This window comes from Callithrix jacchus, chromosome 7 (assembly GCF_049354715.1).
Source record: "Callithrix jacchus isolate 240 chromosome 7, calJac240_pri, whole genome shotgun sequence".
NCBI classification, from domain to species: Eukaryota; Metazoa; Chordata; class Mammalia; order Primates; family Cebidae; genus Callithrix; species Callithrix jacchus.
Genome location: NC_133508.1, coordinates 62,735,110 through 62,802,241, shown reverse-complemented (window position 1 = coordinate 62,802,241; position 67,132 = coordinate 62,735,110). Strand labels below are relative to the sequence as shown.

At 44.1% G+C, this 67,132-nt stretch overlaps 1 protein-coding gene, 1 long non-coding RNA gene and 2 pseudogenes across 5 annotated transcripts; 1 reads left to right on the top strand and 3 right to left on the bottom strand.

Moving 5' to 3' along the window:
- Positions 1-7,214: 7,214 nt before the first annotated feature.
- Positions 7,215-7,954, bottom strand: LOC100413568 (GTP-binding nuclear protein Ran-like; annotated as a pseudogene).
- An 8,354-nt stretch (positions 7,955-16,308) lies between these two features.
- On the top strand, positions 16,309-31,378 carry LOC118155368 (uncharacterized). Its single transcript, XR_004745824.3, has 3 exons — positions 16,309-16,442; positions 20,116-20,290; positions 30,653-31,378. It is a non-coding gene; the product is annotated as an uncharacterized LOC118155368 (long non-coding RNA).
- PDIK1L (PDLIM1 interacting kinase 1 like) lies at positions 23,745-38,246 on the bottom strand. 4 transcript variants are annotated; one of them, XM_002750460.7, is made up of 3 exons: positions 37,978-38,246; positions 34,703-35,004; positions 23,745-27,452 (listed from the first exon to the last, which is right to left on the bottom strand). In XM_002750460.7, the coding sequence occupies exons 2-3, from the start codon at positions 34,985-34,987 to the stop codon at positions 26,712-26,714; spliced, it is 1,026 nt and encodes a 341-aa protein (XP_002750506.1). In that variant the 5' UTR covers positions 34,988-35,004; positions 37,978-38,246; the 3' UTR covers positions 23,745-26,711. The 4 variants fall into 4 exon arrangements, with proteins under 4 accessions (XP_002750506.1, XP_008998940.1, XP_002750505.1 ...); XM_009000692.5 differs by lacking the exon at positions 37,978-38,246 and adding an exon at positions 36,744-37,572; XM_002750459.6 differs by lacking the exon at positions 37,978-38,246 and adding an exon at positions 37,482-37,572.
- Positions 38,247-53,180: 14,934 nt separating this feature from the next.
- On the bottom strand, positions 53,181-53,588 carry LOC118143126 (peroxiredoxin-1 pseudogene; annotated as a pseudogene).
- Positions 53,589-67,132: the final 13,544 nt, after the last annotated feature.

The following is a 67,132-nucleotide window of genomic DNA, read 5'->3' as shown; positions in this document are numbered from 1 at the left end:
AGCCATCTTGGATCGTTCTGTTGGATCGTTCACCGAGGCTGCCGCCGGAGTCGCCACCGCCGTGCCCTCCTTATTTCTTTCTTTTCTTATTTCTCTCTCTCTTTTTCATGAGACAGAGTCTCACTTTGTCACATAGGCTGCAGTGCAGTGGTGTGAATTTGGCTCACTGCAGCCTCAACCTCCTGGGCCCAAAGTATCCTCCTGCCTCAGCACCCCCAAGTAGCTGAGACTACAGGTGCATGCCATGGCGCCAGAATAATTTTTGTATTGGTTGTAGAGACAGGGTTTTGCCATGTTGCCCAGGCTGGTCTCAAACTCCTGAGCTTCAATGATCTTCCCGCCTCAGCCTCCCAAGTGCTAGGATTACGGGTGTGAGCCATGTGCTGGCCTATATCCTTAAACATATTAAGCAAGATTATCTTTTATTCTGTCTGGTAATTCCAATACCTTTAAAGGTCTGTTTCCACTGCCTCCCAATCCTGCTTGTTCTTTCCTGCATGACGCCTTGTTACCTTGTGTGTTCAGCTATTTTTTGTCACTAGCTGGTCATGCTGTCTGGAAATCTATGGGAATTATTTTAGACTTGTGTTGAAGTTGAGTTTCTCCAGAGACAATTTACATTGATTTCTCTCAATAATGTGTTGGTACTACCAACTCACATCACTTTAAATTTTAAATTATCTGAGGATTTTAGGATTCCATAGCAATGTGATTGGACTTGGGATTTCATGAGAGTGCTGGCTTGAAAGTTGTGACCTCTTGGCCAGGTGCAGTGGCTCACGCCTGTAATCCCAGCACTTTGGGAGGCCGAGGCAGGCGGATCATGAGGTCAAGAAATTGAGACCATCCTGGCCAACATGGTGAAACTCTGTCTCTACTAAAAATACAAAAAAACTAGCTGGGTATGGTGGTGGGTGCCTGTAGTCCCAGCTACTCTAGAGGCTCAGGCAGGAGAATTGCTTGAACTGGGGAGACAGAGGTTGCAGTGAGCTGAGATAGTGCCACTGCACTTTAGCCTGGCAAAAGAGTGAGACTCCATCTCAAAAAGAGAGAAAGAAAGAAAGTTTTGAACTCATTGTTTTTTAGAAAGTTATGATTTTTTTTTTTTTTTTGAGACGGAGTCTTGCTCTGTCACCCAAGGCTGGAGTGCAGTGGTGCAAGCTCTGTTCACTGCAAACTCTGCCTCCCAGGTTGAAGTGATTCTCCTGTCTCAGCCTCCTGAGTAGCTGGGACTACAGATGTGCATCATCACTTCTAATTTTTGTATTGGTGGTAGAGATGGGTTTCACCATGCTGGCCAGGCTGGTCTCAAACTCCTGACTTCAGGTGATCCACCCTCCTTGGCCTCCCAAAGTGCTGAGCTTATAGGGATGAGCCGGCCAAAACTTATGAATTCTTAAAAGTGATTTTATTTTCTTCTCTTTTCAGGGCTGAAGTTGACATAAGAAGATTTTATTGCCTCTCCCTTCTGAGTGTATCGTTGGTTGGTTGGTTTATTTCTTTATGTTTTTTTGAGACAAGGTCAGGCTGGAGTGCAGTGGTGCTATCTTAGCTCACTGCAACCTCTGCCTCCTGAGCGCAAGCCATCCTGCCACCTCAGCCTCCCGATGGGCACACACCAGCATGCCAAGCTAATTTTTTATATTTTTTTGTAGAGAAGGGGTTTCACCATGTTGCCCAGGCTGGTCTCTAACTTGTGAGCTCAAGCAATCTGCCTGCCTCAGCCTCCCAAAGGGTGGGGATTACAGGTGTGAGCCATCATGCTCAGCCGATTTATTTTACCTTAGCTCCTGCACTACAGTTATAACCCTCTGGTGTCTCCTATTAGAGTTTCCATTTTGGAGAGGCCTTGGGATTTATCTCCTGCCCTCCATGTATCCTATGCAGACATGAAAGGAGGATGTTAGGGTCCCTGGGGTTTGGCGGCATCCCAAGGGTTAAAGATGATGTTGGGATTTACTTTCCTTTCTGCACAGTTCCTGGTTTCGCTTCTTTCTGGGGCTTATTCCTTACTTTCATGCAGCTCAGCAACATAATAAAAAATAATTTAAAACTTTATATAACTTAGTTTTTTATCATCAGGAGGATCACTCAGGTATCTACTTCACCATGTTACTGGGAAAATATTAAAACAGATTTCATCATCATAACTCACATTTGTGACATTTTATAGTCTTTGCACATTTTGAGTTTCATACAGTATGGCTTGTGCATATTATAATTTATAATGACAACATATAATTTAACATTTGCTAACCCATCAAGGTAGATATTATTATCCTTATTTTACAGATGAAGAAACACAGGCTCCAAGTTTTAAGGGTAAAGCTAAATGGTCCAACAGAGCCTTCAGCCATTGGTGTTCATACTCCAAGTTTCTTAGCCCTTGGAGGACAGGGACCCCCCACCCCCGACATTAAGAATCTAAACAAAAGGCCAGGCATGGTGGCTGACACCTGTAATCCTAGCACTTTGGGAGGCTGAGGTTGGTGGATCACTTGAGGTCAGGAGTTCGAGAGAAGCCTGACCAACATGGTGAAACCCCGTCTCTACTAAAAATACAAGAAAAGTTAGCTGGGTGTGGTTGGCCTGGCTAATTTTGTATTTTTAGTAAAGATGGGGTTTCACCATGTTGGCAAGGCTGAACTGCTAACCTCAGGTGATCTGCCCACCTTGGCCTTCCAAAGTGCTGGGATTACAAGTATAAGCCACTGCCCCCAGGCTCTTCTGCTCATCTTGAAGACTCTTTATTCATCCAACCTTTTTTTCCTAACACACATTTCCAGCAGTTTTCCAGCTAGGCATCTCCATGATCTCTCCTTAATTCTGCGCTTGTGTCTGTGATGATTAAGATCATGAGCTCCAAGGCCAAGGCTCCCTGGGTTCAGATCCTGGCTCTAAAACTTTCTGTGGACCTTGGCAAGTTCTCTAACCTCTCTGTGCCTCTATTTCTTTACCTGTAAAATGGTGAAGAATGGCACCTACCTTGCCATTGTTGTGAGGGATTATGTGAGTTGATGGATGTAAGGCACTCAAAGTAGTGCCTGGCACAGAACAACTGCTTGGTACAATTCTCTCTGCTGTTACTGTTCTCTCCTATAGTGTGTGTCATTAGTAGTTTCTTAGATCTCACGTGTAAACTGAGAAAGAATTCTTACAAATACAATTCTTTTTTTTTTTTTGAGATAGAGTTTCACTCATGTTGCCCAGGCTGGAGTGCAATGGCACTAGCTCAGCTCACTGCAGCCTCCACTTCCCAGGTTCAAGTGATTCTTCTGCTCAGCCTCCAGAGTAGCTGGGATTACAGGCATGTGCCACCACGCCCAGCTAATTTTGCATTTTTTTTTAGTAGACATGGTGTTTCTCCATGTTGATCAGACTGGTCTCGAACTCCCAACCTAAGGTGATCTGCCTGCCTCAGCCTCCCAAAGTGCTGGGATTACAGGTGTAAGCCACCATGCCCAGCCACAAAATCACTTTTAAAGGTATCTAAAGGCTGAACATGGTGGCTCATGCCTATAATCCTAGCAATTTGGGAGGCTGAAGTGGGAGGATCGCTTGAGTCCAAGAGTTTGAGACCAGCCTGGGTAACATAGCAAGACATTGTCTCTACAAATAAAAAAATTAGCTGGGTATGGTGGTGCAAACCAGTAGTCCCAGCTACTTGGGAGGCTGAGGTGGGAGGATCGCTTGAGCCTGGGAGGTCAAAGCTGCAGTGAGCCGTGATTGCGCCACTGCGCTCCAGCATAGGTGACAGAGCATAACCTGTATCTAGTAGAGTAGCCAGGTACATTGAAAAATGTTTCACTTTTCAAGTCTCAAGGACAATGAAATAGCTCAGTGATGAAAGACAGGGGAGTGATCTACCCCTCCTACCTTGACAAAGGTGGTATTTCCTGAGACTAGAGGAAATAGACATGTGGCTGATTCTGTAAGAGGTGAGATTAAACAGTGACCCCTGACAGCAAGACTTCTGATGAGATGGAATAGAATGAAAGTCCTAGTGAGTGCAGGGCATGAAGAGGGCTCCATGCACAGGAAATACAGGCTCATGCAGACTTGGTCAATAAGCATCTCAGTGGATAGATGGAAGACCAGAGGCCCTTCTCCAAGTCTTATGGATGATTCTAGAGAGGACAAAGAGCCCCCTAAGGGATGGCTTTATGCTCTAGAAGGATAAAGAAATGTGATGTTTCTTTTTTGTTTTGAGACAGTTTCACTCTTGTTGTCCAGGCTGAAGTGCACTGGTGTGATCTCGGCTCACTGCAACCTCTGCCTCCCACGTTCAAGTGATTCTCCTCCCTCAGCCTCTCCAGTAGCTGGGATTACAGGCGCGCACCACCACGCCTGGCTAATTTTGTATTTTTAGTAGAGACAGGGTTTCACCATGTTGGCCAGGATGGTCTTGAACTCCCAACCTTAGGTGATCCACCTGCCTCGGCCTCCCAAAGTGCTGGGATTATAGGCATGAGCCATCACACCCAGCCAAAGAAATATGATGTTTCTTAAACCTTGGTGTCTTAGGGCAAATTTATAACAATACATATATGTTAGCCTTTCATTTTCCTTCTAATTGTAACTTGTGTGTTTTGTTTTCTGAGCTGAGGGCAGGGGCTGTGTGACATTCCTTTGTGGCTGGCTCTCATAGTCTTTTCACTAGTAATTTTTCATGAATGGGTAGAGTCACTGAATTTTAGAGGTGGAAGTGCACTTAGGAATTATACCTGGTTAGTGCTGACAGTGATTATTATGAAGGCCAAGCCAAAGACACCAAACTATTGGACCTTTTTTTTTTTTTTTTTTTGAGACAGTGTATTGCTCTTGTTGCCCAGGCTGGAGTACAGTGACACAATCTTGGCTCACTGTAACCTCTGCCTCCCAGGTTCAAGTGATTCTCCTGCCTCAGCCTCTTGAGTAGCTGGGATTACAGGCGTGTGCCACCACACCTGGCTACTTTTTGCATTTTTGGTAGAAATGGAATTTCACCATGTTGGCCAGGCTGGTCTGGAACTCCTGATCTCAGGTGATCCGCCCGCCTGGCCTCCCACAGTGCTGGGATTACAGTCGTGAGCCACTGTGACCAGCCCAGTCCTATGTTCTTAAAGGAAATTCTGAGGTCAGGAAGTTTCACCTCTAAGTACTGGGCCTAGGCTGAAAGGCAGGCCTTAGATAAACATGAAATTTAACTCCAAACAATAGGTTGCTCTTCACAGTCCACTGTAACCCACAGGCACTGATACTCCTTTAGGAAAGATGAGAACAAACAAATACTCTCCCCCATCTGCTAGCACTGAAATAATTAGAGCGGAGCAGTTGAGAGTTCACCAGGTCTCTCATTAGCTTCAGGAAATCCTGCCCACAAAACTGGGAGAAGCAGGACCCAAGTCAAGACTCTGGAGCAGGCTATCCAGTTCTGGAGCCAGCTGGAGAAGGATGAGAGCTCTGGAAGACACACGGCTTTGTGTTCTGACACGTAGGCCTGGACCAGAGTGGTTGCCTCCTTCAGGGGACAACCAATCCATTCCAGCCTGCTTTGGGCCACTCTGTGACTGTGCTCTCTGATCCCTTTATTGTCCATTCTTTTCCTCTCAGTACTCACTCCATTCACGCTGCTCCCAGAGTGCTCATGCGATGGTTCCTCTGGCTCCTGGAATGGTGGTTCTTAGACTTTTAGACCTCTTTAAGAATCCAGTAGGTTGGGTGTGGTGGCTCATGCCTGTAATCACAGCACTTTGGGAGGCTGAGGCAGGCAGATCACCTGAGGTCAGGAATTTGAGATCAGCCTGGCCAATATGATGAAACCCTGTCTCTACCAAAAAATACAAAAATTGGCCAGGCACAGTGGCTCACACCTGTAATCCCAGCACTTTGGAAGGCTGAGGTAGGCGGATCACGAGGTCAAAAGATGGAGACCATCTTGGCCAGCCTGATGAAACCTCATCTCTACTAAAAATACAAAGATTAGCTGGATGTGGTGGCATGTGCCTGTAGTCCCAGTTACTCAGGAGGCTGAGGCAGGAGAATCTCTTGAACCCGGGAGGCGGAGGTTGCAGTCAGCTGAGATTGTACCACTACACTCCACCCTTTCGACAGAGCGAGACTCCACCTCAAAAAAAAAAAAAAATTAGCCAGGTGTGATGGCAGGTGCCTGTAATCCCAGCTACTCAGGAGGCTGAGGCAGAGAATTGCTTGAACCTGGGAGGCAGAGGTTGCAGTGAGCCAAAATCACGCCATTGCACTCCAGCCTGGGCAACAGAGCAAGACTCCATCTCGAAAAACAAAACAAAACAAAAAACAATGCTGGCTGGGAGTGGTGACTCGTGCCTGTAATCCCAGCACTTCGGGAGGTTAAGGCAGGTGGATCACCTGAGGTCAAGAGTTTGAGATCAGTTTGCACAACATGGTAAAACCCTGTCTCTACTAAAAATAAAAAAATTAGCCAGATATGGTGGCATTTGCTTGTAGTCCCAGCTACTTGAGAGGCTGAGGCCAGAGAATCACTTGAACTTGGGAGACAGAGGTTGCAGTGAGCTGAGATCACACCACTGCACTACAGCCTGGGCTAACAGAGTGAGACCCCATCTCAAAAAACAAAAATGAAAACCATGCAATATCCTACCTACTGAAATTATCATTTAATTAATAAGAGATGGAACCTGGGCATTAATTTTTTTAAAAAATATAAGAAGTATTAAGGTATAATTGATATAAAATAAAATACACATATTTAGATATACGGTGGGTGAATTCTGATATATATGTGAAACTGATTAACATGCCCACATTTCCAAAAATGTTCCCCATGCCTTTTTGTAATCCATCCCATGCCACTCCATGTCCAGGCAACCACTGATCTGCTTTCTGTCATATTAGTTCTAGAATTTTATATTAATGTAACCATATAATCTTTTTTGGGGGGTAAGTCCTAGCTTATTTTACAGTATCATTAATTTTTTTGATATTTAAAATACAACTTAATTCTGATTCTAAACAAAAAGAAATGGGAATGACAGTAGCAAACAAGATTTCACCACTGAATATTGTGATGTGATTGTAGCAGCCTCATATTTGAAATTCAAGGAATCAGCTGCGTTCCAAAATGGCTAAATGTGGAGGTCCAAACAATGAAGGCATATTTTAAACTGCCGCATTCACTCCGAAGCCAACTCATCTCCTTCAGCATCCTACAGATGAAGCCCATGTTCCACTTAGCTAGGTAATAGTGAGGTGGTGGCACATGTGCTGCACTGCTGACATCACAGGACAGCTGCCTGTAAAACTAGACTTCTTTCATCTACTCAAAAAAAAAGCAAAACTAGACCCATGATGCTGGGCTCCAGATTCATTCTCCGAGGTCATCATCCTCATCCGGGACAACAGTTGTCTGAGCAGCCTCTGAGTCATACTCATACTGCGCTGCCAAAGCTAGGTCCTTGACAACCTCTGGTGGGGCAAGAGCAGGCATGGCAACAGATTCCAAGCTAGGGTCTCCAATGAACTTCCCTAGCAAGCCAGAGGAAGGGCTTTTCAGAGTTGTGGTTACTTTTGGCAGAAATGTCATAGTATTGAAGATTCTTCCTTCAATGGAAGACGATGGATTTTGCCTTCACTTTCCGCCACTTTGTTGCCATGCAACACAACGGGGATGTTTTCACACACTCGCACTGGATCTTTATGCCAGTTAGGCACATTCTTGTAAGTAACTCTCTGCGTTACATCAAACATTCTGATGGTGCACGTGGCTTGGATATAATAGCCATCTCTCAGTCCACTGAATTTCTCCTGGCCGGCTGTGTCCCATACATTAAACTTAATAGGTCCTCTGTTGGTGTGGAACACTAGGGGATGAACCTCAACACCCAAGGTGGCTACATACTTCTTCTCAGATTCATCAGTCAAATGACGTTTCATGAAGGTTGTTTTTCCAGTACCACCATCACCAACCAATACAGGTTTGAACTGGACCTGGGGCTCTCCCTGCATGGCATCTCAGCGTTCCTTCCAGAAGCGTCTCTGTGCCATCTGACTTATTAAATATTCATCCACATGGATAGAGTTATTGATAGTTGGCTCCTTTTTATTGTTGAATAGCTATAAAGAAGTTTCAGCGAACTGACAGACTGCAGTGTGAGGGAAGAGTCCCCGTAAGACTGCCCTCACTTCAGACTCCAATTGCAAGTTTAGGGGTCCCTCGGGCCACCTTACTTCAGATAAGGGGGCTATATAATTCAGGGATTCCTATGACCACCCTCAGGTTCAATAATTTGCTAGAATGACTCGCAGAACTTAGAAAAGTACTGTACTTATGATTATAATTTTTTTATAGCGAAAGGATACAAATTAGAACCAGCCAAAGGAAGAAACACAGAGGGCATAGCCTGGGAAGGTTTTGAATGTGAAGCTTCTGTCATCCTCAAAGACGTGTTACGCTCCTGGCATTGAAGTATGATAATCCTGAAATAGTACCGCCAAACAGTGTCCAGAGTTTTTTTGTTTTTTGAGACAGAGTCTGTCTCAGGTGCCAGGCTGGAGTGCAGTGGCTCGATCTCAGCTCACTGCAACCTCCGCCTCCCAGGTTCAAGCAATTCTCCTGCCTCAGCCTCCCGAGTAGCTGGGATTACAGGCACGTGCCACCATGCTGGGCTAATTTTTGTGTTTTTAGTAGAGACAGGGTTTCACTGTGTTGGTCAGGCTGGTCTCCAACTAACCTTGTGATCCACCTGCCTTGGCCTCCCAAAGTGCTGGGATTACAGGCATGAGCCACCATACCTGGCCCTCTTTTTTTTTTTTTTTTTTTTGACACAGAGTCTTGCTCTGTTGCTCAGTGGAGTGGCATGATCTTGGCTCAATGCTACCTTCACATCCCAGGTTCAAGTGATTCTCTTGCCTCAGCCTCCCGAGTAGCTGGGATTACAGGTATGTGCCACCATGCCTGGCTAATTTTTTTATTTTTAGTAGAAACAGTGTTTCACCATGTTGGCCAGGCTGGTCTTGAACTTCAGGTCTCAAGCGATCTGCCTGAATTGGCCTCCCAAAGTGCTAGGATTACGGGCGTGAGCCACCATGCCTGGCCTAATCGGTGTATTTTTTATGTCAGTAATTATACTTTTTATCTCTCAAAGTCTATTTTGCACATGTGTGTGTATACACACAACATTTTTGTATACATGTGAGCATGCACACACACACACACACACACACACACACACCCCTTCCGTATCTCTCTTTACCATGCCCAATCTTTCTTCTACCTTCAAACCTATGCATCAAGTATATTTATAATACCTGTTTTAATAATCCTTGTGTATTATTGTAGCATCTGTGTTATTTCTGGGGTCTGGTTCTCTTCATTCTTCTCCTCACCATTTGTTGTATTTTCCTGCTTTTTTGCTTGACTAATACTTTTAAAAAAATTAATAGACTTTATTTTTAGTGCATCTTCACATTCACAGCAAAATTGAGTGGAAATAATAGAGAGTTCCTGTATACATGCTGTTTCACAAACGCACAGCCTCACCAGCATCCTGCACTAGTGTGGTACATTTATTATAATCAATGAAACAACACTGACACATCGTTTTCACCCAGTATCCATGGTTTACATGTTCACTCTTGGCTTTGTAATTTCTTTTTTGAGACTGGATCCCCCTCTGTTACCAAGGCTGGAACACAGTGGTGCGATCTTGGCTCACTGCAATCTCCACCTCCTGGGTTCAAGTGATTCTAATGCCTCAGCCTCTGGAGTAGCTGAAATTACAGGCATGGGCCACCACGTCCAGCTAATTTTTTGTATTTTTAGTGGCATCGGGATTTCCCTATGTCGGCCAGACTGGTCTCAAACTCCTGGCCTCAAGTGATTCGCCTGCTTCAGTCTCCCAAAGCGCTGGGATTACAGAAGAGTACCACTGCGCCTGGCCTAGCTTTGTAATTTCTATGAGTTTGGGTAAATGTATCATGACATAAATCTACCATTGTTCTATCATACAGAATAGTTTCACTGCCCTAAAAGTCCTCTGTGCTCTGCCTATTCATCCCTCCTTCCCTAACCACTAATCTTTTTACCTCTCCATAGTTTTACCTTTGTCAGAATGCCACATAGTTGAAATTATACAGTTTGTAGCCTTTTCAGATAGTCTTCTTTCACTTAAAAATTTGCATGTAAAGTTCCTCCATGTCTTTCCATGGCTTGATAGCTCATTTCTTTTTAGCACTGAGTAATGTTCCATTGTCCGGATGTACCACGGTTTATTTATCCATTCACCTATGAAGGACATCTTGGTTACTTCCAAGTTTTGGCTTTTATGAATAAGGCTGCTATAAACATTCATGTGCAGGCTTTTGTGTGAAGATAAGTTTTCAACTATTGAACAAATGCCAAGGAGTGTGACTGCTGGCCAGTATGGTAAGAGTATGTTTAGTTTTGTAAGAAACTGCCAAACTGTCTTCCAAGTGACTGTACCGTTTTGCATTCTCAACAGCAATGAATGAGAGTTCCTGCTGTTCCACAGCCTTGTCCGCATTTGGTGTTGTCAGTGTTCTGGATCTGGCCATTCTAATAGGAATGTAGTGGTATTTCATTGTTTTATTTGCAATTCCCTGATGACTATGTTGGGCATCTTTTCATACGCTTACTTTCCCTCTGTGTATCTTCTTTGGTGATGTCTGTTAAGGTATTTGGTTCATTTTTAAATTGCATTGTTTGCTTTCTTATTTTTGAGTTTTGAGAGTTCTTTGTGGCCAGATGCAATGACTCATGCCTGTAATCCCAGCACTTCAGGAGGCCAAGGCAGGCAGATCACTTGAGGTCAGAAGTTCAAGACCAGCCTGGCCAACATGGAGAAACTCCATCTCTACTAAAAATGCAAAAATTAGCTGGGCATGGTGACTCATGCCTGTAATCCCAGCTACTCAGGAGGCTGAGGCAGGAGAATTGCTTGAACCCAGGAGGCAGAGGTTGTGGTGAGCCGAGATTGTGCCATGGCACTCCATCCTGAGTAACAACGTGAAACTCCATCTCAAAAAAAAAAAAAAAATGAACAATGAGAACACATGGACACAGGGAGGGGAGCATCACACACTGGAGTCTGTGGGGGCGTAAATAGGGGAGGGACAGTGGAGGTGGGGAGTTGGGAAGAGATAGCATGGGGAGAAATGCCAGATATAGGTGATGGGGAGGAAGGCAGCAAATCACACTGCCATGTGTGTTCCTATGCAACAATCTTGCATGTTCTTCACATGTACCCCAAACCTAAAATGCAATTTAAAAAGAGTTCTTTGTGCATGTTAGATCCTTTATCAGATATGTTGGTTGCAAACATTTTCTCCCAGTATATGGCTTATCTTTTTATTCTCTTGTCATTGGCTTTTGAAGAGCATGATTTTAATTTTAATGAAGTCCAGCTTATGAATTCTTTCATTCATAGATTGTGCCTTTGATGTTATACTAAAAAGCCATTGCCTTACAAGATCACCCAGATTTTCTCTCCTTTTTTTTTTTGTTGTTGTTGTCTTTTTGAGGTGGAGTTTTGCTCTGCTGCCCAGGCTGGAGTGCAGTGGCATGATCTCCACTCACTGACACTGCCACCTCCCAGGTTCAAGTGATTCTCCTTCCTCAGCCTCACGAGTAGCTGGGACTACAGACATGCACTATCATACCCTGCTAATTTTTGTATTTTTATTAGAGACGAGGTTTTGCCATGTTGGCCAGGCTGGTCTCAAACTCCTGACCTTAGGTCATCCATCTGCCTCAGCCTCCCAAAGTGCTGGGATTTTATGTGTTAGCCACCACTCCTGGCCCAGATTTTCTCTTATGTTATTTTTTTAAATGTTTTGCATTTTACATTTAGGCCTATGATCCATTTTGAGTTAATTTTTGGAAAATATGTAAGATCTCTCTAGATTTTTTTTAATGTAGATGTCCAGTTATTCCACCACCATTTGTTGAAAAGATTGTTTTTGCTCCACCGTATTGCTTTTGTTACCTTAGTCAAAGTTCAGTTGATGGTATTATATAGGTCTACTTCTAGGCTCTCTTTTGTTCCATAGATCTATTTGTCTATTCTTTTACAAATACCACATTGTCTTCATTACTGTAGGCTGATAGTGAGTCTTGAGGTTGGGTAGTGTCACTACTCTGACTTCATTCTTCTTTGTTCAATTTTGAGTTGGTTATTCTGGGTCTTTTGCCTCTGCAAAGTTCTCCTGCCTCAGCCTCCCAAGTAGCTGGGATTGCAGGCGTGCACCACCACACCTGGCTAATTTTTGTATTTTTAGAAGAGATGGGAATTTCACCATGTTGGTTAGGCTGGTCTTGAACTCCTGACCTCATGATCCTCAAGCCTTGGCCTCCCAAAGTGTTGGAATTACAGGTATGAGCCACTGCACCCGGAGTTTTTTGTATTTTTTGGTAGAGATGGAGTTTCACTCTGTTGGCCAGCCTGGTCTCAAACTCCTGACCTCAAGTGATTCGCCCGCCTTGGCCTCCCAAAGTGCTAGGATTACAGGTGTGAACCACCATGCCTGGCTGACTTCTTGATATTTTTCATCAGAGGCTTGTAGTTTTCTTCATATAAGTCTTGTATATATTTTGTTAGATTTATACCTAAGTGGCTTTTTTGGATAAACAATTTACATTAAATTAATGTAAGTTGTACACTTAATTTGTACAACTTAATATAAATAGTAATGCATCTTTAATTTCAAATTCGACTTGCTTATTGCTGAGAAATAGAAAAGTGATAAACTTTTGTATATTAATCTTGTATCCTGCAACATTGCTATAATTGCTGATTAGTTCTAGGAGTTTTTGTTGTTGCTGATGATTCTTTTGGATTTTCTACATAGACAATCATGTCATCGGTAAACAAAGTCTTATTTCTTTCTTCCAAATCTGTATGTTTTTATTTCATTTTCTTGTTTTATTGTACTACCTAGGACTTCTAGTATGATGCTAAAAAGCTGTGGTGAGAGGGGACATCCTTTTTTCCTGAACTTAGTGGGAAAGCTTCAAGTTTCTCACTACTGGGTATGGTGTTGGCTGAGGTTTTTGTGGTAGATGTTCTTTATCAAGTTAAGGAGGTTGCCCTCTATTCCTAGTTTTCTGAGAGCTTTTTAAAAAATCACGAATAGGTATAGGATTTTGTCAAATGATTTTTCTGTATCTATTGATATGATACTGTGATTTCTCTTCTCTAGCTCAATTCTAATGATGAACCAGCCTTCATACCTGGGCTAAATCCCACTTGGTCATGGCATATAATTCTTTTTTATACATTTGTTGGATTCACTTTGTTAATATTTTGTTGAGGATTTTTGCATCTAGGTTCATGATGGAGTGGTATTAAGGTAATGCTGGCCTTATAGAATAAGTTAAGAAGTATTTCCTCTGCTTCAATTTTTTTGGAGGAGTTTGTAGAGAATTAGTATAATTTATTCTTTAAACATTTGGTAGAATTCACTGGTGAAACTATCTGAGATGGTGAATTCTGTTTTGAAGGTTACTATTTATTGATTCGATGTCTTTAATAAATATAGGCCTATTCAGATTGTGTTTCATCTTGTATGGATTTTGGAAGATAATATCTTTCAAGGAATTGGCGGTCCCTTTTATCTAGGTTATTGAATTTGTGGCGATAAAGTTATTCATAACGTTCTTTTATTCTCCTTTTGATGTCCATGGAGTCTGTTGTGATGTTCCCTCTTTTATTTCTGATATTAGAAATTTGTGTCTTCTTTTCTCTTCCCTCCTTTCCTTCTTTCCTCCCTCCTTCCCTCCCTCCCTCCCTCCTTCCTTCCTTCTTTTTATTATTCAAGGTCTCACTCTGTTGCCCAGGCTGGAGTGCAGTGGTGTGATCTCCACTAACTGAAACCTCTGCCTCCTGCATTCAAGTGATTCTCCCACCTCAGCCTCCCTAGTAGCTGGGACTATAGGTGCACGTCACTACGTCCGGCTAAATTTATTTTTTATTTTGGTAAAGATGGTATTTCACCATGTTACCCAGGTTGGTCTCAAACTCCTGGGCTCAAGTGATCCATCCGTTTCAGCCTCCCAAACTACTGGGATTACAGGCGTGGATTACCACGCCCAACCTTCTTTTTTTCTTAGCCAGGTTAGAGGTTTGTTGATTTTATTGATCTTTTCAGTACTAGCTTTTGGTTTCATTGATTTTCCGTCTTCAGTTTCACTAATTTCTCCTCTAGTTGCTCTCATTTTTATTATTTTTCTTTGGCTTACTTTGTATTTAATTTGCTCTTCATTTTCTAGTTTACTAAAGTGGAAGGTTAGACTATTGATTTTAAAGAATAAAAGTATTAATTTTTATTCTTTCTAACAATACCACAAATTTCCCTCCAAATACTGCTTTCACTGCATCCCTCAAATTTTGATAAATTATATTTCATTTTTATTTAGTTCAAAATATTTTTAAAATTCTTTTGAGGTTTCTTTTTTGACTTGTGTGTTATTTAAAAGTGTGTTATTTAATCTCCAAGTATTTGGGAGATTTTCCAGGTACTATTCTGTTCATGTTTCTAGTTTAATTCCATTGTGGTCTGAATTTGCCCACATTGTGTGATATCTATTCTTTTAAATGCATAGAGCTGTGTTTCATAACCCAGAATGTGGTTAATCTTGGTGAATGTTGCATGTGAGCTAAGAAAAGTGTGTAACCCCCTGTTGTTGGATGAAGAAGTCTATAGAAGTCAACCATATCCCGTTGATTGAAGTGTTGTTGAGTTCAACTACGTCCTGATCGATTTTCTGCCTGCTGGATCTGTCCATGGCTGATAGAGAGGTGTTAAAGTCTCCAATTACAATTGTGGGTTCATCTATTTGTCCTCTAACTCTTGGGATCAAGTGATCCTCCTGCCTCAGACTCCCAAGTAGCTGGGATAACAGGTGCAAACCACCGCACCTGGCTGCCTGCTCTTATTTCTTTATTTATGTATTTATTTATTTTTGAGACAGAGTTCCACTCTGTCATGTAGGCTGGAGAGCAGTAGTACAATCTCGGCTCACTGCAGACTCTGCCTGCAGGGTTCAAGCAATTCTTCTGTTTCAGTCTTCTGAGTAGCTGGGATTACAGGCATATGCCACCACGCCCAGCTAAGTTTTGTATTTTTAATAGAGATAGTGTCACCATATTGGCCAGGCTGATCTTGAACTCCTGGCCTCAAGTGATCCACCTGCCTCAGCATCTGAAAGTGCTGGGATTACAGGCATAAGCCATCATGCCTGGCCAAAACCATTGATGTTTAAAGTGATTACTGATGAAGCTTGACTAATATCTGTCATATTTGTTACTATTTTCTATGTCTTGCCCGTTTTTTATTTCTATTTTTGTCTTCCACCGTTTTTCTCCCTTTTGTATTTTCTTTTCCTTTCCTTTTTTTTTGTTTGAGATGGAGTCTTGCTCTGTCACCCAGGCTGGAGTGCAATGGTAAGATCTCTGCTCACTGCAACCTCTGCCTCCCAGGTTGAAGTCATTCTCCTGCCTCAGCCTCCCCAGTAGCTGGGATTACAGGCACATACCTCCACGCCAGCTAATTTTTGTATTTTTAGTAGAGATGGGGTTTCACCATATTGGCCAGGCTGGTCTCGAACTCCTGACCTCATGATCCACCCGCCTCAGACTCCCAATGTGCTGAGATTACAGGTGTGAGCCACCACACCTGGTCTTTTTTTTTTTTTAAGAGAAAGAGTCTGGCTATATTGCCCAAGCTAGCCTTAAACTTCTGGGCTCAAATGATTCACCCACCTCGGCCTCCTGAGTAGCTGGGACTACAGGCACATACCACTGCACCTGGCCCTCCATCACTTTTTTTTGAGACAAGGTATCACTCTGTCACCCAGGTTGGAGTGCAGTGGTGTGATCATGGTTTACTGTAGCCTTGACTTCCAGGGATCCAGCCTCCAGGCTCCCACCTTGGCCTCCTGAGTAGATGGGACTATAGGCATGCACCACTGATGCAGGACAGGCATGCCCCAGAATTGGAGCTTAGTCCAGGAGGGTTCTTGGCTTCACCTAGGAAATAATTCAACAGGAGCCAATGGTCGTAAACAGCAACTTTTATTCAAGTTGCATTGTACAGCAGCAACAGAGGTACTGCTCCTATAGGGCAGGGCAGTATCCAGAATAGCAGCTCAGAATATATTCACTCATATTTTTAATCCACTTTTAATTATATGCAAATTAAGGGAGGGTTTATGCAGAAATGTCTAGGATGAGCATGGTAACTTCTGAGTCATCAGGTCATTGCCATGGAAATGGGTGGTAACTTCCAGTGTTGCCATAACAACAGTAAACTGACATAGCACATGTGGGCATGTCTTATGGAAAGTTGCTTCCATCCAGGGACCTGTGTTAGCTAGTTCTCAATTTGGTCTGGTGTCCAAGCCCCACCTCTGGAGTCGAGTCCATACTCTACCTCACCACCACACCCAGGTATAATTTAAAAAATTTTTTTATTTTGTAGAGATGGGGGTCTCACTATGTTGCCCAGGCTGACCAGTAAGTCTCCACTTAGACCTCCTGAAGTGCTGGAATTATAGGTGTGAGCCACTGCGCCTGACCTTTCCATCACTTTTGAATGACAATTTCACGGGGTACAGAATTCTAGGGTAGTGGGGTTTTCTTCTCTCAACACTGCACATTTTACTATGCTTGCATGGTTTCTGAGAAGTTGAGTGTAATTCTTATCTTTACCTCTCTATAGGTAAGGTGTTTTTTTCTGACTTCTCTTAAGATGTTTTCTTTTTGATTTCCTGACATTTGAATATGTCTAGGTACAGTTTGAATATGTCTAGGTGTTATTTCGTGGGTTTTTTGGCATTTATCCTTCTTGGTGTTCTCTGAGTTTCCTGGGTCTGTGGTTTGGTGTCTGACAATTTGGGGAAATTCGGCTGGGCATGGTGGCTTACACCTGTAATTCTAGCACTTTGGGAGGCCAAGGCAAGCAGATCGCTTGAGCTCATGAGTTTGAGACTAGCCTGGACAACATGGCAAAACCTGACTCTACAAAAAATACAAATTAGCAGGTGCCTGTAGTCCCAGCTACTCAGGAGGCTGAGGTGGGAGGACGGCTTGAACCTAGGAAGTGGAGGCTGCAGTGAACCAAGATCGCACCACTGCACTCCAGTCTGGGTGACAGAACCAGACCCTGTCTCAAAAAAAAAAAAAAAAAAAAAACTGGGGAAGATTCTCTGTCATTATTACCTCAACTATTGCTTCTGTTCCTTTCTCTCTTTTTTCTCCCTGTAATAGTCCCATTGCATTTAGGTTATACCTTTTATAGTTGGCCAATAATTATTTGATATTCTGATCTTTCTAATTTTTTTTGGACTTTTTGCTTTTCAGTTTTGGAAGTTTGTCTTGTCATAAGTTCAAGCTCAGAGATTCTTTCCTCAGCCATGTCCAGTCTACTAATGAGCCCATCAAAAGCATTCTTCATGTCTGTTACAGAGGTTTTGATCTCTAGCATTTCTTTTTGATCCTTAGAATTTCCATCTCTCTGCTTACATCATCCCTGTTTGTGCACATTGTCTACTTTTTCCATTGAAGTCCTCAGCATGTTAGTCATAATTTTAAAAAATTCCTGTCCTGATAGTTCCAGGATTCTCGCCATGTCTGATTCTGATTCTGATGATTGTTCAGTCTCTTCAAACTGTGTTTTTTGCTTTTTAGTATGCCTTGTACTTTTTTGTGAACAGTGGATGTAATGTACTGGGTAAAAGGAACTGCCATAAATAGACCTTTAGTAATGTAGTACCGCGTGGGAGTGGGGAGTGTTCTATAATCCTATGATTAGGCCTTGGGCTTTTCATAGGGGAGCCTGTGCCCTTGGACTATGAACTTCACCAGTGCTTCTCTTGGTGGAGTTCCCTTAGGTGGATCAGGATGGCTAGAGGGGACTGGAATTGGGTATTTCCCTTCCCTCAGACAGGTTAGGCTCTGCTGATAAAACCACAACAGATCGGGCTCTGGTAAAATGGTTGCTCCTGAGGGCTGTCCTAGTGAAGAACAGAATATTTAGGCAGATTTCAAAATGGTTCCTTTTCCCCTCCTGTTAGCAGAAGAATGAGCACCCGTGAGGACCTGGCAGCACTCCTGGAGGTAACAGTATGTGGGGCCCCTATGATTGGGTCTCCCTGGACTTCTTAACTCGCAGAGTTGTCCACGCTGAGCAATTCATCAATTACAGTTTAGGTTTTCCTACCCCTGCACCATTTCCACACTCTCAAATTATAGAGGCAGCAGTTCACCCTGTGACCTCACTGCTCTGACATGTCTTAGAAGAGTTGTTGATATTTCCATTTGTTCAGCTTTTTAATTGTTGTTAGGATGGAGTGGTGACTTTTAAGCTCCTTTTGGCCAAACCAGAAATGGGAAGTCCTCATTTTTTTTTTGTATTGGGGTGCAGTGGTGTGATCTCGGCTCACGCAACCTCCAACTCCTGGGCTCAAGTGCTCCTCCTGTCTTAGCCTCCTGAATAGCTGGGACTACAGGCACATGCAACCACACCAGAACCCCCAGCTAATTCTTTTTTTTTTTTTTTTCACTAGAAATGAGTCTCACTATGTTGCCAAGGCTAGTCTTGAACTTCTGGGCTCAAGCAATCCTCTTGCATTGGCCTCCCGAAGTACTGAGATCACAAGCATAAGCCACTGGACCTGGCCCCTTTCTAATATTTTTAATTGGCTGGCAGACATTTTGAATTTTATATTATTGAGAAGTGGAATTTTTTGACTCTTAAGTATTTTTGAGCTTTGTTCTAGCACATCCTGTTATTTAGGAAAAAATGTATTTTGTAAATAAAATGTATAGGAGACCATTGTTTTGGACTAGCCTCCTACACTAGGCACTAGCAGACCAGGCCAAACCAGAATGGAGTCACTCATGCTAGGTGCCTGGTAATTAAACTGAACTCTGAAACAGGCCAATCCACCCAACCCTACTATAAAAAAAAACTAGGAGATTCACAGCAACCAATCAAAAGGGGCCCAGTTTACCTGAGCTGGCATGAAAATGAAGTTTCCTCTGTTTTCTGTTGTTTTTTAATTTTTAAATTTTAATTAATTTATTTATTTAGAGACTGGTTTTATTAAATCACTTGTCTTTCTGAGTTTCATAGCAGAGTTTTTGGTTTGTTTAAATTCATTCTAAATAGATATTTAGGATGTCAGATTCTCACCTCATGGATTCAGAGCTTACAAGTCCCCTGGTCTATCATGGGACCATGCACATAAGGAATAAAAAATCATAATGTTTAAAATAAATGATTTTCTTATAAAGAAATATAGTTATGTGCCCAAACACAGAAACAATTTCATTAATAATTGGTCGTAGTCCTGGTGGGTGTGATTCTTTTAAGTTTGGACCTTGACTGACAGAATTTCCAGTCGCTGTCTCCTCTCTGGACAGAAGTTCCAGATGATCTGATGGGCAGGGACTCAGGCTGTGTCCCCTGGGGCTCTGGTCCGAGTCGTTGGGACCCCTGGCAGCAACCCACTATGCCTGTGTCTGTTTTAACCCTATAAGGAAAGTAATTGAAACAAACTATTTTTTGTTCTCTGTTTCTGCTTTTCTCAGCCCTTTTCCATCTGTAAAACCAAACTCTTCTGCTCGGCTTATCAGAACACTCACTGTATTTTATAGAATAAGGCATTGCCCCATTCTAGAATCACAAAGAAAAGCCAATATAGATCTAATTTGCTGTACCTTTCAAGACTTACTTTTAAGCTTTGATAGGCAGGTCCAGAATAGCTGTTAAGTGTTGGCCTCACTACTGAGATCCTCTTCTGTGATGCTCTGTGTATTGGAAGGTCTTTCTGTTCTGGCTGGTGGAAATACCAATTATTCTTGGCCCTGTGTCAGCTCCAGAATTGTTCTGCCTAATCCTTTCAGGTGATCTTTCCTTCACTCAGGTCCAATAATTTCTTCATAGCATCACTGATATGTGTGTGTGTGTGTGCGCGCGCGCGTGTGCGTGTGTTTTCTTTGAGTGATCCCAGTTTACTGCAGTCTTGACTTTCCCGGGTGATTTTCCCACCTCAGCCTCCCGAGTAGCTGGGACTATAGGCATACACCACCACACCTGGCTAATTGTATTTTTTTGTAGAGACGGGGTTTCGCCATGTTGCCCAGCCTGGCCTCCAACTCCAGGGTTCAAGTGGCTTGGCCTCTTAAAGTGCTGGGATTACCCCACCTCAGCTGATACCTTGAGGAAAACTTCCTGCAAAGGTCTGGAACTATCACCAACAAACAAAAAACAAAACAAAAAAGAAAAGAAAAAGGTAAATAAACAAGGTCTGGAATTTTTGTTACCGTCTCTCTTTCTCTTCTCTCTCTCTCATATTCTGCCCCATGAATCCTACCTGCCTAGTGCTCCTTGAACCCTGAACTCTGTCTCCCCAACTCAGGGAGACTGTTGAACCCTATTTAGGTACGTATTCCCTGTACAGCAGCCTGAAGATTCCCTCCAAGTTGGGGCAACCACAGGGCTCACCCCATTTGATCCTTTTCTCCCAGGATCACTGTCCCGCACCGCTAGTTTCCCAACATCTGGCATTTTAGCTGTTTACTGCAGGAATAGAAGTCTGTTACTCCATAATGTCCAGAAGCAGAAGTCATTGGGATTTTTGTTTGCTTTTACCCTCCTCAGGTTAAAATTCTAACTTGCAGCCAAAGTTGAGAACCACTGAGTCTATTGTAATTCCAGCTTCCAAGTTCTAGCCATTGCTGCCCTGCTGCATGCCCCACTCGCAGCCGTGCGTCTACTGTTGTTTCTCAAATCACATCAATAAACTCTCCCTGCCTTCTACCTATAGCCAGGAGAAATGGCATGTCATTCTAGTATTTGATACTTATTACTACTCTCCTAATTTCCAGGAGTGGTAGTCTATGTGAAAGAGACAGTAAACATTCTGAATTACAATCAATCATGTTATCGGCAAATAGAAAGAGAAAAGAAAACTGAGCTGAGGGGATTTTTATTGAACTATCATGTTCTTAAATAGGTCTGGGGACAAAGAGACAAGCAGGACTTTATTGTAACCAAATGTATTTCCCTGATAATTGTGGTAAAAATATAAGCTAAATTAAACAAACCAATTAACCTGCTCCTTATCAGCAGTAAAATTAGCAGTAAAGGCAGCTCAGAGTCATTTCCTATGAGTCCTCCTGGGTGAACAGGAAGCACTGACATTTCCTGAGTATGCTGTACATTTCTGCATGCATCGGCTCCTTTTATCTTCACAGCGCTCTGAGTCAGGTACTGTCTCTGCTTAAACACGTGGGAAACTGAAATTGAGGGGATAGGGAACTCATGAAACTCACATAGCTTGTAACAGAAAGGTAAACAGTCTGTTTTCAGAGTCTGTGTCCTTTCCTTCTGCCTGACAATAGCTGTCACCAGTAGCCCCAATGCACATTTTTTTAAAAATAAAATTTTTCTTAAAATGTAACATACCTAGAGAAGAATGTAAACATTTTAAGTGCAGCTTGATGAATTTTCTTTTTCTTTTTCTTTCTTTTTTTTTTTTTGAGACGGAGTTTTGCTCTTGTTGCCCAGGCTGCAGTGCAATGGCATGGTCTCAGGTCACTGCAACCTCCTCCTCTTGAGTTCAAGCGATTCTCCTGCCTCAGCCTCCCAAGTAGCTGGGATTACAGGCACCTGCCACCATGCCCGGCTAATTTTTGTATTTTTTAAAAATAGAGACAGGGTTTTACCATGTTGTCCAGGCTGGTCACAAACTCCTGACCTCAGGTTATCCACCCACCTCGGTCTCCCACAGTGCTGGGCTTACAGGCATGAGCTACCATGCCCAGCTGCTTGATGAATTTTCACAAAGTGAACACATCTAACCAGCACCCAGATCAAGAAATGAAACAACAAAGGTTTCCTAAAAGCCTCCTCACCTACCGCCTCAGGCTTTTGACTGAGGAGCTTTGGCACAGAGGTACTTGGGATCCCCTAACTTGGGGTCCATGTAGGCTTCTGAGATCCATAAATCCCCTGAAATTATAGGCAAATACATTCCTGAGATGTAGTGCCTTGGAGAATCTGATGAAGGCCCTACATCTTCTCAGGAATATATTTGTACGGCTGGTAGGGAGCTAGTATTCAACATCTGCTACACCACAGCCTGGGCTTTTTTCTGCTAGACCAGGATGACTTTGGTAATATCAAGTTGCCCAACTTCTGCTCAGAACAAGCTGAGCTTGAAATACCGGGCTGAACAGGAAATAAGAGTAAAGTCAAAAGCCCAGGACTTTTTTTTTCCCCCACAATTTCCTTCTAACCAATGAAAAATCATTGCGAAGGGGAAAGTACTGCCTCTAAAAGACGCACTTTGACTTCAAGAGGTGTGGCAGCATTGTAAGTTTTCTCAAATGGGAGTTATTATCTAACCACAAACCGTCTGTCATTACACTGCACTTTAGAGGATGTCTATGACTGGCTGGCAGAGAGAGCAATATTTGAATTTAAAGAAATGACCAAAATAACCAAGTTTCATTACTTCAGTGAGAAAGATAAAGCTTCTTGTCAGAGAAAACTCCATCTGGAGTCAGAGATTAGGCACTAAAACCCTGTCCAAGGGTAAAACCTTTGTTATTATTCTCAGTAAGTGGTATTATTACTGTTAATTTCATTAAGAAATCAGCCCCTATTTTAAGTAAAACTCAGTGAAAAAGATATGTAAAAACCATGCGAAGGTGCTTTGTAAACTACAAAAGATTACAAAAATGCCACTAAATGCAAATATTTAAAGCTTCAATTAAGAACAATTTCTAGAAAGCAAAATTTGCCTGTCTATAAAGGTTATACCGGGGGAAGGTAGAAGAATCAGAAGCCACAATTTTTTTTCCATTTTTGTTCTATTTTTTTGGTTTTATCTTTGAAGCCATAATTCTTGATGCCTACTTTGACTAGGTCACATGTAGCGTTGTTTTCTGTCTTTTTTCCCCTCTGCTGTTCCACCAGACCACTAAATTTAAGACTGTATGTATCTTCAGGCATAAATGATAAATATAAAAAAAGCAGCTCTGACTTTTTAATAGAAAATTAAACCATAGTCTCATATAATAGAATGAAAAACTGCATCCTTTCACGTATTTTTTTTTTTTTTTTTTGAGACAGAGTCTTGCTCTGTCACCTGGGCTGGAGTGCACTGGAGTGATCTCGGCTCACTGCAACCTCTGCCTCCCAGGTTCATGCGATTCTCCTGCCTCAGCCTCCTGAGTAGGTGGGATTACAGGCACATGCCACTGCGCCCAGCTAATTTTTGAATTTTTAGTATAGACAGGGTTTCAACATCTTGGCCAGGCTGGTCTCGAACTCTTGACCTTGTGATCCACCCAATTCGGCCTCCCAAAGTGCTGGGATTACAGGCGTGAGCCAGCACACCCAGCCCTTTCACGTATTTTATATTATGCTGAGTCCGAGCTGCATCCTTAGCTTAATGAAATAGAAGGATAAATGAATAAAAAATTTCATCTCCAGCAATACGAGTTCTTCTTGTATGCAAAGCAAATACAGTAAGACAGCATCACAATTTTAGAGAACTTGAAATGCTGATCCTCTAATTCAATCATCTTTTCCTTGGCAATCACTTCTACTTCAGACTCATTTAATAGGTATGTCTGAAAAACACATCGTTTCAGATTTTATACCCTCTATTTTATGCTCATGAAGTACTACAAAACTACTCACAGAGACACTAAAGCAGCAACGTAGAATTTTCAGGGTTTTTTTTTTTGTTGAAACACTTTATTAAAAAAAAAAGTCATGAACAATAAATTACAATCATTTTCCCCTTTTATAAATTCTTCATAAAATATATTTGACAATTTTAACAGAAAATTTCAAAAGTTGCTTTCATTTCTGAAGTGCTGATGACTTATTTTTTGACCATTTTGTCATGCTGGTGAATTATTTTGTAGCTGCTACAATAGTTTGATTGATAACAATTTACAATTAAAAACAACAACAACAAAGAGAAAAAACAGACCAGCAGAAAGAACTATTCTGTGTGCTATTTATCTGACACTTAACACTTACTTCATCTTAATGACAAAGTATCCCTTAGCACCAAAAAATCTACAGGAACCCCATCTTTCTAAGTGACAACTAGTGCAAAATAACATTCTAGGAACTAACTGTACAACCCCATATTTTAACTGGCCACAGCTGCCTATAAGCTTATTTGAAATATTTGGTCTTTTTTCAATTAAGACAAATTTCAAAAAACACTATAAACCATGGCAAGAGACTCTATGAGGAATAAGTGCTTATTGAGTACCTATTATGGGCAAGGCACCGTGCACAAAGTTTTGCCTTCATTTTTCCTCTAGCAAATATCCAGGTATCTCCAAATATCACTAATCATCTTTTTTTACTCCTCGCTGGAAAAGGCCTTTGGCCAAATGCCATTTTTTAATTGCCGTTTTATCAACCAACCTTTAGTGCTGAGCACACAGTAGGTACTTAATAAATACCTCTGACTGAAAGAACAAAGACAAAGAATTTACTATCATTTTGCTTGGCTATTTTAGAATACAAGGACTTGAGAAAATTCCAGAAAAAACTTCCTGATCGCCTCATACACTTACCCCCAATGAAAGAATTTCACTTCACAGGTAAAATCTTTCCAAATAAATGGTAATTATTAACTATTTTAAATGAGGCAGGACCAAAAACTATGTGCTTAGGAAACTGTGGCTGCAAGCACATAGATATTTGAAGATCAAATGAAGCATAGGCATACCATCATCTATGAATCTCTGCTGAAGTGCCATGTTACTGACTAGAGGTTATCATGATGCCTTTTCTTACTCCCTATAGCTCAACTTCGTTGGACATATCTGTTAAATTAAACTAATCTGGTGATTCAGAGGGTCAATTATCATGAGGGTCCAGGGCATTTCCACTTCTAATTTCCAAAAGAATTCTTATACTTGTCAGCTTGAAAGTGATGTTAAAAGTATGAATTTTCATTTTAAGAGGATTTATTTCAATAAGACCTTTTAGTCCAAATTTTAGACTTCCAGATCAAGTAACACTGAAATTTTATGTACTGCAATTTTTTGTGTGTGATGTTTTACTCTTTCCTCTGAACACATTTTAAACAGGGAAAAAAATCGTAACAGCAATATTCCAAAAGTTGTGGAAGTTCAAAAAAGCTGAGATTATGCAAGCTAGCAATAATTTCAATATTCTAATACTATTTTGTCTGACTTTTGACCAAAAATTCTAGTGCTTTATAAAATTAACTTAGATACAATGTAAAGTCTATTTAACCTTAAAGGCTAATGATCTGTTTTAGGAAAGCATTCTTTCCTTTAGATTTTAACTATCTGCACTTACAGGAAAACAAGTTGTAGACAACCATACAAAGTTAAACTAACTTCAAGAGGAATAATGGTCTGTTGGTTTTTGACATAGACTACATCAGTGATTGTATAAAATGGATAACTTTTCTATTTGAAAAGTAGTTGATGCCACAATATTTTATCCATTTGCCATACTGTATATGTATCTTCTCCCACTTTAGGTAAAGGTGATCAACATTTACAACAACCATATTACTACCATTACTGTCTCAAATCAGACAAGAGAAAACAGCATCAGTGCCAGAATGAAAGGAACTCCAGTGACTCAACAAGTGACCATATCAGGGCAGGCAATGTGAGGGGAGAGCTCATTTGGTTTCTTCAACTTCAGTATAATGAGGCTTAGACAAAGTCTTGAAACCAAAAACATATCAAGTATTACAGTTCATACATAGCAAAGTTTTCAGAAACAGAACAATTCTGTATTCGGATTTATGTCAGACTGTAGAAGTTCAAGTGCAAACATCCCAATGCAGTGGTTTAGTTGGTTAATTAAATGCTCAGTTACCTAAAGAAGGTAGGACTGAATCACCAATGTCCTTGCCAACTTGTTACCATATGACTGCATGACTAATTCAACTCTTGCAGCTATAGGGCACTGGAGAGCTCAAACATACTTCAGCAGCTTTGGATCACTTAATCTCATTTATGTTTTACCAGACAATTTTAGATCCTCCAAAATGATGCCTTTAAAAAAAAAAAGCTGTATATTACAAAAAAAAAAATTAATATGATTTCATAAGAGGGAGGGGGAAGAGTAGGAAGATGAGGGAAGGTTTATTTTTCATCACTGCTTTCACCAGCAAATCTCAAAAACCCAAACCTACATCAAATAATTTAAACAGACGTGGCATTTTTTTTTCATATGGAATGCAAAATGCACACATTCACATACTTACATATACATAAATATATACATATATGCTTCCTTTACAAAGTTTCAAAGGTTGCATTACCAGCATGCAAACCTCTTCTCCCATGGAAATTCCTAATACTGACAAGGAATGTCTAAAATACTTAAGAGACATTATTTCCAGAAAACTGGACTCTCGTCTCTTCTTGGCTCTTAGAGAATTTTCCTGCCAAACTTCTACCAATAATCATTTTTTAAAAATTTACACCCACATTGGTAATACACATTTGAAACATACTAATAAAACGGCCAACTTGGATTTAAGAAAAATGAGGAAAAAAAAAATCCCAAAAAATCTAAACCCTTAGAAGGTGGAGTCTAGCTTTTTATATTCTTTTTCAGCCACATAATGTTGCATCACTGTTAAACAGAAGCAGCATATCATCCACAATATTTGCAAATAATGTGTGTCACGTTTCCCAGCTGCTATCTTTAAATGCGATTTGTACTAATCTGAGTTCTAGTTCAAAAGCATCTGGACGATCCTGAGGGTTTGCAGCCAGCATTTCCTTAATAAGTTGTTTCATTCGCCCATTCATGGACTTTTTCTTCACAGGAATGAGAAGTTCCATTTTGGGATTTTCCAGAAGTGCCTCCCCAACAGGCACAATCTCAGTTCCTTGTTTCACATAACTCCCCAAGAGTTCTTTCTTTGTCTCTGTGTCTATGAATGTGATCCTTTCCAGCATTGCCCAGATGATAATCCCCAGAGCAAAGATGTCAGCTTTTGCTGTGTAATGTCCTTCCCAAACTTCAGGGGCCATGTAAAAATCTGTTCCACATGCTGTGGAAAGGAAACACTTGTTTACACTGACAGGTTCTTCTGGGTTCTGCCCAGAGGCTGAACAAACTTTACTTAGACCAAAATCGGCCACTTTGAGTGTAGGTTCCAAGTCACTGGTATCCAACCTGGTTTGAGAAATCAGGATGTTATCAGGCTTAAGATCACGATGGATGATCTGGTTTTTATGCAAGAAAGCCAGGGCACTGCTCAGCTGAAGCATGAAGCTGGTGTTAGTTTTACGATTGGGTTTCCTGGACAACAGATACTCATTCATATCTCCTCCGTCACAAAAATCCATCACAAACCACAAATAATAGGCGCTTCTGGGATCAAAGGCAATTTCTCCTTTTAATGAAGTTTCTACAAGCTACAAGAAGGAAAAAAAAGATAACAATCATCTGCATAGGTTATATAATTCAGTTATAGGAAAATAATTCAAAGGTTAAGTCAGTCTCCACCTTTAAGTGGAAACTCTATATGAATATTTAATCAGTGCTTTCTTTTTTTTTTTTTTTTTTTTTTGGTGAGATAAGTCTTGCTCATCACCCAGGCTGGAGTGCAGTGACACAATCTTAGCTCACTGCAACCTCTCCCTCCCAGGTTCAAGCTATTCTGCCTCAGCCTCCTGAGTAGTTGGGATTACAGGCACCTGTCACCACGCCCGGCTAATTTTAATATTTTTAGTAGAGAAGGGGTTTCACGATGTTGGCCAGGCTGGTCTTGAACTCCTGACCTTAAGCGATCTGCCCACCTCGGCCTGCCAAAGCACTGGCATTACAGGCATGAGCTACCATGTCCAGCCTAATCATGCTTTCATATAGGCATTTTATTTAAAACTAAAAAAATGCTTCAAACTGTCATTTTGTCCCTGATGAATATACACCAAAGCTCTAAGCCAAGAGGTAAAAATTTTAAAATAGTTTTATTTTGAAAAGTGTCCATCCAAGCGGCCACACATTTTCTCCATGCTGCAGTGGAGCTGAACTCTACCCACCTAGCTTACAGCTTCACGAGAAGACCAAAGTTTCAGCAGACAAACCTAGGAAATTGCCAGCTGGGGTATAAACCTCAATTAGGAAACTCTATTCAGTGAAATCACCTGAAACATACTTCTTACTCATTGCACATACACTATCAACATAACCTGTGAAATTGAGAGAACAATGTTCAAGGAACAACTAGTTGTTGCAGAAATAACTGTTCCTATAGTCACTAATAAAGACTGACACTGTTACTTCATAAACTTCTATAAGCAGAATGCAAATATGTTGGCTACCTCTTTCACTGGATGGCTTTTAAAAACCAATTTATAAAAATCAAATATGAATTTAAAAAAATTTTTCATTTTTGTTTTGTTTTCAAATATGCATTTTGATATAAAAAATCAACTCTGAATTCATATATTTCTTCTTTAATACAAGCTGAAAACCTAGACTAAATCACAGTTTTATTTGTTATTATTATCTAATTATAACACTTCTTTACTTGAAATTCAATGGTATTACTTCACTGGACATAAACTATCACTCTAAAATACAGTATACAGTCTTTTAAAAGTATTTGTTGTATGATGTCCTTTTCAGACCTAGGAGTTAAACAGAAAAGGTCAAAGAGCTGCTGAAGAGTGAATGAATTGCTAATTTCACATTTAAATTCCTCTAGCATTCCAGCAAGCAGAAGCAAAGAACATCCCTTCACGCCATCTCTCCATATGGCAGATAACAGTAATTGCAATGATCTGCAGATACCTCTTTTGCATGAGTTTTTCTTGTTGCATGTGTTTGCCAGTGAGACAGAAAATGAAAGAATAGGTACAGATCACATAATTATTTACCAGGCGCACTGATGTCTTTACTCACTTTTTTTTGAGCTGGAGTCTCACCCTGCTGCCCAGGCTGAAGAGCAGTGACAGGATCTCAGCTCACTGCAACCTCTGTCTCCCAGGTTCAAGCAATCCTCCTGCCTCAGCACCCCCGTAGCTGGGATTACAAGCATGCGCCACCATGCCCAACTAATTCTTGTATTTTTTAGTAGAGACAGGGTTTTGCCATGTTAGCCAGGCTGGTCTCGAACTCCTGACCTCAGGTGATCCACTCGCCTTAGTCTCCCAAAGTGCTGGGATTTCAGTTGTGAGTCACTGCACCCGGCCCTGTCTTTACTCTCAAAAGCGAACTTCCTAAATAGCTTTCAGCAATGCAGAGTCCCAGCATTCAAAGAATGGTTTAGAGTAAGGCCAGACAGTAAATACTTTAGGCTTGACAGCACACATACACACGTGTATATATAAATACCATATACTTCTTCCTTGCCTTTTTGTTTCCCCCACAAGTCTTAAAAAATATAAGAACTATTTTTAGCATCGAAACCATATGAAAACAGGCCATTCAGACCATATGAAAACAGGCCACGGGGCCTCTGGTTGAGAGCTATGGAAATGCAGCGTCCAACCTGCTTATTTTAACATGCAGAAGATGTTAGCCATTGGTTTCCCTTACTTAAAGCCCTTCAATGGCTTCCCTGTTCTCTTAGGATATAATCTAAGTTCTTTAACATGGGTATGAGATCTTGAGTGCTCTGACTCCTGCTGACCCTTCTAGCCTCACCTAAAACAACTCTCACTATCTCACTACCTTCTCTCAATTTTTAAATGCTTCATGCCGTTTGCTTCAAGACCTTTGTATGTAGTTTTTTTCTGCCTAGGAAATTGTTCTCACTTATCTAGCTAACTCCTCTTCACACTACTAATACACACACACACACACACACACACGCGTGTATATATATATATTGTGTGTGTGTGTGTGTGTGTGAGAGAGAGAGAGACAAGGTCTTGCTCTATCACCGAGGCTGGAGTGCAGTGACACAATCATGGCTCACTGTAGCCTCAACCTCCCAGGCTCAAGGGATCCTCCTGCCTCAGCCTCCTGAGTAGCTGAGATACAGGTGTGCACCACCATGCCCAGCTAATTTTTTTTTTTTTTTGAAATGGAGTCTCGCTCTTTTGTCCAGGTTGGAGTACAGTGGTGCAATCTCAGCTCACTACAATCTCTGCCTCCTGGGTTCAAGTGATTCTCCTGCCTCAGTCTCCCGAGTAGCTGGGACTACAGGCACCTGCCACCTCACCTAGCTAATTTTTCTATTTTTAGTAGAGACAGGGTTTCACTATGTTGGCCAGGCTGGTCTTGAACTCCTCACCTCGTGATATGCCTGTCTTGACCTCCCAAAGTGCTGGGACTATAGGCATAAGCCACCAAGCCCAGCCTGCCTGGCTAATCTTTAAAATTTTTTATAGAGATAGGGTTTCACCACATTGCCCAGGCTAATCATGAACTTCTGAGCTCAAGTGATTCACCTGCCTCACCCTCCCAAAATGCTGGAATTACAGGTGTAAGCCACTGCACCCACCCAACAATTCGTAACTCTCAGACCATAGGATTATGTAGGTTTCCCTGTTATGTGCATCCTGTACTTCTCATTCATGACATTTACCATAAGTATACAGACTGGCCACTAGGTTCCTACGCATGAGATTGTAACCTCTGTTATTTGTTTTACATTTTCTTCTAGGTGAGGCTTTTGGCTATCAGGAACTGATTTAATGCTTCCAACCAAGAACAAGGAAGCAGACATCTGGAAAAACATGGAGAAAAATTAAAATCTGTATGGAGAATACTATGCATAGGGACTCTAGTCATACTACAGATTTGTCTTTACTAAATGTAAATATTGGATGTCTTTACTAGATGTAAATTTAGAGAAGGCACTTGCTAAATGTATTGATGAATGTCTGGACAACAAAACAAATCCACAGAAAAGACAATTTTAATAGAGATACCAATTACTGAGTACTCGCATGTACCAAGTATTGCTTCTGCAACATCTCTAATTTTGACAACTCCTATAAAAAGTAGATATTATTACACCTTATCTTAAATATGAAGAAACAGATGCTAGGAAGAGTTGGGTTATTTACCCAAGGTCATTCAGCTAGCGAAAAGTATCACAAGGGAAACACAGGTCTATCAGGCTTTAAAAGATGAAAGAGATTTACTAACAAAAAGGTGCTTTAGATAGAAAGAATCACTAAAAGTCGGGCACGGTGGCTCACGCCTGTAATCCAAGCACTTTGGTGGCCAAGGCGGGCAGATCACCTGAGGCTGGGAGTTCAAGACCAGCCTGACCAACATGGTGAAACCCCGTCTTTTTTAAAAAAAAAAAATAATAAATTAAAAAACAAAATCACGATATCAAGTCTGGTAGGCCCTTACATCTTAAAACTTTATGAGGCCAGGTGCAGTGGCTCACGCCTGTAATCCCAACACTCTGGGAGGCCAAAGTGGGTGGATCAAGAGGTCAAGAGATCGAGACCATGGTAAAACCCCGTCTCTACTAAAAAATACAAAAATTAGCTGGGCGTGGTAGCGTGTACCTGTAGTCCTAGCTACTTGGGAGGCTGAGGCAAGAGAATTGCTTGAACCTGAGAGGCAGAGGTTGCAGTGAGCTGAGATCGTGCCACTGCACTCCACCCTGGTGCCTGGTGACACAGCAAGACTGTCTCAAAAAAAAAAAGAAAAGAAAAAAAAACTTTATGAGCTAATGCCTAGTTACTATAACAACTGCTGGATCTGGACTCAGCACTAAATAATATGTTTATTTATTTATTTTTGAGACAGGGTCCCACTCCATGATCTGGGCTAGAGTGCAATGGTGCAATCATGGGTCACTGCAGTCTTGAACTGGACTCTAGCAATCCTCCTGCCTCAGTCTCCTGAGTAGCTAGAACTATAGGTGCATGCCACCATGCTCAGCTAATAAATCTTGTTTAAATATCTTTGCTTTTCTACTTCAAAAGAGATCATGCATCTTAATCTCTAAAACTAAATGTAAAGTTTGGCAAAGTTCTATCCACTTTTTTTTTCTGAGACAGGGTCTGGCTCTGTCGCCAGGCTGGAGTGCAGTGGCCCAATCTAGGCTTCCTGCAACCTCTGTCTCCTGGGCTCAAGTGATCCTCCCACCTCAGCTTCCCAAACAGCTGGGACCAGAGGTGTGCACCACCACACCTGGCTAACTTTTTGTACTTTTTGTAGAGATGGGGTTTCGCCATTTTGCCCAGGCTGGTCTTGAACTCCTGAGCTCAAGTGATTCACTGACTTCAGCTTCCCAAAGTGCTGGAATTATAGGCGTGAGCCACCATGTTGGGCTTTCTATCCCCCTTTTTGTTTGTTTTTGTTTTGTTTTGGAGATGGAGTCTCATTCTGTCACCCAGGCTAGAGTGCAGAGGTGTGATCTTGGCTCACTGCAATCCCTGCCTCCCAGGTTCAAGAAATTCTCCTGCCTCAGCTTCCTAAGTAGCTGGGAATACAGGCACATGCCGCTATGCCTGGCTAAATTTTTGTATTTCAGTAGAGATGGGGTTTCACCATGTTGCCAAGGCTGGTCTCAGACTCCTGAGCTCAGGTAATCTGCCTGCCTCAGCCTCCCAAAGTGCTAGGATTACAGGTGTGAGCCACCGTGCCCAGCCTCTATCCACTTTTAAGAGAAAACAGAGTAAGAATGTTTCCAATATTTTCTATCAATTCAACTTACATAATAAGCACTTTTAGAAAAGCAAACAAAACATAAAAAAATTAGCTGGGTGTGGTGGCAGGCACCTTAGTCCCAACTACTCAGAAGGCTGAGGCAGGAAAATCACTGGGAAGTGGAGGTTGCAGTGAGCCGAGATCACACCACCGCACTCTAGCCTGAGCAACAGAGCAAGACTCCATCTCAAAAAAAATAATAATAATAACTTCAGGGCACAGAGTGCTAAATTGTAATATAAATTAAATTCTCAAGACTAATATTTGCTCATCATACAGAGAAACTTGCAAGTTTCTTAATATATACATTCATGTATTTGTTTTGTTGTTCCTACTCCAAAAGCTTTTCTTCTTTTAAAAACAGGTTTTGTTTGAGACAGAATCTTGCTCTGTCACCCAGGCTGCAGTGCAGTGGCACAATGTCAGCTCACTGCAACCTCTGCCTCCTGGATTCAAGCAATCCTTCCACCTCAGCCTCTCAAGTAGGTGGGACTATAAGGTGCATGCCACCACACCTAAAAATTTTTTTTTTGCACAGATGAGGTTTCGCTATATTATCCAGGCTGGTCTTGAACTCCTGGGTTCAAGTGATACTCCTGCCTCCTGCCTCTGCCACCTAAAGTGTTGTGTAAGCCACTGCACCTAGCCAAAAGAGCCTTTTTTTTTTTGAGACAGAGTCTCGCTCTGTCCCCCATGCTGGAATGCAAAGGTGTCATCTCGGCCTGCTGCAGCCTCTGCCTCCTGGGTTCAAGAGATTTTCCTGCCTCAACCTTCTGAGTAGTTAGGATTACAGTTGCACATTACCATGCCAGGCTAATTTTTGTATTTTTTTAGTAGAGACAGGGTTTTGCCATGTTGGCCAGGCTGGTCTCACAGGCGTGATGAGCCCATAGCACCCCGCCCAAAAGCAGACTTTGAATGGCAAAAGTCTCATGGTAAATTCTGAATTTAGATGCACTCAAAGTTGTTTTCTTTTCCAAGAATGACTAGCTTTAAGAAATTTTGCAGCCAGGCGTGGTGGCTCAAGCCTGTAATCCCAGCACTTTGGGAGGACGAGGCAGGCGGACTGCCTAAGCTCAGGAGTTCAAGACCAGCCTGGGCAACATGGTGAAACCCCGTCTCTATCCAAAAAAAAAAAAAAGAAATTTTGCCCTAACCTTTAACAAGCTATATCTTAATATCTTTTTTTATTCTTTGAGTATAGAGCTACTAGAGATTTAAATTTCTGACAGAAGCCAACAAAAGAAAAACAGAAAAGCTTTTCCATTTACCCAGGTTTACAGAAGAGTAATTTGGAAGTTAAGAGAGCATAAGCTTTAGCTGCCAGTCTTAGCTCCAGCTCCCAATTCTACCACTTACTAGGTATGTAACTTTGGATAAATTCATTATCTATCCTAAGCCTCAGTTTCTTCATTTGTAGTGAAGATAATAATAGTCCTTTCCTCATAGGATTGTTTTGAGCAACTGCTTTTAAAGCACTTAACACAGAGCATGGAACTGAGTGGGAATTCAAATGTTAGCTATTAGCACTGTTAATAACATTCAGGTGTTAAACCACGTACTTCATGAAAATTAACTGGAATTGCATGGTGAAGAAACCAAATATCCCTCTAAAACAGCAAAGGCTGACATTCAAACCAGCGATTTATAAAAGAGATGCCCAATTACCTAAGGGTGTTGCTATTGGTTGTGGAGTTTTTCCTTTTCTTCTGTCAAGTCCAGAATTATTGATTTCAAAGAAATGAAGTTATTAGACTGTAGTCTCAAGCACTTCTCTAGCTCCTATCTTGCCCCATTCCTATGCAGACTGGCAAGTACCATTGCATAACAGGTGGCTTATGTTATTTTTAGGTATGTGCATCACAGGTTTAAATAAAACCTTGTTTTAAAGCAAACATCTACTCAATTCTTGGCAGACACTTATCTACTTCTAACTACAAAACACCTGCATTTAAAGGGAAATGTTTGACCCTGTCATTCCTCTTGCTGACCAATGCCATGTTCGAATCATTTCTATTTCCCAATCAACAACACATACCTGTAAATAAAGGGAAGAATTAGAGCCGTGGGACATCTTTTGCACCATCCCATCCTTTTGTAGGATGCATTCCTCCAAGTGAATCACATTTGGATGTTGGCTCTTGATACTGCTTAGTGCCCAGAACTCACGAAGAGCTAGTTCAACATTTTCAGGTGCGTGACATCGAATTTTCTTCACTGCCACCCGTGCAGAAGTCTTTCTGATGACTGCTTCATACACAACACCGTAACTACCTCGGCCTACCTCCCGTATTAGATCGTACTTTGGCTGGCTACTCACCATCTTCAAGGTCGAGGTTTCTGGAAAAATCAACAAAGTGCTCTGTTGAAATTATGTATACCTACTGGCTTGTATTTCCTTTTATATATGATTTGCTTGTCATCTGTTTCACTGTCTGCAGTGCTTGAGGGATATTTGCTATATCTAGGGAAAATCTAATTTTAAGAATAGTAACAATAAAGCTAACAGGTAGTATTTACTATGTATCAGGAACTGTTTTAAACTCTTTCGAATATTAAATTTGGTTAATCCTCATAATAATCTTATGAGGTAGATACTAGTATGGTCTTTTTATAGATGAAACTATGTAATGGAGAGGTTAAAGGAAATGCCTAAGGTCAATAGCTAGTAACTCATGGAACTGGGATTTTAAATCAGGCCATCTGCCTCAGACAACCACAATTTTAAGCACTACAGTATACTGTCTCTTGTATGAACTGCTTGAAAAATGTCACTGTTAAAAATACATTCCCAAAATTCAGCATTCTTATCCACTGATCAGGAAAAAACAAGCAAGCAAGCAAAATCCCAGCTTCTCCTTCAGGCTGACACAGACATAATGGTCATAAAACAGCAAAAACAAAACCCCCTCACAGTTAGAAATACAAACACCTGGCTTATGCTTAAGGCCTGACAGTGAACCAGAACATTTATAGAACTGAAAATGTTTGTTTTCATTATGCAAAAGTGGCCAAACTTTTATTCATATTTTAATTTTGTTTCTTATGTCATCTCCTTATTTCTTACAAAATAAATGAAAATAAACTTTATGGAGAAGAAACTTTTTTTTTGAGACGCAGTTACCCAGGCTGGAGTGCAATGGTGCGATCTCGGCTCACCGCAACCTCCGCCTCCTGGGTTCAGGCAATTCTCCTCCCTCAGCTTCCTGAGTAGCTGGGATTACAGGACGAGCCACCATGCCCAGCTAATTTTTTGTATTTTTAGCAGAGACGGGTTTCACCATGTTGACCAGGATGGTCTTGATCTCTTGACCTCGTGATCCACCCGCCTCGGCCTCCCAAAGTGCTGGGATTACAGGCGTGAGCCACCGCGCCCAGCCCGAAACTTTTCTTTAAAAATAAAGCAAGCTACTTAGAATACAGTTACCTTTTGTAGTCATTTAACAATAGCTATTTAAAATTTTTTACTTATGTTTCCTTTTTACTAATCAGAAGAGAGCTGGAGTAAACAATAGTTCTAGGTCATTTTTGCCAACAAAAAATATTCTGTGGGCCGGGCGCGGTGGCTCACGCCTGTAATCCCAGCACTTTGGGAGGCCGAGGCGGGCGGATCACTAGGTCAAGAAATCGAGACCATCCTGGTCAACATGGTAAAATCCTGTCTCTTAAAAAAAAAAAAAAAAAAAAAAAAAAAAAGTCCTGCATATCAATGGGCTCTCTAACAGAGTTCTTGGGAATTCAACTTAGTGAATGGTTTAAAGGCGAGAGCAAAGGCCCTATACAGAAATACTCATGTGTTGAATAAAGACAGTCTAAAGTGTGCTTCCTTACTCCCCAAAGAATTTCTAGATTCTAACGAACTTCACGAACGAATTCGCTTTTGTAGATTGTTGCCACGGGCAAGAAAAGTAACCTGAGATTGTACAATATTTATTCTGTTCAGCTGGGAAATGCAAAAAGCTACTGACCCTAGAGCCTGAGAAGTTGGGATCCGCTGCGTTAAGTCCATAGGATAGATTTAATCAAGAAAGGACTTCTGAGATTGCTTTCAGTCCCACTTCCTCTAACCGGACACCCACCCTTCAAATCGCTACCGAATTTCCTAGTGTCTGATTTCCTGCCACAGAATCCTCTGCCCCGACTGTACAGCAGACGAGTTTTCCTGCTCTTCGGCGATCGCCAGTCACATCCACTCAAGGTGGTTCGTGTCTCTGAAGCAGTCCCATGTCCTCTCCAGCCAGGTACAGTCCCCATAGGGAGGAGCACCTTCCCGAATAGGGAGGAGGGGTGTTTATGAAACCCGTGGGATCCCGGATCGAATGATGCATCCGGTGCGAACCTAAGCGACTTTCGACGGCAAGTGGCGGGACCTCGCTCTCGCCTTTCTAACCTGGCGCCGGGACGCGGGCCGGCCAGGCCAGACACCTGCCGGCGCCCGTGAAGGGCCAGTCCGGGCCAGAGGTGTTGTCCGACGCGGCGGCTCAGGCCGCGCTCATTGGCCAAGTGTCAGGCCCTCCCCCTCCTCGGCCGCGCTCAGATGAAGCCCGGAGGGGAGGCTCCCGAGCCCCTTTGCCCAGAGGAGCCAGCCCTGCAGCTGCCTCAACTCCTCGGGGCCGGGGGCTGAGGGCCGGGGCTTGGGGAGGTGGCCCAGGTGTGAGAGGAGGCCGCGGCTAGGGCCGGTGGCCTGAGGGGCGCGGGGCCTTCCCCAGGATGACTCCACTGACAGGTCTGTGACAGGCCTCCCGGGGAGGGAGGCACATGCAGGGCCGTCGGCACTGCAGCAGGGCCTCTCCACCACGCCGAAGAGCCAGATTTACCTCAGGGTAGACGCTGCCGCTTCTCCCTCTCACGGGCTCTGCAGGCCGCCATTATCGGGCAGCTCGCGCCTCCGCTGCAGCCGCCGCCTCCAGTCAGCGGCCGGCGCGCGCCCCCGTGGTGCGCGCGGACACACCCCCTTACGCTGGCGGCCCCGCCCCCCTCCGGCTTTCCGTAGTGCGAGCCGGTAAGTTCCGCGCCACTGATCAGGCGCGTGGCCGGCCCTCCGCTCGCCACCTCCCTCTCCCGAGGATTTGCAGATCCTGGAGTCGGAGGTGTACGCGCTACGGAGCGCACCACTGGTGCTGCTCTCCGCAGGGGTGGCCGGGTCCGAGAACCGCGAGGCCATGCCACGCGGGGTCTCGGTCACCCTCCAGCCGCAGCGGGCGCGTAGGGCACGCGGCCCCGGGGACGGTCTGCAGCAGCAGGCCCTGGCCTGGGGCTGCGTGCGCCCCGCCGTGGCCTCCCCTCCCCCTCGCCACCCCCCTTCCAACCTACCGAGCTGCGGGCTGGGATGCGGGGCTCGCTGGGGTGGTACGCCGCTTGCATCTTCTGCGCGGGCCTTGGGTGCTTGCGGGGCGCGGTGCTGCTTTGGCGGGCCCGCGTGGAGGCGCGGCCCGAGCAAGAAGGTCTGGCGTCCGCCCCGCCGGGAGGGAGGCTGCAGCTTTTGTCCGAGTCACTGAGCCATGTTTGCGGACGATGCAGTTGCCGAGAAGGCGGCAGCGGCGCGGGGCTGAGTGCGATCATCTGGGAAGACGTCGTCCCCTGCCCCGCCGGCGCGGTGGTATCTCCCTTAAAGAAGCCGGCGCCTCATTGTTTCCCGGTGGTGGCAGCAGGGAGCCAGGGCCCCCTGCCTGGCGCTGGGAGGGAGGGGACGGTGACGCCCGCACCTGGCTGCAGTGACCGCGGCGTCCCCCCGAGGTTCCTGGTGGAGGGTCGGTCTGCAGTCGGCGCGCGGAAGAGGCCTCGGTCCGAGCCCAGATCCACCGCGCTCCGGGCCCTTTCGAGACAGGACGGTCAATGGGAGTTCCGCCGCTGCTGCAGTCGCCCGGGTGCCACACGCTGTCAGTCAGATCCTGCACGCTGTCGGCCCCACAGCCAGCGCGGGGTCACTCAGGCCCGGACCTCTCAGTCATCCAGTTGTTAGATCAGTAAGCATCCGCCAGAAACGTCCATTCCTTCTTCCCCGATTTATTTTGCACCGATTACTTGTCAGCAAGGTGATGGTTCCTCCTCCTAGCGCTCGCTCTATAAGGCACGATGTATAAAGAATCCCTGTCGCTGTGCTCAAAGATCAACCCGTTTTATTTTCTGTTCTCCATTTATGCTATTTCTCCCGAGAGTCTGAGATTATCTTTACATATATAAATTATCTTGTTTAACCCTAACCTAACCCCACAAGGGGAGGTTTTATTATCCTATTTTTGCAGATGAGGAAACACCTCTGCCTCTTTTTACTGAAGTGTCTTTTTTGGGGTGTGTCTACCTTGAATACCCACTCCCCGGTGTAATACTCTGTCCCCTTAAAAAACCCCACATTGGTTCTGTAATCTGTTCAGACTTTTGTCCTGAGTGCCATCCAAGTGTCAGGTCTTCAGCTGTTTGCTGGAAACACTGGTGACAGGCCAAGACTTATTTCCCGCCCTCAAAAGTAAAGGGAAAATTTCGGGTCGCGGTGGCTCACACCTATAATCACAGCACTTGGGGAGGCTAAGGCGGGTGGATCACAAGGTCAAGAGATCGAGACCATTCTGGTCAACAAGGTGAAACCCCGTCTCCACTAAAAATACAAAAATCAGCTGGGCGTGGTGATGCGCGCCAGCTACTCGGGAGGCTGAGGCAGGAGAATTGCTTGAACCCAGGAGGCAGAGGTTTCAGTGAGCCGAGATCGTGCCATTGCACTCCAGTCTGGGTAACAACAGCGAAACTCCATCTCAAAAAAAAAAAAATAAAGGGAAAATATAGAAGGCTTTGTGTACACAGCTAGCTACCTGTGTGGGTTATTGATCCAAATCGGGAGGGACCTCTCTCAAAGTAGCGTTTGTGTTTTCTTTGTGTGTCATTGAATATCATAGGAACTCTTGCTCTCAAGTTAGCTGCAGATGAGATTTGAAATCCACCCTCATTCTCAAATTTAGGCTCGCTGTAAAGTCCGTGAGGTGGGTTCAGGTCTTGTGGGGCCTGAAACTTAAATAATTTGCGGTGTCCTTAGGGAAAAGGTTATACAATGGCCCTGTGAACACATACCTGGAACACTGGAAAGGGTCCCTATAAGCAAAGGACTCCAAAGCTAAAGATTAATTAGCTTCAGGGTGAATCTGCCTCCTGCTTAGTATGTTATGTCATTTTTTGTTGTTGTTGCCCGTAGGCCTCCTAAAAGACTGAGAATTCCTGCGGATAGGAATCTTTGTGATTCATCTCTGCAGCCTCCTCAATCTGATATGATATCAAAATACACCTGCATTCTCATACATTGCTGGTGGGAAGGCAAAGTGATATAACTGTTAACAAAGAAGTTTGGCAATATATAGCCATATTATTTGATCCAGTAACCCTAGATCAAATACTAGATTTCGAGGAATCTATCCTGGTAATATACTGGTAAACACACACACACACACACACACAACAACAAACCTGTATGTACAAGGCTATTCATTATTGCTTTAATGAATAGCAAAAGATTGGAAACCGCTTGCATGTCTAATAATAAAGAACTGATTGAATAAATTACAGTACATACATAGGCTGAAGTACTATACTGCTGCGAAAAGGTATGTGCAAGAGGCCAGGCGTGGTAGCTTACACAGGTACTCCTAGCACTCTGGAAGGCTGAGGTGGGCATATCACTTGAGGTCAGGAGTTTGAGACCAGCCTGGCCAACATGGTGAAACCCCATCTCTACTAAAAATATAAAAATTAGGTGGGCATGATGATGTGCACCTGTAGTCCCCGCTACTTGGGAGGTTGAGGCAGGAGAATCTCTTGAACCTGGGAGATAGAGGTTGCAGTGAGCCAAGGTCACACGACTGCACTCCAGCTTGGATGACAGAGCAAGACTCTGTCTCAAAAAAAAAAAAAAAAAAAAAGTGGGAAGTTTCTTATATATAGTAATATCAAATGATCTCTATGTTTATTATTAAGTGAAATAAGCAAAGTGCATACAGGGTTTATAGTATGCTACTCCATGTGAGTAATGAAGAGATAAATATACATTAAGTACTTATATTTAAAAGGTAAACAATGGAAGAATAAATCCCAAACTTCTAAAAACTAGTTGCCTATGTGGGCTGGAGGGGATAGGAATGGGAATGAGATGTCTATGAATGTATCTTATTATATAGTACTATTTTAGAAACTTGGAAACAAGTTTCTAAAATAGTACTTCCCATTCCCATTCTATATAAGCAGCTGAACACAGTGCCTCATGCCTGTAATCCCAGCACTTTGGGAGGCCGAAGTGGGTGGATCATGAGGTCAGGAGTTCAAGACCAGCCTGACCAACATAATGAAACCCCATCTTTATTAAAAATACAAACAAAATCTGCAGGAATTGGGTATGTTTTTAACAAAAATAAAAAATACAAACCAAAAAATTACCTGAGTGTGGTGGCACGCATCTGTAATCCCAGCTACTCAGGAGGCTGAGGCAGAAGAATTGCTTGAACTTGGGAGGCGGAGGCTGCAGTGAGCCAAGATCATGCCACTGCACTCTGGCATAGGCGAGAGAGTGAGACTCTCTCTCAAAAAAAAAGAATAAAGCATTCCATAAAAATTAAAAACAAATGGAAACAAGTGAACCATCTGTAATATCAGATTGGTGGGGTAACCACACAGAGAAAATAATTTCAAATGGCTTTTTAAGTATTTGGATTTTTTTTTTTTTAAAGACATGAGTTCTCATTCTGTCACCCAGGCTGAAGTGCAGTGGTGATCATAGTTCATTAACCTCCAACTCCTGGGCTCAAGGGATCCTCTCACGTCAGCCTCCTGAGGAGCTCGGACTATAGGTGTAGCTAATTAAATCTTTTGTAGAGATGGGGGTCTCACTATGTCGCCCAGGCTGCTCCTAAATTCCTGGACTCAAGTGATTCTCCCTCCTTTGTCTCTCAGGGTGTTGGGATTACAGTCATGAGCCACCATGCCCATCCTTGATTGTACCTTTCTAATGGGAGATAGTCTAAGGACAAATAAAACTCCATAGAAATACAATTGTATTAATTAGTCTTGGCTGGGCATGGTGGTTTACGCCTGTAATCCCGGCACTTTGAGAGACCGAGGTGGGCAGATCACTTGAGGTTGGGAGTTCAAGACCAGCCTGACCAAAATGGAGAAATCCCATCTCTACTAAAAATACAAAAAAAGTAACCGGGCATAATGGCACATGCCTGTAATCCCAGCTACTGTGGAGGCTGAGGCAGGAGAATCATTTGAATCCAGGAGGTAGAGGTTGCAGTGAGCTGAGATGGTGCCATTGCACTCCAGCCTGAGTGACAAGAGCAAAACTATGTCTCAAAATAATAATTAGTCTTATGGCTAGTAGTAACATTGATATTGCTATTTTGAAACTCTGATATTATAAGAAAAAAGAAATCAGTAATTAGGTCAATAGCATTAGGAACCAAGATTTTTCAGTGTATGAAAAAAGTTACAAGTGTAAAAGAAGCTTAGGATAAACTTAGATCTGAATTAGCAGTATGTATTTTTTCTCTTTAAAAGCGTAGGGCCAGGCGCGGTGGCTCATGCCTATAATCCAAGCACTTTGGAGGCCAAGGCAGGTGGATCACCTGAGGTCGGGAGTTCACGACCAGCCTGACCAACATGGTGAAACCCCCTCTTTTAAAAACAAAAACAAAAACATATTTTTGGCCTGGCATGGTGGCTCATGTCTGTAATCCCAGCACTTTGGGAGGCCAAGATAGGCAGATCACCTGAGGTCAGGAGTTCCAGAACAGCCTGGCCAACATGATGAAACCCCATCTACCAAAAATACAAATATTAGCCAGGCATGGTAGGGGGCACCTATAGTCCCAGCGACTCCAGAGGCTGAGGCAAGAGAATTGCTTGAACCCAGGAGGCAGAGGTTGTAGTGAGCTGAGATTGTGCCACTGCTCTTCTGCCTGAGTGACAGAACAAAACTGTCTTGAGGGGGGAAAAAAACTGGAAAATGGCATGTAGAGACTAAATCTGTGCATCAGGCCACCGGCCCTGCGTGGTGTCTCACTCGGGCAGATCACCTAAGGTCAGGAGTTCAAGACCTACCCAGCCAACATGGTGAAACCCCATCTCTACTGGAAAAAAAAAAAATTAGGCGGGCATGGTGGCATGCACCTGTAGTCTCAGCTACTAGGGAGGTTGAGGTGGGAGGATCACTTGAACCTGGGTGGTAGAGGTTGCAGTGAGCAGAGATCTTACTGCTGCACTCCAGCCTGGCTGACAGAGAGGGAAGGGAGGGAGGGAGGGAGGGAGGGCCTAAACCTTGTCAAGCCAAAATCTAACTACCAGTTTACCAGAAATATGAGGGATGGACAAAGACCATAATCAGTCAAACTCCAAATGTGGAGCGTTCTACAGGACAAGTGTCCTGGATTCTCCAATAGATTCATAATATAGACGTAAAACTGGAAAGTAGAAGAATGTTAAATAGACTTACCAAAAGCAGTGACCTCATTTGGATCATGATTCACATGAGTCAGCTGTCAAAAGACATCTTGAGAAATTTAAATACAGGCTGGGCATGGTGGCTAACGCCTGAAGTCTCAGCATTTTGGGAGGCCAAGGCGAAGCAGATCACGTGAAGCCAAGAGTTCAAGACCAACCAGGCCAACACAGTGAACAACACAGTCTCTACCAAAAAATGCAAAAATTAGCCAGGCATTGTGGTGCGCACCTATAGTCCCATTTACTTGGGAGACTGAGGCAAGAGAATCACTTGTACCCAGGAGGCAGAGGTTGCAGTGAGCAGAGATTGTGCCACTGTATTCCAGCCTGGGCCAGAGAGACTGAGATCCTGACCCCAAAAAAAGAAATGTAAATATTAACTTAGGTCAAATTAAGGAGTTATTGTTCTTTTTTGTTAAGTGACAGCGCTTATAAAAATAAGTCTTTCTCTTTTCTTTTTTTGAGATGGAGTTTTGCTCTTGTTGCCCAGGCTGGAGTGCAATGGAGCAATCTTGGCTCACCACAACCTCCACCTCGTGAGTTTAAGCAATTCTTTTGCCTCGGCCTCCCGAATAGCTGGGATTAGAGATATGCACCACCACGCTTGGCTAATTTTGTATTTTCAGCAGAGACGGGGTTTCTTTATGTTGATCAGGCTGGTCTCGAACTCCCAACCTCAGGTGATCCACCCACCTTGGTCTCCCAAAGTCCTGGGATTACAGGCGTGAGCCACCACATCTGGCTGGAAATAAGTATTTTTCAATTGGAGGAGCACACATGCATTATGAATGAAATGAAACGAGGTCTGGAATGTGCTTTAAAATACTCCACTAGCAGCACAGCAAACAACAAAAAGAGAGGGAAAGATTGGCAAAGTGTTGATAGTTGTTGAAACTTAGTGCTGGGTACATGAGGCTTATCATACCATTCTACTTTTGTATATGTTTGAATCTTTCCATAATCAAAAGTTAGACAATCACGCTCAAAAAAGCAAATGTGTATTTTGGACAGATGGGAACTTGTACATAGCAAGCCTGCCCCCTGGTGGCAGGTTCCATTAGTGCTGATGCCCCAGCCTCACTAAAGCAGGTGTGAATTCCCAGACCTGTCAAGAGCCAAGTCTTTTATCTCACTAGAACCATACGAAGTGGAGAATATGAGCGTAGCCTTTTACATCTGGAGGATCTGAGACTCAAAGGAACTCAGTAACTTAAGTTCCTAATAAGTCGCTGGTGGAGCCAAGACTCCTGGAGTCTGGACTCCAGGTCCCCAGCCCCATAAATCAATGTGAATCTGAGCTTTACTTTTCCTATCTGAACAGAGGTTACATGGGAAGAGGCAAATGGGCTGTCCTTAATTAGAATGGGTCCACAGGAGACAGATTATCATAGAGCAATTTCACCTATAAACTATAAATAATTATAAATCACTAATATAAATAATTAATAGGTAATATTTATGAGGGAGGAGACCGTTAATCACCCTTTAGCATCTAAGACCATCCCCTCCTTGACTTCCACACTGCATTTCAGTAGGAGAAGTAAAGGCTGGCATACCCGGCCACCTTAATCGCCCTCCTATAGATCGCAGGCATGTGAAGGAATTTTTCTGGAAGGCATTGTTTTTACTTAAACAAGATCAAACCCCCACCTAAGTCACTATACCCCATGCCTACTCCATGGCCCAAGACCCTTTCATGTGTAAATTCTAGAGTTGTAAGCCTTTAAAAGGGCAGGGACTTTCTCTGTGAGCTCGAGCTTGGCTATTAGGCGGCTATGCCGTCTTGCTCCTGGCTGAATAAATCACACCTTCCTTCCTAGTCGGAGATGTCTGTTCCTCGTGGCCGCTCCTGCTTCATTTATACTGTCTTCTGTGTCAGACACGGTTCAAAGTACTGTTATACAGTGATCTCATCTCATCTGCACAGTGACCCTGTAAGGCATGTACTGTTATTGTCCCCCCTTTTACAACTGAGGAAACAGAGGTTCTAAGAGGTGAAAGAACTTGTCCAAAGTCACACTGGCACTTGAATTTGGGTCTGACTACACACACAGTGTGTGTGTGTGTGTGTGTGTGTGTGTGTGTGTGTGTGTGTGTGTTTGAGATGGAGTCTCGCTCTGTCCCCTAGGCTGGAATGCAATGGCACGATGTTGGCCTCCTGCAACCTCCGCCATTTGGGTTCAAGTGATTCTCCCAGCTCAGACCCTGAAAGTAGCTGGAATTGCAGGTGCATGCCACCATGCCTGGCTCATTTTTGTATTTTTAGTAGTAATGGGGTTTCACCATGTTGGCCAGGCTGGTCTCGATCCCCTGGCTTCAAGTGATCTACCCGCCTCAGCCTCCCAAAGTGCTGGGCTTACAGGTATGCGCCACCACACCCAGCTGTGTGTGTGTTTTAAAAGACTTTGTTTTTAGAAAAGTTTTAGGTTCACAGTGAAGTTGAGTGAAAATTAGTGTTCCCACATACACTCTGTCCCCAAGGCACATCTTGGAGTCTTCCTTCCCACCAGATTGCTGACCCTGACTTCTCCTCTGTAGAAGGCGGGGTTGATGCTTTGTTAGAGACCTAGTACCCGCTGAGCCAACCACAAGACTTCCACACTGTGGAATACCATAATTAGGTCATTAAGGACGACTGGCGAGGACTATCATCAGTGAATGTATGGGGAGCAGCTACTAACTGCTATAACAGGGAGAATCTTCGTCAGTGTCCCCTCCCTTCTCCTTCCCAAGCTTGGGGAACCCCAGCCTTATTTCTGCAGGGGGAGACTGAGGGAGAAACTCCTTTAGGGAGAGTACCAGCTTTGGCACTAACATGCTGTGTGAGCAAGAAAGATTCCTCCCTGCTGTGGGCATCAGTGTAAAGTGTGACCGAGCTGTGGATGGCATGGCTACCCCCATGAACCTCACGTACACCTCCGGAGGGCCTTCTGGAGTTAGAATACCTGAAATGGCTGTAAGATCCTAGAAAGACGAATAAATGAGCAACCCCTGAGGTGTCTACTTAACTCTGAGACATTCTTCCATTGTTTCTTATTTTTGCCTCAATTGACAAGGCCATTGGACTTTGTAATGGAGCTTGGCCAACCTTGTGACTCTACACCCTACAGCCCCTTCCCAGCCTGGCCAACCGCGTGACTATACCCTACAACCGCTTCCCAGCTTGCAAACCTACGACCCCCTCCCAGCTTGCAAAAAAACGCAAGTTAACTTCTGTAACTTTCCACGGCCCACCCCAAATCTACAAAACAAACTCCTATCCCACCGCCCTTCACTGATGCCCTTTTCAGCCTTGGCCTGCCTGCATCCAGGTGAATAAACAGCCAGGTTGTTCACACAAAGCCTCTTTCGGAGAGGGGGCAGCTCTTCATTCAGCACGCATGTTTTAACACTCAATCTCCCTAACTGCAAAATGAGAGGATCTGACCAGCTCATCTCTAAGGATCTTTCCAGCTCCAACACTCTGATTCTTCAATCCTATACCTCCACTATGCTTGTAACAAGAAGAACGAAATGTTTATTTCTGATCCAGTACCCCCAGACGAGTGATGCAGGGGCCCACAACGGTCCTGTGGCAGGTATAACTTTAGCCGTTTTTGTTTTTGGTATGTCCTAGTTGTCTTCTTGGTGAGGAATGAGAACAGCTGGAGCAGCTGATGGTTAAGACCCAGGTTCACATCTCCGGCCCCTGTGTCCAAGAGCTGCTGGGGATGACTCTGGCTCATTTGAGCCAGGCGTGGTGGCTTATGCCTGTAATCCCAGCTACTTGGGAGGCTGAGGCAGGAGAATTGCTGGAACCCGGGAGGCGGAGACTGTGGTGAGCTGAGATCGTGCCACTGCACTCCAGCCTGGGTGACAAAGTGAGTCTCCAACTCAAAAAAACCTCTGAAAACCATGCTGGATGGTGAAGTTGAGTGTGTCTCAAAATTAGGATTCACCCAACTCCCCAGCAGGTCCTGAGGTGTTAAAGCTTGGGCTTCCTCTGACTCTCTGGCCTCTTCTGGGTGCTTCATGTTGCAAGAGTAGAAACTCAAAGTCACTTAAAAGAGTGATCAGTACATGTCCCTAAGAGAAATGGAGATGAAAGGGCTAGCTTCGGGAAGGAAGTTTGATTCAGCAGCTCACATGTCACCAAAGACTCAGTTTCCTCTGTTCTGCCTCTCATGATGCTGCCTTCGTCTTAAGGCTGGCTTCCCTCGTGGGCCCGGGGGTCATCAGTGGGAATTCAGCCTCATGAGTTCCCATCCTACAGGAACGAGAAAGTCCACTTCTCTATTCCTCAAACAACATTCCTGAAATTAAGTCTTGTTGGACATGATTGGCTAGGGGCTGGGGTTGTGGGCCCCTCGTTGACCAAGCTCTGTGTCCTGAAGGATGGAGCCTACTGGCAGGCTTAAATTCAGAGGCTAGTGTGTGGCCAACAAATGTCTTGACATATATTCCTCCTCAGGAGTTGACTGGTGCCTGGCACATGGTGGCACTTTGTTCGTTAAGTCAACCGCTATTTGGTGAATATCTACCACATGCAGGAAATTGTGCTGATTGCTGAGAAAAAGCGGTGAACAGAAAGACAAGGTCCCTGCCCTCATGGACTTCCTCTGGGAGGCAGGACAAACATATAAATATGTGGACAGTACAAATCAAACAGTGCCAGATGAGGTTACATAGCCCAGGGGAGGAAATCCAAACTGTGCTTCTGTGAAGGGGAAAGGAGGGCAGGAAAGCTTTTGAGAGGAAGTAGCGGCTGAGTGCAGTGGCTCATGCCTGTAATCCCAGCACTTTGGGAGGCCAAGGTGGGTGGTTATGAGGTCAACAGTTCAAGACCAGCCTGACCAGCATGGTGAAGCCCCATCTCTACTAAAAATACAAAAATGAGCCAGGCGTGGTGGCTTATGCCTGTAATCCCAGCTACTTGGGAGGCTGAGGCAGGAGAATTGCTGGAACCCGGGAGACGGAGGCTGTGGTGAGCTGAGATCGTGCCACTGCACTCCAGCCTGGGTGACAAAGTGAGTCTCCAACTCAAAAAAAAAAGAGAGAGCAAGTAGCATTTACACTGGGACTTAAATTCAGCCATTCCACAATACATTCATATTTCGAAGCATCATGTTATACACATGTAAATATATACAATTTTTGTTTGTCAATTAAAAAAATAAAAACGTTGAGATTTGAGGGTGAAAGCAAGACACTCCTTTAAGCTGACATTCTTCAAATATTTGCTCTCTGGTTATTTAGAGCAGGGGCTGGGAAGGAGGCACAGATAACCGCACTTAGTCTCTCAATGGTCCTGACCTCTTGGGCCCTGGACAAACCTGTAGACCCCACAAGGCCCACTAATCGGTGTAGCTCCGAATGTTACTTAGGCTGGCCCCTGACCTCCCAGCCCCAAACCTTATCCACATTTGTCTTTCAACAGTATACAGAACTCTCCTGGAAAGGAGTGCTAGTGAGTAGAATATTCTCCAATGTATGTAGGAGCCTAAGTGCCAGGCACCATGCTAGGCACTGGGGATGTGGCCATGAAGAAAACATGCAGTATACATGGTGCGTCTTAGTCTTCATGCTGCTATAACAAAATACCTTAGACTGAGTACTTTATAAGCAATAGAAATTTACTTCTCCCAATCCTACAGACTGGGAATACCAAGATCAAGGTGCCAGCAGATTCCATGTCTGGTGAGAGCTGCTCTCTCTGCTTCCTAGATGGTGACTTGGTGCTACATCCTTACAAGGCAGAACTGAAAGGGCAGAAAGGGATGACTAGCTCCCTTGCACCCCTTTCATAAGGTTGCTAATCCTACCCATGATGGCTCCACCCTCATGACTTAATCACATGCTAAAGGCCATGACTCTTTATACTATCACACTAGCAATTTAGTTTTAACATACGAATTTTAGGGGGACACATGGAGACCATAGCACAGTGCCTGCTCTCATGAAACTTGCCTTCTTATTTACACACACAGTGATCATGGAAAGAGACACATAAATGCAGTTCTGGAAAGTGCTATGCAGGAGAAGTTCTAGGGGCCATGAGACTTACTAGGAGGCAGGGAGGAGGTAGTATGGGCCATGGAAGGCCTCTGAGCGTGTGATACTTTTTTGGGGGGGACACAGTCTCACTCTGTTGCTCAGGCTGGAGTGCAGTGGCGCGATCTCGGGCTCACTGTAACCTCTGCCTCCCCAGTCAAGTGATTCTTCTGCCTCAACCTCACAGGCGGCTCGGGACTACAGGCACACACCACCTGGCTACGTTTTTGTATTTTTGGTAGATACAGGGTTTCGCCATGTTGGCCAGGCTAGTCTTGAACTCCTGGCCTCAAGTGATCCACCCACCTTGGCCTCTTGAAGTGCTGGGATTACAGGCATGAGCCACTACACCCAGCCACATGTGACACTTATGCTAAGAAATGACCAAGAAGCAGAAATGAGCTAAGTGAGCAGCAGGGGGAGGCACATGCTCGGCAGGCAGGACAGCCTGTGCCAGCTGCTCTATGCAGGCCTCAGCTGGAAGTTTCAATCAAGAACTGGGGAGAGACGATGGGGAGAGGAAGACACTAGGAAGCTCCACTATGGCTTTAAGCTTTTATTTCCAAAGCCCAGCTTTATCAGTAATAAGGTCCAGATTTTTATTTCTCTATTGCCTTGATTGCCATTTGGATTTCCTAATAGGTCCAGATCCCAACTGGAGAGGGAAGAAGTTGTGTGAGTTTTGGCCTTAAAATCCCTACACAAGGCAGGGGTGAGATCCTGCAGGGTCTCACAGACCATGTTATAGCTTTGGGGATAAAAGCAACAGGTCAGCAAGGGTCTTTTTTTTTAATTGTGGTAAAACAGAGATAATATAAAATTAGCTGATTTAATCATTTTAACTGTATAGTCCAACGGCATTAAGTACATTCATACTGTTGTGTAACCATCACCACCATCCAGAACTTTTTTTTTTTTTTTTTAATTTGAGACAGAATCTTACTCTGTGGCCCAGGCTAGAGTGCAGTGGTGCGATCTCGGCTCACTGCAAACTCCACTTCCTGGTCAAGCAATCCTCCCACCTCAGCCTCCCAAGTAGCTGGGACTACAGGCATGTGCCACCATGTCTGGCTAATCTTTGTATTTTTAGTAGAGACAGGGTCTCACCATGTTGGCCAGGCTGGTCTCAAAATCCTGACCTCAAGTGATCTGCCCGCCTCAGCCTCCCAAAGTGCTGGGATTACAGGCATGAGCCCCTGCGCCTGTAATTTTTGTTTTTTTGTGTCTGGCTTATTTCACTTAGCACAAGGTCTTCAAGTTTCACTCATGTTGTAGCATGTGTCAAAATTTCATTCCTCTTTAAGGCTAAGCAGTATTCTGTTTTGTGTATATATTTTATTTTGTACATCCATTAATCTGTCAGTCACCAAAGTGATTTAAGTAGAGATTTTATTTATTTTATTTTTATTTTTCTGAGGCAGGGTCTTGCTCTTTACCCAGGGTGTAGTGCAGTGACATGATCACAGTTCACTGCAGCCTTGACCTCCTGGGCTCAAGCGATCCTCCCATCTCAGCCTCCCAAGTAGCTGAGACCACAGGCGCATGCCACCATACCCAGCTAATTATTTAATTATTTATTGTGGAGACATGGTCATACTATATTGCCCAGGCTGCTCTTGAACTCCTGGGCTCAAGATATCCTCCTACTTTGGCTTTCCAAAGTGTTGGGATTATAGTTGTGAGCCACCACATTCAACTAGGTAGAGACTTTAAACACGATCATATGTCTACTTTAAAAGATCATTTGAGGCCGGGTGTGGTGGCTCACACCTGTAATCCCAGCATTTTAGGAGGCTGAGGCAGGCAGATCATTGGAAGTCAGAAGTTTGAGACAAGCCTGGCCAACATGGTGAAACTTCGCCTCTACTAAAAATACAAAAATTAACCGGGCGTGGTGGCACATGTCTGTAATCCCAGCTACTCAGGAGGCTGAGGCAGGAGAATCACTTGAACCCAGGAGGCGGAGATTGCAGTGAGCCGAGATTGTACCACTGCACTCCAGCCTGGGCAATAGAATGAGACTCAGTTTCAAAAAACAAAAACATGCTAACTGGCAGGTGGAGAGTGGATCAAGAGTGGGCAAGAGGGCAAGAAGAGATGAGTTGCAAAGGTTCAGGCAAGAGATGACAGTGGTCTGGATCAGGCTGTGATGGAGGCGATGGGAAGAAGTAGATTTAAGAGCAGGTGGGAGATTGCACAGGATCTGGTGTTTGGAAGTTTGGGGTGGGAAGGAGGAATAGCCAAGTAACTACTGGACTTAAGGAAAACTCATAGCTCCTCGTAGGCTCAGAGGGGTCTGTTAAACTGAAGATAAGGGTGCCCTCTCTGAGACACCAAGAAACTTTCTGATGATCATTTGGCTTCCCCTGTGGCTTTCTAACAAAGGGAGGACACACCAGTCTTTTGATAAACACACATTCTTGCATAGTTGACAAAGTTTATCTTTGTAAACTCACAGATTGTCATCTGCTTTATGATTGAGTCAGACTCTGTTGCTTGGTTATTTGTAAAACCCAGTGAATCTCCTCTTAGTGTACCACAAAAAGAGTTTTGACACTGTAAAGTTAAGGCCCAAACTCCCTATTATGGCAGTTTCTCCAAGAGAGTCTTTTGGGTCTTTCTCATGCTGTCCAGACTTCTCATGGAGACACCCTTCTGGACCACTGTATTATATGCTGAGTATTCAAGTTCAGACAGGGATAGGGAGGTAGACAGTTGAGCTCAGCTGGACACCGTAGTGGTGCTATGCATCTAAAGCTTGCTCCTCCAGTTAACTGGCACATCATTCACTCTGGTGCCACGCACTCAGGAAAGCAATCTGTCAGTATTTACCAAGAATGCTTTCAATAATCAGTCCTCTTTCTGAGAGTCTGTAGCCTAAGAAAATTATTTAAAATGCGACATTCAATGTAGCATTTTTTGTTTCTCAGTTCAAGTTTAATACAAACTGCAGAAGATCAATAGGTTGACGACCTCTACTGATACATCATACACATCAGTGCCATTCCTACCGAAGGAAGAAAGGCTGGTCTCTCCACCCTCTGAAGGAAAGTCCTGCCTTAAAACACACCACAGTTTGGCTGAATCTGAAGTCTTGTGTTTTACTCACGGAAAAAAAAAAATACAGATGGGTGTGGTGGCTCACGCCTGTAATCCCAGCACTTTGGGATGCCAAGGAAGGCAGATCATGAGGTCAGGAGTTCGAAAGCAGCCTGACCAACATGGTGAAACCCTGTCTCTACTAAACATACAAAAATTAGCTGGGCATGGTGGAAGGTACCTGTAATCCCAGCTACTCAGGAGGCTGAGGCAAGAGAATCGTTTGAACCCAGGAGGTGGAGATTGCAGTGAGCTGAGATCACGCCACTGCACTCTGGCCTGGGCCACAGAGCAAGACTCCATTAAAAAAAAAAAAAAAAAAGAGGTTTTGTTCTCATGGCTGCCCACTACTTGCACTAAAACAGCCCAGCACTCACTTCTGCTTGGAGAAATATTCTTTGCTCTTTTGGATATCGGGCTTGATGGTATCACTGCCAGGCTTTTAGCCAGTTGGGTACACTTCCCCGTGTTTGTCATTGAACTACAAGGCCTGAACTAGTCTCAAAGTCTCATCCACAGAGCAGCCAACAGGGAGGCACTTTACAATGATCTGCAGAAGAATACCCTTATCATCAATGATAAAGAGGACCCTGAATGAGATGCCTTCATCAGCCTTTAAGACCTCATAATCAGCCGGGTGTGGGGGCTCACACCTGTAATCCCAGCACTTTGGGAGGCTGAGACCAGTGGATCACCTGAGGTCAGGAGTTCAAGACCAGCCTGACCAACACGGTGAAACTCCGTCTCTACTAAAAATATAAAAATTAGCCGGGCATAGTGGCGGGTGCCTGTAATCCCAGCTACTCAGGAGGCTAAGGCAGGAGAATCACTTGAACCTGGGAGGCAGAGGTTACAGTGAGCTGAGATTGTGCCACTGCACTCCAGCCTGGGCGACAAAGTGAGACTCCGTCTCAAAATAAAAAACAAATCCCGTAATCCTGAGCAATGGTGCAATTCGGGTCTGATGCCAAAGGAATGTCCATGGGTCCCCATCTTCCTTGTTTCTTAGGTGTGTTGATCCATGCCAGGTGACAGAAGTGAGAATCCACAGAAGCACCAATCACTTGGCAGTTGAGTTTCTGAAATTTTTCTGCCCTGTCACTGAAAGCAGTGATCTCTATGGGGTACACAAAGGTGAAGTCAAGAGAGTGAAAGAAGAACACAACATGTTTTCCTTTGTAGTCAGACAGGCTGATAGCTTTAAACTGACCATTTGGCATAACGGCTGTGGCTTTGAAACTGGGGGCAGGGTGCCCAATTTTACCATTTCCTGAAGACATCTTCCTATCTGCAGTCCTGACACAAGCCTCTGAGAACAAATCACCAACTCCAGGCAGGAAGAGGACACTCAACGTAGCATTATTATTATTATTATTATTGAGATGGAGTCCCACTCTGTCACCCAGGCTGCAGTGCAGTGGTGCGATCTCAGCTCACTGCAACCCCCGCCTCCTGGGTCAAGCAATTCTCCTGCTTCAGCCTCCCGAGTAGCTAGAATTACTGGCACATGCCACCATGCCCAGCTAATTTTTTTGTATTTTTAGTAGAGACCAGGTTTCATCATGTTAGCCAGGCTGGTTTTGAACTCCCGACCTCAGGTGATTCGCCTGTCTTGGACTCCCAAAGTGCTAGGATTACAGGTGTAAGCCATCATGATTGGCCCAGTGTAGCATTATTGATAACAGTGAGAAACTGAAAGCAAAACAACATGTGTCTGATACATCCATAGGCTAGAATATTCTGCAGCCATTAAAAAGTGGACATTCTCAAAAGAGTGGATCTTGTTCTTAAACAGGTGAAACTAATCCCTGTTGATAGAAGCCAGAAGGTTGCATGAGGGGAAGAAAGGTAGTTATTGACTGGGAAGGTGAAGGAATCATCTGGAGCATTGGAAATGTTCTGTATCTTGAGATGTGTAGTGGTTAAGTGGTAACTACACACATGAACATTGAGTGAACTTCATATTTTATATGTGTGTATTCTTGACAAAAACATATTGAATTATTATAGAAAATGCTTAGGATAAAATGTTAAATGAAAAAAAGTCCCGGCTGGGCGCAGTGGCTCACGCCTGTAATCCCAGCACTTTGGGAGGCCAAGGCGGGCAGATCACCAGGTCGAGAGATCAAGACCATCCTGCCCAACATGGTTGAAATCTCATCTCTACTAAAAATACAAAAATTAGTTGAGTGTAGTGGCATGCACCTATAGTCTCAGCTACTTGGGAGGCTGAGGCAGAAGAATCACTTGAACCTGGGAGGCGGAGGTTGCAGCGAGCCAAGATCGCACCATTGCACTCCAGCCTGATGACAGAGGGAGACTCCATCTCAAAAAAAAAAAGAAAAAGAAAAAAGTCCCAAAGTTACATAACTTTTTTTTTTTTTTTTTTTAAGAAATAGGGTTTCACCATGTTGGCCAGGCTGGTCTTGAACTCTTGGCCTCAAGTCATCTGCCCACTTTGGCCTCTCAAAGTGCTGGAATTACAGGCCTGAGCCATTGTGCCCAGGCTTTTTTGTTTTTTTTTTTGAGATGGAGTCTCACTCTGTCACCCAGACTAGAGTGCAGTGGCACGATCTAGGTTTACTGCAACCCCTGCCTCCTGGGTTCAAGCCATTCTTCTGCCTCAGCCTCCAGAGTAGCTGGGATTACAGGCATGTACCACCACACCTGGCTAACTTTCGTAGAGGGGGTTCTGTAGAGAGGGGAGGGGGGTTTTGTCATGTTAGCCAGGCTGGTCTCAAACTCCTGGTCTCAAGTAATCTGCCCACCTCAGTCTCCCGAAGTGCTGGATTACAGGCGTAAGCCACCATGCCCAGGCTAAGTTTTACAACTTTTAAGCATATGTTGGTTACGATGTTATAAAAATGATAAACAGGAAAAAATCTAAAGAAAATAGAGTGAATGATGTTAGTGGTTGTGCTGAGTGGTATGGTTACAGGAGACTGTTTTTTGAAATTTCTCTGATGAATGTCTTCTTTCCATTCTATCCATGATTCTGTATGTAACTTCATTTGGAAACAGCAGCTAACACTGATAGAATGCTTATTCTGTGCCAGGCTTCACACTTACAGAAATGTCTGCATTTATCAACTCATTGCATTTTTGCAAAAACCCTATGAAGTTTTATCACTATTTTACAGACAGAGAAACTGAGGCACAGAGAGGTTAGGGAACCTGCCCAAGGTTAGGCAGCATTAAGTGGCAGCCCTGTGGCCAGACACTGTGGCTCATGCCTGTAATCCTAGCACTTTGGGAGGCGGAGGTGGGTGGATCATGAGTTTGAGACCAGCCTAGCCAAGATGGTGAAACCTCATCTCTACTAAAAATACAAAAATTAGCTGGGCACAGTGGCAGGCACCTGTAATCCCAGCTACTTAGGAGGCTGAGGCAGGAGAATCACTTGAACCCGGGAAGCGGAGGTTGCAGTGAGCTGAGATCTCGCCACTGCACTCTAGCCTAGGTGACAGAGCAAGACTCTGTCTCAAAAAAAAAAAAGTGGCAGCCTTGTGGGGGTGGCCCAGCAGCAGTCTGGCTCCAGAGCCTGCAGGCTTAGCTATTATGCCCCCCTGCCACTCAGAAGCCAAGGTCAAAAGCCTAACTTTGAGGCCTCCATGACAGAGAGGCTCTGGACAAATGGGCTGCGCCGCTGTCCTCTCCCTGTGATTGTCCCAGTTTCCTGCAAGACTCCAAATGTCAAGCACCTGCAAGGAGTGAAGGGAGGAGAGAGGGATGGAGAACCAGCGAGCAGAGGAGAAGAGGAGAGCAGAGGCGGAAAGGTCCTGCCTTCTCAAAGCAGAACCTTGCCTTCCCTGGGCAGCAACAGATGATCCTGTTACCTCATTCTAGAAGCCTGGGGATGGCCCCTCTCCCAGCTCGCCCTGCCCCTGCCCCCTGGGGCCATCACAAGGCCTGGGCCAACAGCCCTGGGCCTGCTGTTTATCCACCAGAAATGTGGCTTCCTGGAAGCTCTCCCCCTCCCTTTCTGCCCCATCCTAGTCGACTCTGTTCCTGGAAGTTGAAGAAACCTGGCACAGAGCTTCCCTTGCGTACCAGCCAGCCAAAGCAGCATATCTCCCTCCGGCTCTTACCACCCACAAGATGAAAGAAGATGAGGGTTTAGTGCTGCTGGAAGAGAGGATTTGGATTTCTCTCTGCAGCTCACTTGCTGTGTGGCCTGGGGCAAGTTACTTGACCTCTCGCAAGACTCAGTTATTTCATATATGAAATGGAGATACTAAAAGTACCTGAAGGGCTGGCTGGAGGACTGAATGCAACAATGTGGGTGACGCATTTGGCACGGAGGCCTGGCAGAGTACAGCACTCAAAACAGGGTAGCTATGGTTATTACTATTACTATCCTGCCACCCTCATTCTCTTCAGGGGCACTGAGGGGTTGGAGAATGGCTGAGAAGGTACGCCAATGCCTTGGCTGCCAGTAGGAAACGCCTTTCTTATCAGCGTAGACGTCAGAGTCTGACAGAGTTGAGTTATTAATACCCAGCCAGCCCACCAGTTTTGCATCTAGCATTCCGAGGTGGAGAGATGGGGAGGGGAGAGCTGGGGAACAGGTGGCCAGGGCAGGAGAAGGAGCCGCTGGCCTCCCTCGCCATGGGAACTGTCCTTCCCAGCAGGAAGTACTTGGCGCCTTCTCTGCCAGACACCCTCCACCTGCACTCTAAGGTCTGGGAAGGCGTGAAATTCCTGCAGGAAGTCAAACCCCAGCCAGGCTGTCATCTCCTCAGTCCCCTGTGGGCACAGCACTGTCCTTCCAGGGATCCAATGCCCAAGAGAGCAGCGCCCCCCCAGAAGGAACAAATTCAGGCATGGAACTGGACTCTCAAAGCTGGAAGGAGGATTAAAGGACCTCCATCTTCCTTAGGGGTTTAGACACACTGTCTGCACTCAGGCAGTGATCCGGAAAATCTACATCGTTCAGCCTCAGTTTCCTCAGCGGTTAACTGGGAATAATATTAAGTTTGTAGCTGGGCGACGTGGCTCAGGTTTATAATCCCAGCACTTTGGGAGGCAGAGGAGGGCAGATTACCCGAGGTCAAGTGTTCAAGACCAGCCTGGCCAACATGGTGAAACCTTGGCTCTACAAAAAATACAAAAAATTAGCTGGGTGTGGTGGCTGGCGCCTGTAATCCCAGCTACTTAGGAGGCTGAGGCAGGAGAATTGCTTGAACCTGGGACAAGGAGGTTGCAGTGAGCTGAGATTATGCCATTGCTCTTCAGCCTCATCAATAAAAGTGAAACTCTGTCTCAAAAAAAAAATTAAGTTTGAATCTCGGGACCCTCAACTAACTGTGCCAAAAGGGAAAGTTAAGCTTGGAAACCGAGTCACACACAAACAATTGCCTTTTCTCCTCTTCTTAAACAGATATCTCCCCAGGTGGCCTCCCTCATCCTGGCAGTGTAAATGAGCAGCTTATCTTCTCAGGTATGGGACAAAAAGAGACTAGAAATAGTCCCACCGCCCACCCCAGAGGATGCAGATTTGACTTCTCCCTCTGCTGTATGTTTACTTTACTTTATGTAAAGTGTAGATTTACTGAGCACATTGTGCATGAGAGGAATACATAATTTTTCTTTTTCTTTCTTTTTTTAATTTTTTTTTTTTTTTTATGAAGATGGGGTTTCACCATGATGGCCAGGCTGGTCTTGAACTCCTGACCTCAGGTGATCCACCCACCTCGGCCTCCCAAAGTGCTAGGATTACAGGCATGAGCCACTGCACCCGGTCTTCTTTTTTTTTTTTTTGAGATGAAGTCTCACTCTGTCACCCAGGCTGGAGTGCAGTGGCATGATCTTGGCTCGCTGCAACTTCCATCTCCCAGGTTCAAGCAATTCTCCTGCCTCAGCCTCCCGAGCCTCTGGAATTACAGGCATGCACCACCACATCTGGCTAATTTTTGTATTTTTTGTAGAGACGGGGTTTCACCATGTTTGCCAGGCTGGTCCGGAACCCCTGACCTTAGGTGATCCACCCATCTTGGCCTCCCAAAATGCTAGAATTACAGACATGAGCCACCACACCCCCACCTGGCCAGAATACAGACTGTTCCTCTATCCCCTCCTTTTCACATGCAACATGTGGATTCAGTGACACTTCAGCAAGCCTCAAAATAACATAACCACTTGTCTCATTTTTTGTACCCTCCCTTTTATTTTTCTTTCTTCCTTTCTCTCTGGCTCACTTTTCCCCTTTTCAACACTGAAGCCTTTAGAACACTCTTGGAAATACTGCTGGCCACAGATGCTACTGTGGCTTGTTTCTCTCTCTCTCTCTTTTTAAAAAAAGAGACAGGGTTGCAGCCGGCTGTGGTGGCTCACGCCTGTAATCCCAGCACTTGGGAGGCCACTGAAGCGAGTGGATCACTTGAGGTCAGGAGTTTGAGACCTTAAAAAACATTTTTTATTGAAAAAAAAAAATGAAAGAAAGTTAATGTAATTTTTAATTTAAAAAAATGAGAGACAGGGTCTCACTATGTTTCTCAGGCTGGTCTCAAACTCCTGGGTTCAAGCAATCCTCCTGACTCAGCCTCCCAAAGTGCAGGGATTCTAGGTGTGAGCAACCTAGCTTGTATCTTTTACAAGAGTATGTCCTCAATCTTGGCAAAATAAACCTCTAAATTGATTGAGACCTGTCTTAGACACTCTTCTTGGTTTACGTAATAGAAACATTTTCATTTGACTTTTGAAAGGACAAATGAAATAATTCCTTAAAGCACAGGGATTAACATACAGCAAGTGTCTAGTAAGTAGTGGATGCTGGTAGCCCCACCCCTCATTTTTACACACAACTTCTCATTTTGTTCTTCCCCAGGGGAGCTGTGGCAGACTTTAAGGAACAAAGATCTTCCAGGAATTTTTTATTCCTCCACCTGAGCTAACAAATTATACCAGACAATGCTGCTTTGTTTTCTTAAAACAAATAAAAAATATTAATTGATTTTTAAAAATTTTTTCTTTAAAAAATAAAGATGGGGTTTCACCATCTTTCAGCATCTTGGCCAAGCTGGTCTTGAACTCCTGACCTCAAGTGATCCACCCACCTCGGCCTCTCAAAGTGCTAGGATTACAGGTGTGAGCCACGGTGCCCAGCCTTTAATTGATTTTTAAAAAGTAATAGCTTTCCTTAGCTGGGCGTGGTCATTCACGCCCTGTCTCTACTAAAAATACAAAAATTAGCTGGGCATGGTGGCAAGTGCCTATAATCCCAGCTACTCGGAAAGCTGAGGCAAGAAAATTGCTTGAACCTGGGAGGCAGAGGTTGCAGCCTGCTGGGTAGCTAGGATTACAGGTGTGCACCACCATGCCTGCCTAATTTTTGTATTTGCTAGTAGAGATGGGGTTTCACATGTTGGCCAGGCTGGTCTTGAACTTCTGAGCTCAAGTTATTCACCCACGTTGGCCTCCCAAAGTGCTGGGATTACAGGTGTGAGCTACTGCGCCTGGTCAATCACTAATTTTTTTATTGTTTTATTGTCTTCACAGTTTTACCTTTACCAGAATGTCATATAGTTGGAATCATACAGTATGTCAGCCTTTTCAGATGGTCTCCTTTCGCTTAATGATATGCATTTAAGGTTCCTCTATGTCTTTTCATCACTTATTAGTTCGTTTCTTTCTTTTTAGTGCTGTATACTAATCCATTGTCTGGCTGTACCACAGTTTATGTATCGATTCACCTGCTGAAGGACACCCTGGTTGCTTCCAAGTTTTGGCAAGTATGAATAAAGTTGCTATAAACATTCACGTGTAGGTTTTTGTGTCAACATCGAGTTTTCAGCTCTTTTGAGTAAATACCAACTAGTGTGATCAAATTCCTGAACTCTTCCTGCCTCAGCCTCCTGAGTAGCTGGGACTACAAATGTGTGCTACCATGCGCAGCTAATTTTTAAATTTTTTGTACAGACAGGGTGTCTCTATGTTGTCCAGGCTGGTCTGTAACTCCTGGGGCCAAGTGATCCTCCCACCAAGGCCTCCTAAAGTGCTGGGATTGCAGGCATGAGCCATTGCTCCCAGTTGATTCTGGTTTATTTTCTTTTTCTTTTTTCTTTTTTTTTTTCTTTTTGAGACAGATTCTGTCACCCAGACTAGAATGTCACTCTGTTACCCAGACTGAAGTGCAGTGGCATGATCTCGGTTCACTGCAACCTCTTCCTCCTGGGTTCAAGTGATTCTCCTCAATCATGTAGCCTCCCAAGTAGCTACTACAGGCACACACCACTACACCCAGCTAATTTTTTGTATTTTTCTTAGAGACAGGGTTTTGCCATGTTGCCCAGGCTGTGCTATTCTCAATCTCCTGAGCTCAGGCAATCCTCCCAACCTTGGCCCCCTGACATGCTAGGATTATAGGCATGAGCCACCATACCCGGCCTGGTTTATTTTCTTGATAGGATTTATTACATCAGAAATTATCTTTATTTAAAAAATAAAAAATAAATAAAAACCAAAAAAAACAAACAAAACAGAAAAGAAATTATCTTTATTTTTAAAAATCTGTCTTCTCCTGCCAGAAAATAAGCTCCCTGGGAAGAAAAGGGAACTTTTTTCTCTTGCTTTTTCTGTATCTCCAGTGCCTAGAACAGTGCCTGGCACGTAGTAGGTGCTCAACAGATATTTATTTAATCAACTCAAGAAGCAGACTGGCTGGGCATGGTGTCTCACCCCTGTATCCCAGCATTTTGGCAGGCCGAATTGGGCCAATCACCTGAGGTCGGGAGTTTGAGACCAGCCTGGCCAACATGGTGAAACCCCATTTCTACTGAAGATATAAAAATTAGCCGATGTAGTGGTGGGCACCTGTGATCCCAGCTACTTGGGAGGCTGAGGCAGGAGAATTACTTGAACCCAGGAGGCAGAGGCTGCAGGGAGCCAAGATCGTGCCACTGCACTCCAGCCTGGGTGACAGAGTGAGACTCCATCTCAAAAAGAAAGAGAGAGCATTCAGCAGACCACAGTTTACCTAGCTGGTCATTGAATATCCTTCTTAAAAACAGCTTATTCGCTGATGCAGCAGTAGATGTCTTGGGGATTCAGTATATCAAGGAGTTTTGGAAAAAGGTTTTGGCAAAAGACATGGGTTCTTCTCTCACCTCCGTCATTTACTAACTTTGTGATGTTGGGCAGTATATTTAACTTCTCTGAATCTCGGTTTCCTTATTTGAAATGAGGGTAATATTAGAGCCTACCTCATAGGGTTATTGAGAGGTAAATAAAAGGAAAACAAAATTAAATAAAAATAACACATGGAAAGAGAGTGCTTAGCACAATGCCCATGAAACAGGAGCAGCCCATTCCAGCATGTTCTCTGTGCCAGGCACTGCTCGAAGTATTTCCCAGGTGTTGTCTCATGTAATCGTCAAAATCATATTTTTTTGTTGGTTACACAACAATGCTTATTTTGTGAAACTTTATTCAGCTACACTCTTAGTCGCCTACCTTATGGTATTTGAATTACAGTCAGTGACAGGTTTACTTAACAACAATAACAGCAAAAGCCCTATAAGGAAGGAAACGATCATTCCCATTTTATAGATGAGGAAACTGAATCTCAAAGAAGTTAAATCATTGGCTCAAGACACAGTACAGCCAATACCTTGGGAGGCCAAAGCAGAAGGATCATTTGAGGCCAGGAGTTCAAGAGCAGCCTAGGCAATATGGCAAAACCCCATCTACAAAAACTAGCTCGGTGCAGTGGCGCATGCCTGTAATCCCAGCACTTTGGATGGATCACTTGAGGTCAGGCGTTCGTTACCAGCCTGGCCAACATGGTGAAACCCTGTCTCTACTAAAAATACCAAATTAGCTGGGTGTGGTGGCACAGCCCTATAATCCCAGCTACTCGGGAGGCTGAGGCAGGAGAATAATTTGAATCTGGGAGGTGGAGGTTGCGGTGAGCTGAGATTGCATTGCACTCCAGCCTGGGTAACAGAATGAGACTCTGTTGCAAACACACAAAAAGATTATACATTAAGTGGCGGGCTGTGGGTCCAGGGCCTGTGTGCTTAACCACAGCTCTGAACCACAGCTGCTCACTGCCAGACCCATCTAGGCACTCATTAAACAGTCGCTTTTTATTATTATTAACATTTAATATTTTTGTTGTTTTAAAAGCTTTTTCTATTTTAAATAATACTTCAGAGCATATCTTTGGCCATTTCTGGCTTTTCTCAGGTTTTGAATGATTTATTTTAGATATAATCCCAAGAATAGAATAACTGGGGAAAATAGGGTCCAGAGAGTTGATGTGACTTGTTCAAGGTAAGCAGTGGTGCTTGGAGCAGGGCCGCCATGTACATTCGTAAAAACTGCTCACTTCACTTGATCTGGGGGTGAGTGGGCTTCCCAGGGGAGCTCAGCCTTGGGCAGGGTTTGAATGGGCAGAGGAGAGAGTGTATTCCAAGTAGGGGCCCATAGAAGGGGCAAATGAGGAGGGTTCGATGGAGAAACAGTGGGAAGTCAGCTCCGATGGAGCAGACAGTCGGAGACAGGGTATTAGGAGACAGATGGGACTGGATCCTTCATTCATTCCATAAATATTCTAAGCTGCACTGTATGCCAGGTGCTATTCCAGGAGCTGTAGATAGCATTGAACAAGCTCATCCAATCCCTGCACTCATGGAACAGATGCTGTCTTGGGTAGAGGGTGGGGACAAACAACTAACAAAGAAATTGAGTAAAATATAGATTGTTGCTGATTCAGAGCATCTAGAATAAATAAATAAATAAATAATATAGATTGCGATAAACACTGAGAAAGAACCAAGCAGGTACTGAGTCCAGGAGTAATAGGAGGGCCTATTTAAAGAGTGGTTAAAGAAGGCTTCTTTGAAGAGGTGACATGTCAGCTGAGGAGGAAAAGACTGTTCTAGGCAGATCACACAGCACGTGCAAAGGCCTGCATGTAGGATGCTGAAGGGATGGCATTCAAAGCCATGCGGAAGAGGGTCCTGAGGGGTTGTAAGTTTAGAAGTCATTTCAAACAGCCTTGAGCAAAGGATTCTCTTCCCCCAACTCCATCCCAGTTTGTCTCTCTCTCTCTTTTCTCTCTTTCTTTTGGAGACAGTGTCTCACTCTGTTGCCCAGGCTGGAGTACAGTAAGCAATCTTCTTACCTCAGCTCCTGCAAAGTGGCTGGGACCACAGGTGTGCACCACCATGCCCGGCTAATTTTTGCATTTTTTGTAGAGACAGGTTTCGCCATGTTGCTGAGGCTGGTCTCAAACTCCTGAACTCAAATGATCCTCCTGCCTCAGCCTCCCAAAGTGCTGAGATAACAGGTGTGAGCCACTGCACCCTGCTCCCAATCTGATCTTTCTTCTGAGTTCAGCTGTACTTTTCCATCTGCCTGCTGGTTGACCCATAGAGCAGTCACCTCAAAGTCATGTGTTCTTCCCAAACAGCCCCCACCTCCCATCCTCCTTCTAAATCTCTACACTCCCCCTTGCCTGTTGCTGAGCACCTTGAGTCTTCCTTTCTCATTCTCTCACTTCTATCTCTTCCTTGGGCACCTTCCTAGATCAGGGAGGCAGCCAAGTACCTGAGTGTGATAGGACCACACACAAGCACTTCAAAGGTACTCAGACCCAGGGTCAAATCCCAGCTCTGCCATTCAGTTCATTTCACAGGGTTTCAGTTTACTGTTCTGTATAGGGGAGTTGTACCTTGCTGGTGGCCGGAGAGTAAGTGAGATGATGGTGGAGGTGACAGCAGCTGGTCCACAGTAGGCATTTGGTGAGTGACAGTGCCTTGCCCTTTCCCTACCAATCTTGGGGAACTGTCTTGTTTTCTTCATAGCTTGGCTCTTTCTATTTGGAAAGCAGAGAGGTGGTTGAAATTATTGGATCATCACTGACTCCATAAATATCTCTCTAGGGGAATCAAGATCTCCAATATCCCTTTTCAAAATATTTTAAACAGTTAGCTTAATTTGTAATCATAAATGATCATTAACTGAGTGTTTATTACCTGTCAGTTACTGTGCTAAGCACCTTATATATGCTCCCTTCTTCTTTCATCCTCATGACAATTCTGTAAAGGAAGTTCCATTATTGTCTACATTTTATAGTTCAGGAAACTGAGGCTCAGAAACATGAATTGACTGGCTTAAAGTCACATAGCTAGTTAAGGGATGAAACTGGGACTTGAACCTATATTTATCTGGGACCAAAAATCTGAGTGCCCAATCACTAGGCCATCCTGCCTCACAGCCCACCTGGCTAAAGTAGGGAGAGTAAACATGTTTCATTTCCTGCATGGCTGGAAGCTCAGAGAAGTGAGAGGTTTGTTCAGTCTCATAACAGACTGGACACTAAGCCAAGGTATGGAGGGTCTGGCCCCAGGTCCCAAACCTGCCCCAGCAGAGAAAACTGGGAGGGCTGAGACTTCAGGACACCTGGACCTTTCTCCTAGAGCTGGACTGTCTCTCAAAGCAACCGAGCCATAAACACAAGCGGCTCTTTCAACACGACACTGAGCCTGAGTCATTGAGTATTTATAGATGGGCCTCTTCTTCTCGCCTCAGCTTTGCCAGGATTTATCAGGTTCACTTGGGGTTCGGAGGGTGATAACCTGTTTATCATCCAAGGTGCCCAAGCAGGATGTTGGGACATTCTCCGAGAACAAGGTCTGGAGTCCTGCCTGTGTTTAGACCTGGCCTGACCCCCACACCCAGACTGAGGCAATTCTTCCTAACCAAGTTGTGCCCCCTTCTACCAAATACTCCCCATGCTTACCCCATCACAACCTTATATACCTAGGAAATTCATGGTCTCAGGTTAAAATGGAACGGAAATGCTGCTTCTTTCAGGAAGACATTCTGGATTGATCTAGGAAGATTAAAAACATTTCCTAACCCCACTGCTCTGAGGGAATAAACTCTCTAATTGGTCAGATAATTAAATGAATCATAATAACATTTGCTAAGACTTTGGGAGGACAAGGTGGGAGGATTGCTTGAGGCCAAGAGTTTGAGACAGCAAGACCCTGTCTCTCCAAAAAACAAAAAAATTACCTGGGTGTGGTGGCACATGCCTGTAGTCCCAGCTACTTGGAGGCTGAGGCAGGAGGATCACTTGAGCCTGGGAAGTTGAGGCTGCAGTGATCTATGATTGGGCCACTACACTCCAGCCTGGACAACAGAGAGAAAGAGAGAGAGAAAGAGAGAGAGAAAGAGACCCTATCTCAAAATAATAATAATAAAAAAACATTTTCTAAGGACCTTTTATATACCAGATACCATGCTAAGAGTTTTAATGTTACCTTTTCTTTCTTTCTTTTTTTTTTTTTTTTTAAGAGATAGGATCTTGTTCTATTGCCCAGGCTGGAGTTCAGTGGTGCAATGACAGCTCACTGTAGCCTCGAACTCCTGGGCTCAGGCAATCCTCCTGCTTCAGCCTCCTGAGCAGCTAGAATAACAGGTGTGTGCCACTGTACTAGGATTCACATTACCTTTTTGAATCCTCACAATTTTATAAGTTAAATATTAATTTAATAGCATCTTTATAGATGAAGAAACGGAGACTCACAAAGGTAAAGTAACTTGCCCAAACCACACGGCTTTCCTCCTAGTGAGTAGCAGGACTGTGCTCAAACTCTACGTTTTCCTTGGTTCAGTGGTCTAAGCTGTAGGTGACCTTGGACAAGTTACTTCCTCTCAGAGCCTTAGTTTCTTTATCTGTAACATGGAGACACTGATACCAACAGTTGTACAGACTGAATAAACCTGGTACACAGAAGGCTCCCACCTGCTGACTGCTGTCCCACACCTGCTAAATTCATTTGCTCTAAGTTGCTTAGGCCAATCAGCCAGGCCACATCTGGCTCAAACTCTGGGGACTTGAACCTGGGGCCCAGGCTGTTCCAGCTACCCCTGCTCCTCTGCCCCTACTCTTTCCATCTTTTTAGTAGTCATATGTCCTGAGTGACTCAGAACACAGCAGTGGGGTGGGTGAAGGGGGCAGGGGAGAGTGAGGTGGAGAGTGAGTAGGGGATTGGGGGTGGCTATGTACAGAGGCATAGTAGACAGACCTGGCTCTGGCTTCTGGGATCTATTTTGGATGGGGCCAGCCTCCAGGCTGCTGGAAGCTGGAGCCAGAGGTGTCAGAGCTGAGTTAACAGAGGGGCCCTTGGGGCCAGATTTAGTGGTTGAGCTCTGACCCCAGAAAGCAGCTTAGCTGCTTTCTGACCCCAGTGGCAGGCACTGGGCCAAAGCCACTTCTGTGATTCTGCCGTGGGGTTCTGGGTCTTTGTACCGGGCACCCTGCTTCTCTCTGCTGTCTTCACCACACCCTCCCCAGCCCAGCGCAGAGCCTCTAACGAGTTTCAGACAGATTTGGGATCAAGGCCTGGCTGTTCCACCTACTAATGATATGATCTTGGTGTCCTGAGGATTGTGATGATAAATTGGGGTGTCCAGATAGGGCTGTCTTCCCTGCACTTCCCCCAACACCACTGGGGCCCATGAGGCCAGGGCTAGTTCTCCTGTCTTCATCCTCAGGACCTCAGGGTCCTTTACACCCATTCCCGAAGGCCTTGACCTGGCTGTTGCAGGGCCCGCAGGGCTCACCTTGCATGATGCTTCCAGAAACTCTGATCCTAAGTGGCCCCCAGCCTGCCCAGGGCCGTGCCAGGGCCCAGCTCTGACAGAGTGAGGGCCCAGTTCCGCTCAGCTGTAGCTCAAATTTCCTGCTGGGCCTCGTTAAATGGGCTTGTTAAAGAGTCTTTAGAGGACCTCGTTAAGGAGCCTGGGCTCCTAGTTTTTAACAGTTTAGGGATTTATTTCCATCCATTTTCTATGCCTCTACCACATATTTGATACATATGTTTATTGACATACCCATGTATAATATTTT

What these genes read in the sequence shown, in the direction of transcription:
- PDIK1L (XM_009000692.5), bottom strand. Translation starts at nt 36,918, where the DNA reads ATGGGGACTGTACCTGGCTGGAGAGGACATGGGACTGCTTCAGAGACA. An exon ending in ATTCGGTAGCGATTTGAAGG is followed by an intron (nt 35,005 to 36,743) that starts GTGGGTGTCCGG and finishes TGATTTTTCCAG; the next exon opens with AAACCTCGACCTTGAAGATG. An exon ending in ATTCTTCCCTTTATTTACAG is followed by an intron (nt 27,453 to 34,702) that starts GTATGTGTTGTT and finishes TCCTTCTTGTAG; the next exon opens with CTTGTAGAAACTTCATTAAA.